General features: G+C 40.4%; 6 protein-coding genes across 7 annotated transcripts; 5 read left to right on the plus strand and 1 right to left on the minus strand.

Moving 5' to 3' along the window:
* The first annotated feature begins 3,002 nt into the window (after positions 1-3,002).
* On the plus strand, positions 3,003-6,787 carry LOC121970674 (probable polygalacturonase). The gene is made up of 5 exons (XM_042521530.1): positions 3,003-3,642; positions 4,090-4,210; positions 5,090-5,338; positions 5,637-5,790; positions 6,126-6,787. Exons 1-5 carry the CDS (start codon positions 3,217-3,219, stop codon positions 6,649-6,651), a joined length of 1,476 nt encoding a protein of 491 aa, XP_042377464.1. The 5' UTR covers positions 3,003-3,216; the 3' UTR covers positions 6,652-6,787.
* A 108-nt stretch (positions 6,788-6,895) lies between these two features.
* On the minus strand, positions 6,896-8,035 carry LOC121973580 (E3 ubiquitin-protein ligase EL5-like). The gene has a single exon (XM_042524979.1). It carries the CDS (start codon positions 7,915-7,917, stop codon positions 7,114-7,116), a length of 804 nt encoding a protein of 267 aa, XP_042380913.1. The 5' UTR covers positions 7,918-8,035; the 3' UTR covers positions 6,896-7,113.
* Positions 8,036-8,627: 592 nt separating this feature from the next.
* On the plus strand, positions 8,628-8,981 carry LOC121972659 (auxin-induced protein X10A-like). Its single transcript, XM_042524310.1, has one exon. It carries the CDS (start codon positions 8,628-8,630, stop codon positions 8,979-8,981), a length of 354 nt encoding a protein of 117 aa, XP_042380244.1.
* A 284-nt stretch (positions 8,982-9,265) lies between these two features.
* On the plus strand, positions 9,266-24,788 carry LOC121970675 (UDP-sugar pyrophosphorylase-like). Its single transcript, XM_042521532.1, has 21 exons — positions 9,266-9,444; positions 10,100-10,204; positions 11,151-11,267; positions 12,373-12,513; positions 12,828-12,927; positions 16,321-16,448; positions 16,533-16,604; positions 16,737-16,801; positions 16,885-16,945; positions 17,041-17,172; positions 17,761-17,895; positions 18,268-18,344; positions 19,088-19,193; positions 19,872-19,931; positions 20,257-20,337; positions 20,589-20,828; positions 20,957-21,140; positions 22,354-22,714; positions 22,879-23,318; positions 23,406-23,461; positions 23,610-24,788. Exons 1-17 carry the CDS (start codon positions 9,340-9,342, stop codon positions 21,137-21,139), a joined length of 1,908 nt encoding a protein of 635 aa, XP_042377466.1. The 5' UTR covers positions 9,266-9,339; the 3' UTR covers position 21,140; positions 22,354-22,714; positions 22,879-23,318; positions 23,406-23,461; positions 23,610-24,788.
* Positions 24,789-33,480: 8,692 nt separating this feature from the next.
* LOC121970676 lies at positions 33,481-39,912 on the plus strand. 2 transcript variants are annotated; one of them, XM_042521533.1, is made up of 10 exons: positions 33,484-33,785; positions 34,017-36,466; positions 36,545-36,634; positions 36,727-36,843; positions 36,923-37,075; positions 38,256-38,419; positions 38,538-38,685; positions 38,797-38,919; positions 39,024-39,111; positions 39,216-39,912. In XM_042521533.1, the coding sequence occupies exons 2-10, from the start codon at positions 34,097-34,099 to the stop codon at positions 39,380-39,382; spliced, it is 3,420 nt and encodes a 1,139-aa protein (XP_042377467.1). In that variant the 5' UTR covers positions 33,484-33,785; positions 34,017-34,096; the 3' UTR covers positions 39,383-39,912. The 2 variants fall into 2 exon arrangements, with proteins under 2 accessions (XP_042377468.1, XP_042377467.1); XM_042521534.1 differs by lacking the exons at positions 38,797-38,919; positions 39,024-39,111; positions 39,216-39,912 and having other exon boundaries at positions 33,481-33,785; positions 38,256-38,463; positions 38,538-38,597.
* A 562-nt stretch (positions 39,913-40,474) lies between these two features.
* Positions 40,475-41,876, plus strand: LOC121970677 (zinc finger protein CONSTANS-LIKE 3-like). The gene is made up of 2 exons (XM_042521535.1): positions 40,475-41,144; positions 41,381-41,876. Exons 1-2 carry the CDS (start codon positions 40,539-40,541, stop codon positions 41,714-41,716), a joined length of 942 nt encoding a protein of 313 aa, XP_042377469.1. The 5' UTR covers positions 40,475-40,538; the 3' UTR covers positions 41,717-41,876.
* Positions 41,877-70,963: the final 29,087 nt, after the last annotated feature.

Consider the following 70,963-nt stretch of genomic DNA (forward strand, 5'->3'; position numbering starts at 1 on the left):
CTATATCTTAAACATAGGGAGACTAACACACTCATGATAAGAAGGAGCCCAAAATGTAATTTGGGATTGGTGCGGTAGTTCAATAATAATTCTTTAGTGGTATGAATTATTATTGATGAAATTAAGTTAGGTGTTCGGGGCGAACACGGGAAGCTTAATTTCATCGGGAGACCAAAACCAATTTCTCCTCTCGGTCTCTATCATAGTCTCTTATTTATAAAGTATTATACCCACCTTAAGATGGTCGGCCAAGCCTAGTTTGGAGCCTAAGCTAGGGTCGGCCAAACCAAGGTGAGTTGATTTCATTAGGTGGCTGGCCTTAGCTTGAACCCAATCTTGGTGTGGTCGACCACAATAAATTAAAAGGTTTTTATTTTTTAAAATATTTTCTTATGTGAAAGCCATGGTTTTAAAAGAGAATTTAAAATTTAAACCTTTCCTTTTATAGTTTTCTACAAAAAATTAAGAGAAAGGTTTGATATCTTTCTTTATTTGTAGTTAAAAGGAAGATTTTAATTTTTGATAAAACTTTCCTTTTTGTAACCATCCTCATGATTTTAAAAGAGAGTTTTAAAATTAAATCTTTCCTTTTATAGTTTCTACAAAAGATTAAGAAAAGATTTAATATCTTTCCTTATTTGTAGATTGAAAGGAAGATTTTAATTTTAGAGAAAACTTTCCTTTTTGTAAATCATCCACATATTTTAATAGAGAGATTTTAATTTATAAAAGTTTCCTTTTATGACCAACCATGAAGGGAATTTTTAAAAGAGGAATTTTTATTTAAAAATTTCTGGAAACAAATTAGTAAGTTTTAATTTTGTGTTTAAAACTTTCCTTGTTTGGAGGGATTAAGGTGACCAGCCATATATAGTTTGAAAGGGAAATTTTATTAAACTTTCCTTTCATTGGCAAAGAGAATAAGGAAGTTTTAATAAAACTTTCCTTATTTGCCAAGACCAAGAAATATAAAAGAGAGGGTAGAGGTGCCTCACCTCATAACAATATCTCTTCTATTATTCCTCTCTTCCTTGGTTGGTGGTCGCCCCCTCTCTTCCTCTCCCTCTCCTATTCTTCTTCCTTAGCCGGCGGCATCTTCATTTCAAGGAGCTTGGTTGGTGGCCGGATCTTGCTAAAGGAAGAAGGAGAGATAGGAGGTCTTGTTTCTTAGCATCCCTTGGAGCTTGGTGGTGGTCGAACCTCATCTTCTGTTGGAGTTCTTGTGGTGGCCGAAACTTGCTTGGAGAAGAAGGAACCTTGGGTGGTTCTCGTCTCGGTAGATCGTCGCCCACACGACGTCCGAGATAAGAAGAGGAATACGATAGAAGATCAAAAGGTTGTTGCTTACAAAGAAATGTATAACTAGCAATTTTATTCTGCATCATACTAGTTTTCTTTGTATAGATTTTGAAATACCAAACACAAGAGGCATATGATTCTAGGTTTCGAATTTGTGATTCGAGTTTGTGTTCTTTTGTTTTTTTTTGATCTTGTGATTCGATTGTTCCTTTTAGTTAAACCTAGGGTTACTATAAGGAAATTAAATATTAAATTTCGTTGAAAGACTTTGTTTAGGAAGTGGTGGATGCTCCCATACCCAAGAAGGTCTAGTGTCTCGCCATGTTTAACCTGGAAGTCAATCTCTGAAATTAATATTTAATTAAATTTGTAACATGGGTGGATTTGGATCAATAATGTTAAGTATCATTTGCGATCCAAGTCTAAACCTCTAAGAACAGATAAGTTAAATTTGGAATCAATAATGTTAAGTTTTGTTTGCGATTCCTAATTTAATTTTTAAAGAACACAATAGGTTGTTAGGACTGGTTCAAGACTTGTATAAATTTTTTGTACAGAGAAACTGGTACGATATTCCGAGTATCAACCAACACTTTTCCCTGACTCGGCACTGACGTAGTCTGTGTTGTAGGTCCTCGCGGAGTCCACAAGAGGTCAGCGTGAGCGCCACATCCCAGCTTTCCATCTCTTCGACTTTCGGACAGGATCCGAAAGAATTTGTTTATCTTCATTCAATATATATAAAATTAATTAAATAAATAATCTTGAACAACTTGTTAAAAGTAAACAAACAAGCTTGAACATATATGTATTCAGCTTGTTAATGTTAATGAATAATGTTCGTGAATAATATTTGTGAACAACGTTTGTGAACAATGTTCACGAATTATATTTTTTAATAAAACTTATATCAACATGCTAAATAAATAATAAAATAAATAAATAAGTTTGAATTATAAATTTTCAAACAATTAAATAAGTTTGAATTGAGATCTCGATAACATCTAAATGAACTAATCTCGAACCAAGCTTAAGTTAAATTTAAATTGAGAGCTCGATAACATTTTAATGAATCAGGTTCAAGCCAAGTTTCAAATAAATTCAAACTTATAAAAAATAAATCAAGTCAAACATAAATAATCATTTTAAAAATTTAATTCATTTTACGCTCGACTCACGACTGAATTATCTTATCGAATAAATTTAGGTATTCTAAATCTTAACTCGCTCAGGTTATCTACAGCCTTATACGTAACCTTCAAGTCACACAACGCTTTGCAGCTTGGAACAACTTTCCCTCTACAATAATTTTGATATTTCTTCAATGAGAGGCGAGATCATAGAACTACTTGGATCGTGGCAATACACAATATTGATTTCATCATAATTAAAAATTAAAAATTAAAAATTACAATTTTTACTAACATACGCGATAATAGAGGAAATTTAGATGTTCAACACTTTTTATTTGTTTTGTTTATTTCTTGATGCTTGTTAAATCCAAATTTAATTAAGTAATTTTTATTCAAAAAATATATATAACCTATTAATTCAAATGAATTATTAGATAAAATTTCAATTTCGAATTAAATAAATGATAGATATGTAAATTCAATTAATTTAATAAATTCATTTATTTGGTTTTAGGAATATTTCCCAAATTATCAAAATTAGTGAGTGCACTAGTGCAGGGACCGGACCGGACCGGACACTCTCGAACCATTCCGCCTTAACTCCACGTCCATCGGCTTCTCCCATGGCCAAACCCCTAGATCTTCCATCCGCACTTCCCTGCCGGTTCCTTCTTCTCGTTCCCATCGCATTCTCCTCAACGAGATCTCGCGATTGATCCCTGTTTCTTCGCTTCTCGACGAGTTTTTTTTCTGCAGATCCGATCGGTTCCTGGGGCACCCGACCATGGTCGACACCTTCTCCTCGTCATGGAGGCCGCAGCTCCACCAGCGCCCCCGTTGGCTGATGTCGTTTCTCACTGCCCACCGGACGCAGCTTTTGGTCCTCTGGGTCGTGGGTTTCGTGATGGTGTTCGGGTTGCAGGTCAACTCCATCGACGGGGTGGGGTTGTTCCGTATGAAAGCAGCGGCGCGACCGATTCCCAGGCTCCGACCCGTGGCGTTCAATCTGACGGATTTCGGCGGGGTCGGGGACGGGAAGACTCTCAACACGGCGGCGTTCGAGCGTGCCGTGGAGGCCATTTCGAAGGCTGGGGCGCGAGGAGGCGGGCAGCTGAATGTTCCGGCTGGGCGCTGGCTCACCGCCCCCTTCAATCTTACCAATCATATGACTCTCTTCCTCGCTGAAGGCGCAGTGATTCTTGGGATTGAGGTAGAGTACTTTGCAAGGTTTTGCTTTTCCTATCTAGTTACATGAGTTTAAATACTCAAGCTCGTTTCTAAATTGACTCGCTTAAGGACAAATGTTGGTCAATATCAATGATTTGAAATACCAATTTTTTCCTATTAGAATTGCTTTCACCTACTCAATTAATCTACAATATTTCTTGCTGTTTAATATCAAGCAGAAACATCATAACATCAAGGAATAGGACTTTTTTTTTTTTTTTGCATGTGTGTGTGTAAGATTCTTGTTTCTAGTAATTCTCCAATCTTCTCTCCCCTGCCTTCTCTATTTCTCCGTATTTAAAAATACTGTTTATTTGAGATATGTTGAGTTATACTTGATTCATTTATTGAATGAAGCCGACCCACCTAATGGAATAAGGTTTGGTTGTTGTTGTTATATTTAATTCATTTATTGTTACCTCTTAATAAGGATGAAAATCATTGGCCGTTGATGCCTCCTTTACCTTCATATGGATATGGACGGGAACACAAGGGGCCTCGATATGGAAGTCTAATACATGGTCAAAACCTGAGAGATATTGTCATCACCGGTTAGTAATTTGTTTTTTTTTATATATGTTCCTCATCATCTTCACTTCTGTTTCATAGCTATAATGATAAAAAAACGAATTTCTCACTTGGACATTACAACCTTAGCAAGTATGATAATGGTATATTATAAATCAATTTATACACTATAGATATATTTTTTTTATCTATAATGAATTGCCAAGACAATGCTATATATACCATCTGAGAGGCATGAGAAGATAAATAGTTTTGTATCCTCATAAGATGTTCAGTGTGCAAACTATAGAGATTGGTGTCATGCCCCATAGGGAAGTGTTCCGACAACCAAGGGAGTTTAATTTGACAATCACAAGACTCCTAGTTTTTTAGTTGAGAGGTGCTTGCATATGCATAGCTATAAGTTTACTATGGTAAAAGCATCAAATCCAACACTGAACTAGGGGAAGGAGTTCTAGTACTCATCCTGTTTCATTACCTTTAGCAGTTTCTCTCATATATTGTTCCTTTTACTATATATGAAAATATACAATGTTTTTGCTTTCTCAATCCCACTCAATCTACTGCTGCTGCTGAAATTACCATTTATAATAAGATTGAAGGAAAACTACTGGTTTGGGTGGTTTAATATAATTTTAGTGTTTATAGAAAGCCAGCTTTTAACTTTAGTTAGTAAACTGTGGACATATTTCACAGCTCATGAACAGCTATCCATAAGAACTTTTGCTAGTTTTTGGCAGTTTCACTGTACTTTTATTAAATTAAAATAGTACATGAATGCATGATTTTTTTTTTTTTATTACATCATCGTTGAACTACTTATCTTTCAATTTTTTAAAAGTACTTTTGGTGTATCATGGCGCACTTCCTTTTCTTAAAAACATTTTGTATTTATGAAACAGGCTATAATGGCACAATTGATGGTCAAGGTCAAGCATGGTGGACTAAATACAAGAAGAAAATCCTCACCAACACAAGAGGCCCTCTTGTGCAACTTATGTGGTCCAAGGATATTGTCATCTCCAACATAACTCTCCGTAATTCTCCATTTTGGACACTTCATCCTTATGATTGCAAGAATGTCACTATCTCTGGAATCACTATCTTAGCTCCTGTTTTTGGAGCTCCAAACACAGACGGTATTGACCCAGGTACGAATGTCTTAGGGCACTCTTTTCCCATATCATTAGTTATGTCATAGATTCAAGCAGAATTGAACAATAGGTTCTTTTTCTATTATTCAAGCATTATTGGTGTGACATGTGTTGAAGTAAATCGTAACTTAAAGTTAAAACAACCCCCTACACACCCTTATTGAACTCTATTTATGCTCAAGAAAATTTAAAAAACACTTGATTCCTTGTAAATAATTATTGTTTTTGCAGCTACAATATACTTTTTTCTTAGTAATGTCTCCCAAATGTTGATCACTCTGCATTTTCTCTACAGATTCATGCCAGGATGTCTTGATAGAAAATTCTTATATATGTGTGGGTGATGATGCAATAGCCATAAAAAGTGGCTGGGATCAGTATGGAATAGCATATGGACGGCCATCTACTAACATTATAATTCGTAATCTCATTGTTCGGTCTGTGGTTAGGTAAGATTTTTTTGTTCTATGGATTATGTATACAGTTACATATTTACAGATACTTGTATTGCAAATTAAGGATAGAAATAAGGCCGTCTGAAATGAATATCTATCAAGTTATGGCACATGATCATTCAACCCACTCGGTTAATTGATCTTCATCTTTCTGTCCTGTTGGCCATTCAATGAAACTAGTTTCAGTACACTAGTTTAGTTCATGCAGCAAGAAAGTTTAGATTGATTGTGTTCTTATGGTATTTTTATATGGGCAGCTTGCTTAACGATTCAACTACTTCAGTCTTTTGAGATTTCTGATATGTTTTTTGGTATACAATTGTTCACAGTGCTGGAATATCCATTGGCAGCGAGATGTCTGGTGGGGTCTCAAATGTCACAGTGGAAAATCTTTTTGTTTGGGAGACGAGGCGAGGGGTAAGAATAAAGACAGCCCCTGGAAGAGGTGGCTATGTTCGGAACATTGCCTACCGGAATGTAATCTTTGAAAATGTTCGTGTCGGAATCGTAATAAAGACTGATTACAATGAACATCCTGATGAAGGTTTCGATCCTAAAGCTCTGCCTATCATCACCAATATATCCTTCAGCAGTATCCATGGCCAGGGTGTGAGGGTTCCAGTTCGGATCCATGGCAGCGAAGACATTCCAATCAAGGATGTCAGTTTCCGAGACATGTCAGTGGGCTTAACCTACAAGAAGAAGCATATCTTCCAGTGTTCCTTTGTCGATGGCCATGTGATTGGATCCATTTTCCCTTCACCTTGTCAGAATCTTGACTTGTACGATGAGCAAGGGAACCTAGTGAAGCGATCAGTGTCACAAAATATCACTGACATTGATTACGACATTTAAATCATTGTTATTTAGGCAGGAACTTTTCCGTGTGGATAATTGGAGCTATCGAGTCCCTCGAATGACATGTATATATATATGTGCAAGGTGGTTGTTATTTTGTTATATTTGAAATTTACAGCTCTTTGCTTGATCATACAGTGAGTTCACTGCTGTTTCTTTTAGTTGTTGCCATCAATTTTGTAATTATCCCTTAGCTATTTCCAATTTGTTAACAACGCAAACAAACTCATGCACCCCAAACAATAATTTTTGGCATCAACGAATCAAATTAAATAGCATAAAAATGATGAATTTTCAGAGTGGTGAAGAATTCTTCATCACAGTATATGGGAATTGTTACAAGTATGCTTAATTTTGGCTTTCTACGCAGCAAAGAATCAAACTTATGACGAGTTCCGGTGATCGGCGAGCCGCCAGTGCAACTCGGAGCTCGAGCTAAGCTTTCGATCTCCGGCAGCGTTATTGCTTCGCGGCTGGAGTCTGGGGCAGCGGAGCGCTTCCCTCGGCGATTCCTTGCTCGACGTCGAGGAACTCAATCGAAGAGGGGCCGGCCCTCCTCCCCTGGCTCCAGAGCCGTCTTAGCGACTGGAATCTCACCGACAACAGCGACCTCGACTCCTCTGCGGCCGAAGCCGTCGTCGACGGCGAGACTTGCGACCCGGATCCGCCGACGGCTCTCCTTGGGATCTCGATCACCAGAGAGCCTTCCTGGCCTCGGCCGCCCCAAATCAACACGTTGGTCGGAAACGCCGGCGGTTCCCGGGCAGAAGCCTCCGGAGGCGGAGGAAGAGGACTCGGAGGCTCTGTTTTTGGGGAGGAGGCCTCGCCGACGACGACTCGCCGGCGACAGAGAGGGCAGGTGGCGCGGGAGTGGAACCACATGTCGATGCACTCGAGGTGGAAACCGTGGCCGCAGGCGGGGAGCACCCGGGCCGCCTCGCCGTCGGCGAGCTCAGTGAGGCAGACCGCGCACTCGAGCCCGCCGCGGTCCTTGAAGTCTGCGGAGCTGTACACGGTGGCGGGCAGGGCTGCGAGCGCGGCGGCGTCAAGGCCGCGTCTGCCGATGTCGGGAGCAGTGTTGGAAAAGACAAATCGGCCACTTCCGGAACGCAGGCGGCGGCGAGCGTAGAGGTAGAAGAAGAAGACGAAGACGACGACCATGAATAGGAACGCAACGGCGGCGACCATGGCCTCTGTGCCGATCCTTACGGCGGCGACGGAGGCGTCGTCAGTGCCGTCCATTGCCGGTTCTAACGACGACATGGAGAAGAATCGATGCCATGACTCGATCGGAAGCAGATATTAAAGGAACCATCGAAGGGTTGAATCGATCAAAGATTGAGACCGCAAAGGCTGCAGTCCACGAACCGCGATTGACTGAAAAAAGAAGAAGTAAACTTCCATATGAACCCCCTTTTCGCTTTGACCTCGAAGGCATCGTTTGACTCTGCCGACTCATCTCAAACGTGGCTGACTTTTCGTGACAGTTCGTTCCCGTTGTGAAAGATTGCGTGAGGATCTTTCTAGGAAATCGAAATGGCGGCGTCCAGTGGATTAAGATCCATTAGTAAACAAGGTTGCTAATTCCCGTAAAATATTAGTTAATAATTAAATAAATTCTAAAGATCTAATAATTATGTTGAGATCTAAATTAAACTGCCAAACGTTGGGACACTAAACATGGGATGGGGACAGATAAAAATTAGACATTTTCTAAAAATATCCGCGAGAAATAAATTCAAATAGCATTCATACGAAGCTAAAAAAAAGTATTCAATAACTAAATATCGAGAAAGGGCGAAGATAAGGCCACCATCTACCTCTCATCCTTTCCTCCAGGAAGGGAGGTAGTTGGCCGAATCCTCGCCCTAAGAAATTCAATTTGTATCTCTTTATTCATATATTTCATCGGTTCTTATTGTATTGAATTCTTAGTTCTTGTTGATGATATTTTAACACTTTTGTTGATAGCGATGGGTTACTCCATTGGTTATTTGAAAATTTCAATTTCCTTTTCGTGTAAAAGGAAGAGGGAAGCAATCGAGGAGGAACTCAAAGAGTCTTTGTTGGTCGACAGCATGAAATCGTTCGTGGTCCCCAAAGGGTGCTTACCGGTGTACGTCGGTGACAACATGCGGCCTTTTGTGATCCCCATAAGTTACCTTGGCCTCCCGACTTTCCGAACTCTGATGGAGAGGGTAGCCGAGGAGTTTGGGTTCGATCAAAATGGTGCACTTAGGATTCCATGCGAAGAGGACTACTTTGTGGGTTTGCTTAAGATGCTAGAGAAATCAAAAAACAAGAAAAAACTTCTAAATATATTGTAACATTATTGTATTAGAAAACAATATGAAAAAGATTAGTAGTTTAATCATAATTATAATTAATGTAAAGGAATGAGAGGTGATTAATGTTACCTGTATTATAATAATAATTATACTAATAATAATAATATCTTGATCAACTTTCTCTAGCCTCATTTTTTTTTCCTATTTTGTTTAGTTTCGTAAGGTGAATATTAAACACTGTCTTTTATCTTCTTCCTTTTTTTTTTACTAATTTATAATAAAAATTTAACCCGCACAATTTATATAACAAAAAAGTAATTTTTTTTGTTCTTATTTCGGTTGCTGATTTCCTCTCCATCGGCGAGATCCGCATTGGGCCTTCTCCGATCTTTGCAAGATGGAATCCGCCGGAGAGAATCTCGGAGGGCTGAGCATCGCCGGTGGCTGGATCTCGTCATCCCCGAATCTCGACAAGAATCTCGGAATTCTCTCCGCCGAGGAGGTCGTCCGAAGTCCAACCTTTTATTTTCGTGTCTTGACCTAAACAACATCAGGAAAGATGGGATTTTTATTCTTGTCCCCTTTATTTTTCCCCATTAAGACGTCGTACTATAGTTAGATTTTAAGGTATGTTCTTGAGGAGCTATTTGAATTTCACGGCTTGTAGATAGTAATGTTCTTCTACGGCCAAAAGACTCCACTTGTTGATTGTCTTAATGACTGAAGTGGTCGGTGAGGATTCTTTTTTGCTTCTCAAAGGAAATTTACATCAATGAGAAATGAGAATGGTCCTTATTAGTTGGTTAGTTTTGCTATATTATTGGTGAGACCTGGGAAGGAGATGTATGGACGAGCACATGCTCCATTAAGCTTGTATCCCTTGCGCATTGTTGACTTGGCTTATCTCTGTACAAATGTTCACTTTACGTGGATGTTAAATTTTTAAGTCCAGTATTCTATACCGTAATTTATAGCACCTAATAAGTGAAGTAGACGAAAACTCGGCTGTGCATTGTTTACTAAAAATAATAGTTGGCATCGCCTATATAAAATGATTGATTGGAACTCTGGTCATGGTTCAATTTTTTTTTTTCTGTTCTTAGTGCATGACTTGTAAAGTTTTATTTCTTGGTTTAAAGCGGGCCATTTTTTATCAGATTGCACTTGCAAAGATGCTATTAGATAAGGGGCAAAAGCATTTGTTTGATCATTGGCCAGAGCCAGGTGTGGATGATACAAGGAAAAAGAATTTTTTACATCAGGTTAGCATATTCTTCGTGTATTCTTTTGATCTTTCGGGCACAGATAAATCTGGTTTCTTTAGAATGTATCTTATCCAACAAATTTTTTATGTTTTTAACATTTGAAGAAACACTATCATTTTGTCTAGGATCATATGTTTTAGAGTTCTTTTGCATCATTAAAGAAATTCAGTTCCTTTTTCCCTTTTTCTTATTTTGTAAATGTCATGGTTCAAAAAATAAATATTGGCACCGAGACCAATTGAAATCATCCAACTATGTATGGGCCAATAACAATGAGAAATGAGGTTCTAACCTGAGTTATTGTTCAGATAACGCACAATATCAGGAATAGTTTGAGACGTGTTTTGGTTGGTTGAGTGATCCCATTTCTTTGCCATTATTTAGCTTCCTATGATACTTCAGATGCAGTGGTTCATGTAGATATAACGATGATCTGGTGGAACTCATTTGATGATCATTTGTGTAAATGTAATTCCAGATATACAAAACAACTCACTAAGATGCTATTTTGAAGAAAACAAAACACATAGAAAATCAAGAGGAAGAAAGTGATAATTGCTTTTACTATGAGGAAGTCAGATAGGTGTTCTGGTGTTTTAGTATTGGCTGAAATGTTGGTATAAGGGCTGATGGTGAAAGATTTTTTTAATTTGCCGATAAAGTTCATATTTTTTTATGTTGAATTTTATCTCAGTATATGCCTTTTTAGTATTGAAATCATTTTATTTATTCACATATTTGAAGCAGTTGTTCTACACTCCTGTTAAATATTGCATCTTCTCACTAATATCTGGTTTCTTTTTTGTATTATTTCCCAGTTGAAACACAGGAGCATAACAGATGAATAAACATGAATAGTTAATGTTGAAAATTAATTTTAAACTTTCAAGCTGTCTTTTTCAGGAATCAGGATAACATTTTTTGATATGCCTTTATCTTTTAGGTTGCTCGACTTAATTCAAGCTATCCTGGTGGTTTGGTATCGTATATTCAAAATGCAAGAAAACTTTTGTCTGATTCAAAAGCTGGGAAAAATCCATATGATGGGTTCACTCCTTCCGTGAGTACTATATTATTTCCTTCTTGTTATGACAGATAACTCGATTTTCAAAAGTATTTTCAACAGTTATGAAATACTACGTTAAACTATAAACTCAACTTTCTTTTTTGTATGCGTGCATGTGTGCTATATCAGTTATTTAATGTTCGAAGGTGATTAATAAATTTTATAATTATAAGGATTAAAGATCAGAGTGGAATTAAGGGGTAGAGGGTGTCAAAAGTAGATTTTACTTCACATACTACAAAAATTATATAATTGATTTTGATATTGCTATTAATGTGAGCTTAATGAAGGGACAAGATCCCTGTCGCCAACCCCAAATAATTGGGAGAAACACAACTTGATGAATGATGGTGAAGAGGACCACTTGAGCTATTTTAAAGTTGACTATGCAGCTGATGATCTCCATTGATTGTTTTGCTACAAAATAATTAGAAGGGTCAGGGTTGTGGGATGAAGTTAAATATTTGAAATTTTCAGTCATAAGAAATTTTGCCTTGGTTGCTATGATGCAATAACGACACAACTATTTTGATCTAATTCCCATTACATCTGATGGAGCAATGCCCCATCTAACATCTTGTCATCAAATGTCAAACTATGAATTCTGTTGTGCTTGACGTGACATGCCACAATTCATCTTAAGGATCTTCCTTAGAACAAACATGTTGTTACGTGGTATGCAAATTGTCATCCAATGTTCAGTGGTTGTTACCCAAATAGCAGATAGTGCAACAACAAAAAACTTAATAGAATTGCTTATATCAATCAATGATAGGTTCACGTTTCTGTCTCTCAACATAATTCTTGGGTAAATCTTTTGTTTTAAGTAAATAGTTCAAAGCACTGGATACTCTTAGCATTTTTATGTCAGTTAACTTTATAGAAATCCTACATTGGTTTTAAATTTTTTTATCAACAAAGTCAGAACTGATAATATCAGATATTAGACTGTTATGTTACAGTGTCACTTCCTGCAGTGGTTTTAATTTTTTTTTATCAACTAGTCATAGGAGATATCATCAGATATCAGATTGTTATCTTACTGTTTCACTTGAAATGGAAATTCAAGATTTGAACCTAATATTTAGTAGTTCTGCAGGTCCCATCAGGAGAAATTCTGACATTTGGTGATGAGAAATTTACCTTGTTGGAAGAGGCTGGTGTGCGAGAATCTAGGAAAGCTGCCTTTGTACTTGTGGCTGGTGGGCTCGGGGAACGACTTGGCTACAAAGGAATTAAAGTTAGTAACATGCTTTTGTGAATATTATAGTTTTCTCTATATGGAAGACGATCGCACCATGGATATCAAATTATTACACGTATAATACAAATTATTCACACAATTGAAATAATCACTAAAACCCCAGAAGAATGAGTTACTTTGCCATCCTTAACATTTATGTATCTCTTAGAAGCTTGCAGCTGCTGATATAAATTGTCTATGCTTACTATTCAAGTTAATGTTTGAAGTATTAGTTGCTAGTGCACATAGTTTAGCTGATTATGCCTACTTTTTGTTATTTTCACATAATTCTACCCAACTTTATGTTGCAGTTGGCCCTTCCTTCTGAAACTACAACAAACAGATGTTTCCTTCAATACTACATTGAGTCTATTCTGGCATTGCAAGAGGCTAGCTGTAGAACAGTACAAGGTTGTTATGCATATTGGCTTATTTGAGAAGGATTGCACTGTCAATACATACATCATAGATCATTGCAGTTGTTAAGTATAATTTGATAGAAGAAAATGCTTATAATTGTTTTCTGGAGTAATGGTCATAAATTGAGTAACTTGACTTGCTAATCATAACTTACTTGATTTACTATTGATTAGTAGAATATTGTTATGTTGCACGTTCTATACTTATCAGTCAATTTGTTATCCTATCCTCATACTGCTTGATCATTTTGTTGGAATTTTAGGTCTTCCCTTATCTCCCCGAGGCTTAAAGAAATAGAGTGATAATATTCTATGGCTCTTTTCTAACAAATTTGATGGAACAACAGTCAGAAATCAGCGAACTTTAAAACTGTAAAAATTTATAAAGGCTAATACTTGTGAGTTTGGAGAAACTTGAGTCAAATTGATATTTACTCTATGTTTTGCCTAAGTAAGGCTTATATTTAACCTTGATATCCTAGTAGTTAACTTGATTGAGAATTCAAGGTTCAGGTAGGAATTTTTTGCACTATGATGGGAACATTTTATTTTGATTAATTTTTAATTACGTGAAGTATCATTTAGAACCGTTCGCAGTCTCCAATGACTTCAAATTACAAGGATGCTTTTTTGGTATTCTAATCTATAAGGAATGATTGGGATTAAAAGAAAAAAGAGATTTGTAACTCTGCAGCAATTTGAGTTTTATCACCCTGCACCTTGACTGCCTGAGAAGTTCCTATTACCTTTTTTTCTTGCCTTATAGATCCATAAATAATGGGCACATCTTAAGACTTTCAAAGCATCAATAGAACAATGTAATAAATGCACCATTGATACAACAACAACCAAGCTTTATCCTACTAGGTAGAGTTGGCTCTATGGATTCTTTTACGTCATTGAGCTCTAGCTTCTACTATATCATCATCTATTCATAAATAAATTTTATCTTATTTTATTGTTACTAACCAGAAGGGGGAGCCTTGGCGCAACAGTAAAATTGTTGTCATGTGACCAAAAGGTCACGGGTTCGAATCCTGGAAACAACCTCTTGCAAAAAGCAGGGTAAAGCTTCGTACAATGGATCCTTCCCCGGGACCCGCATGGCGGGAGCTTCATGCACCGGACTGCCCTTTTTTTTTTATTGTTGCTAACCAAGTCTTTTTTGGTCTTCCTCTTCCTCGTTTGATATGTATGTTTGTTATAGTTTCACATCACGTAACTGGAGCATTTATTGGTCGTTTAAGTGCATGCCCGTACTATTTTAAACGTGTCTCTCAGAGTTTTTCCTCAATAGATGCAACTCCGACGACTTTCTCTCTAATCCTCTCATTTCTTATTCTGTCCATCCTCATATGTCCACATATCCACCTTAACATCCTCATCTAACTCTCATCTTTCTGCTCATGTGCTTGAGTTATAGCCTAACATTCAGCTCCATATAACATAATAGATCTAACTGTGAGTTTGTAGAACTTCCCTTGACGCTTTCCTCCATTTCAACCATCCTGATGGTATTCTATGTAAGATATCTCTCCAATACCTCCATCGTTTTGCAAAAATGATTCTAAATATTTAAAACTCTCGGTTTCGATCAACTCGTCATCTTCTATCTTAACAATTGTCTCATTATATCTAATATTGCTAAACTTAAATTCCATATATTCTGTCTTTATTCTACTAAACCTAAAACCTCTCCCTTTTAGTATTTCCTGCTAAGATTCTAGTATAACATTTATTTCTTCACGTGTTTCATCTACCAAAACAATATCATCTGCAAACAATATGCACCACGGTATTGTATCTTAAATGTATGTAGTGAATTCGTCCATAATTAATATAAAAAGATAGGAATTTAGAGTTGATCCTTGATATAACCCTATTTTTATTGGAAATGCTTCAATTACTCCACCTGAAGTCTTTATTCTGGTCGTTACATCCTCGTACATATCCTTAATTAGTTCAATATATGTTACGCTAACACTTATCATTTCTAGAATTCAGACTCTATCATAAGCTTTTTCTAAGTCAATGAATACCATATGCAGATCTTGTTTTTACTTCCGATATGTTTTAATTAATTGTCTAAGAAGATATATAACTTCTATTGTCCACCTTGCAAGCATGAACCTAAATTAATTTTTAGTCACCGTGGTCTCCTTAATCTTTTTTCTATTACTTTTTTCCAAAGTTTCATGGTATGACTTATTAGTTTAATACTCATATAGCTTGCATAATAGTACTTACCCTCCATTGATCAGATATTTTTTTTCATTTTCAATATCATGTTAAATAATTTTATATGTCATTCAATATCTTGTTTCCCTATGCACTTCCATATTTCTATCAAAATACGATCTGGTCCAACGGTTTTTCCATTGTGCATCCCATTTAAAGCTTGTTCTACTTCTGAAGTTTGAATTCTACGATAAAAATTTAAATTTCTATACTCATTTGATCTATTTAAATTACCTAAGTTAAGTTGATCGCCTAAACTTTTATTAAAAAGTTGATGAAAATACCTCTTCCACCGCTCTTTTATTTTTCCATCGTTTACTAGTACCCTATTACATTCATCTTTAATACATTTTATTTGGATAAAATCTCTTGTCTTCCTTTCTCTCACTTTAACTATTCTATAAATGTCTCTTTCCCCTTCTTTTGTATCTAATTTTTGATATAATTGTTCAAAAGTTTTATTCTTTGCTTCATTCACTACTTTCTTAGCCTCTTTCTTGGCTATTGTATATTTTTTTAAGTTTTCCTTGTTCTTACAAATATATAATTCCTTATAAACTATTCATTTTTCCTTCACTTTCTCTTGTACTTTCTCATTCCACCACTAAGATTCCTTACTTAGTGGTGTATGCCCCTTTGACTCATCGAGTACACTCTTAGCTACTATTTCCAACTTTGATATCATCTTATCCCATATCGTATTAGAGTCACCATATATTTCACCTAATACTTGTACTCTTACCTTCTCCTTAAATATATTTTGCTTCCCATGCTTAACTTCCACCACTTAATTCTAGAAGTTGTATATATTTTCTTTCTATTGATACTATGCTTGAGGCGCATATCCAACACTACTAACCTATGTTGGATAGTTAAGCTTTTTTTAAGGATGACCTTGCAATTTTTACAATTTTTTTGTTTCTTTCTTCCTAACCATAAGAAAGTCAATTTGCAATTTATTAGTCTCACTTTTGAACGTGACTAAATGTTTTTCTCTTTTCTTACTAACTGCACCATTGATGAATAAAAAAAATAGATTTAAGTACAAAACTATCGTTGATCCATTTTTCATATCTACGTCATGAAGGAGAAGAAATGTGGTAGCTGTGACAGGCTGCTACTGATCATTCTGCTATTAACTTTCTAGGTCATGGTGAAGCTGAAATTCCTCTGGTGATAATGACATCTGATGACACTCATGCGCCAACATTATCGCTTTTAGAATCAAATTATTATTTTGGAATGAAAAGCTCTCAAGTGAAACTTCTTAAACAGGTTGTATCAGTTGTCTAATATGCTCCCTTTTAATAATTTCACATGGCAAAGGATTTACCTTGTTTTTCAACAATCACTTTGCAGGAAAAAGTAGCATGCTTAAATGATAATGACGCAAGACTTGCATTGGACCCAAATGACAGCTACAAAATGCAGGTGACTTCCTCTTCTATCATTTATTTCTCACATGGATCTATAATATTGATATAATTAGCTAAACTCTTTCATTTTACTATTACCAAGAACTTACTTTCTCTTGGCATAATATTTCAATGTGATTTTAATCAGACAAAGCCACATGGTCATGGTGATGTGCACACACTTCTTTTCTCGAGTGGTCTACTTAACCTCTGGTGTGTTTTTATCAGTCGATTCTTTTTATGCTGTATTCTTTGGTCTTAGTAACTGAATCTACTAGAGTCTGTTTCTCTCTCAGGCATAGAGCAGATATTAGATGGGTTCTGTTTTTTCAAGATACCAATGGATTACTATTTAAGGTTGATATCTCAAATACTTTCTCTTTGTTTGTATTCTGTATTATGCTGAAATTTAATAAAAATGAATTGCTAACTTTCTTCATTTGTTTATTTAGGGTATTCCTGCTTCATTGGGTGTCAGCGCAACCCGAGGATATCAAGTCAATTCTCTCGCAGTTCCCAGAAAGGCAAAAGAAGCTATGGGAGGGATAGCCCAACTTACTCATACGGATGGTAATACACTTTTTGTACTCTGATGCTTATAGTGTTTGATCTTTGCTTAATTATTAAAATGAGTTTCTACTTAGATGTTTATACTTCTCTCTCTATATATATCTAATATGTAAAAATAGGTCCACCCTTTAGCACTTTGACGGTCGGCTATAAGTTGACTCCGTGATTTACCTCCCTTTACATAACTGGGATGGGCTATGAGGGCTGCCTGGGATGAGCGTAATCACCTTCATGCTACAATATGTCAAAATAGGATTCTAGTTGTCTTTTGCATAATCATATATTCATATCCATTTTCCTCAACAAAGTTGACATTTGTTTCCTTTTTCTTGATCTATAATGTTTCTTATTTTTCATGGGTACCCTTTGAAAGTAATTACTTGATTGTCTACTCCTATTTTTCTTTTTTTTTCAATAATATATATATATATATATATATATTGGTGTTGGTCAATTATTATATGCATAGAAAGAACTAATGCCAAAATTGGTATGGCTGATTTATGTATCCTATTCTTACACACAAACTAGTTATATTTTAAATAATTATTCACTATCAAGTAACCTGTCCTATTTCCTTGATTGATATCTATATTAAATAGATGATATTTAGGTACAAAATGGTAATTAATGTGGAGTATAATCAGTTGGGCCCCTTACTAAGAGCGACTGGGCATGCTGATGGAGATGTAAACTGTGAGACTGGATTTTCTCCTTTCCCTGGAAACATAAACCAGGTGAGCATCTTTTCTGATAATTGTTTAGATGTCAAAAAGGTTATATCAAATTGAACTCGATTTCAATCAAGCTCAAAGATAATGTTTTCTGCTTGTTCATCAAAAAGCTTACTCTGAGTTCAAACTTGTTTGCCTTGCGCAGTTAGAGCCAAATGGGGGTGTTCATGATTAAGCTTAATTTTAATCATCGGTGCTAAGTTGCATTATTTACATATTTTCTAAGATAATGAAGAAAAATTTATTGAGATTTAGCCAACTTCAAGTTATAAATAAACATCTTTTAGAACCATCTAAAAATTGTTTCAAATTCCATACTCTCATATATCTGGATACTGAATGTTGTAATTAGATCAAATCTCTCTTTTTTTGTAGCTTATTTTGGAGCTTGAACCATACATACAGGAGCTTAGCAAAACGCGAGGTGCTATTGCTGAATTTGTTAATCCCAAGTATTGTCACTCTTCTATACCCTTTTAAATCAACTTGCCTTTCTTTTTATGATGGAAAATAAGTATAGCTTTCTGAAGTGAATGTCCATGTTAATAAATCTATCCCTTAATAACGTGAAATTCCAATGGGAGAGATTACCAGAAAATTCTCATTTTTTTGAGAATTAACTCAGCTTAATTTTAACGTTTAGTTGATAATGAAAATTCTAGTAAGTAGAGTTGGAACCTCCCAACTTAAACCATGTCTTTACTCAAAATTCTCTTTTAAAATCTAGACATTTACTATGAATGAAAATAAGCTATGTGGTTGTTGAATCCTAAGTGTTTCACATTCTCAAAAGAAATAAAAATATGACAAACTATTAATAGTTTAATCAACAATCAAAATCATTAATATACTATCTCACAATTGAGGAATTATTGCGATTGCATTGGCTGTCAAGTTTGCGGAATAAAGAAGATAAAAATCGTTGAAATTTGCATTTGCATTTTTTTTCCGTATGAAGTCAGGCAAGTGGCATATGTTCCAAGCACATTGAATGCTGAAGTCAATAAAGTGGGCATTGAGTTGTTTGTTGTTTCTTTGAGAGGAAAAATGAGGCATTGATTACTTTGATTATGTTCTACTACAAGATAACTTCATTTCATGTGAAGAGAAAGCATGACACACAATTATAACAACTGCCCTTTCGTAGATATTAAGCTTTAATATGATAAACTGCCTTCTTTCATCCTTATTTCAGATACAAAGATTCAAGCAAGACATCCTTTAAGTCCTCAACGCGTTTGGAATGTATGATGCAAGATTATCCAAAATCTCTTCCTGCATCAGCGAAGATTGGATTCACTGTGAGAGTTCAACTTTCAATCATGATTACTTTTTCGTTCTATGTTTGGGTTATGTTCAAGCTCAACTATTAGGACTTGTCTGGAAATCCCTAACTTTTACTAGTCATTATTTTATTTGCATTTAGCCTGCGATACTATTGAGGATCATTCAATCTCCATTATCTGGACTTAACTATCATTTTTCTAGGTCAGCAAAAGTATCTTCACATTATATCCTTGTTTTCTTATATACGTGTTGATATATCATGCTATATAACCCATAACTACACTTCGAAGTCTGAGTTATTTGCCAAACCACTATGATATTGTTACATGAGGTAACAAAGCATTTGAATGATTTGAACTGAATGACGGCCTAAACATTATTAGAGCAACCAGTCTTGGTCTTGCTCAAAGGATCACATCTAGAGCATTAGCCTTTTAGCTTGGATTGTGCCCAGTGGTCTTTTGCAATATTCCTTTCTTAGCTTTATGATATACGTGTTATGCATGTTGCTGACTGTGGATCGGAATAACTTATAGGTTTATTTTTTAGTGTAGCTTTACTGATTCATACTAGATTTTGTTGTGTTTGTTACTTAAACTCATAAAGTGACTGGACTTTTTTACGTGGTATTAATTTTTTATTCGCATTTACACGCCAAACTTAACTGTTTATTTTCCTCTTACCTTTTTTAGGTAGTGGATAAATGGCTTGCTTATGCACCAGTAAAAAATAACCCCGAAGATGCTTCCAAGGTATTTATCTGCCTTCTCTATATCAATTTTTGATCTTGCATATGGATCTAACTTCATATAATGTATTAGTTTCTGATTGATTATCGTCATATACCAAAGTCATCTTTTGTGAACATATTCCTAAACACTCGTTAGGTTTGTTAAAATTGGTTGAAGAAAAAAAAACGTCCAAGTTATCTATTGATTATCATCTCCTTTCATCTTTGTTTGAATGATTCTTTAGCTGGGAAGGTTCTATAGAGAGGATTATGGGTCTATCCTCTCTTGTTCCTTTTCGTTTCTACTCATGGAAATTGCACTGATTCAAGTAATTGATTGAATACAGGTGCCAAAAGGAAACCCATACCATAGCGCGACAAGTGGAGAGATGGCTGTTTATAGAGCGAATTGTCTCATGCTAAAAAAGGTAATGTTCGAGAAGGACTATTTACAAGGCTATGCATATTTGGTTATAAAGGGAAAAATGAAATCTGATAACAACTTGATTCCTTTGTTCGAACAAATATATAAAAAGGTTACCGAGTTGGATCTTTAGTGTGCTTATTAGCCACAGTTCGACAGGGAATAATAACTGATTGAAACAAAGTGATTCCAGTGATCTTTTAATTTGTTAAGCAAATGCTCACTCTTCTAAGCAGATGTTAGATTTTTTTGCAGGCTGGAGTCCTTGTAGCTGATCCCATTATTGACATCTTCAATGGTCAGGAGGTGGAAGTGTGGCCCCGCGTCACATGGAGTCCGAAGTGGGCCTCAACATTCACAGATGTAATATGGAAAGTCGGCAAAGGATGCTCCATTTCCCAGAGATCTACCTTGGTCATCAATGGCCAGAACATAGTCCTTGATGGCCTCCGCTTGGACGGAACTCTTGTCATCACTGCTAACGATCAAGCTGATGTATTTTTTTCAGGCCCTTTATTGAACATAATTAGAAAAGAGATGCTTCTGCCATTGCTAGCTCGCTTTGAAGATTTTAACTACAATCTCACTGTATCTAATCCATGTTTATTTGCGATCTCTCTCAGGTCAAAGTGACAGGACATGTTCAAAACAAAGGATGGACTCTTGAGCATGTTGATTACAAAGACAACTCAATTCCTCAGGAAATCCGGATAAGAGGCTTTAAGATTTACAAAATCGAGCAGTTGGAGTTGAACTACATGGAATCAGGGAAATTTCAATTCCCTGAACAAGAAGGAGCTGAATGAGGCAAGTTTATTAGTTAATCGAGAGATTTTTTTTTTCTTGAAAGCGTTAATTTTTTAGGTGCACCGGAATAGAAATGATTTCAATTGCAAAGTGTGGATGGGTTAATTTAAGATGAAATGATCATTTGAGTAGAATGATGTTTCCATTCCAAGATTTGAACCAAGCAGTTCATTCTAAACTTTTCAATTTTAGAGAACAAGACTGCTAGATAGGATGGATCAACCAAAACCAGATCTATCGAAAGGCTACAAGTGAGTTGACAAAGCAAGACGAGTGGATATGTCGGTTGAACTAGGCTACGTGTAAGGGCTAGACAAGTTAAGCATGGTTGGATGAGGTGATTGAATCTTCATCTTAATTATTGTTAGGCCTCTCAATCACTAATTGCAATTATGATGTCTTTGGTTGCATATCTGTAAGATTAATTTCAAGTCACACAATAGGACATATATTTTGCGGAGACGATAATATTGGACACAATTCGATAACATGACCTAGTTCGTTTTCATTCAATTTGGTTTGATATACATACAAATAGATATTTATATACACAGACAAACCTCGTATATATCCAAACATTCTCATAAACCAAAATTTTAATTTAATTTATTTTATTATCTGATGGAATTTGATTTTGGAAGCACTCTCATATTTATTGGAAATATCTAACTTTAGTTGCCTCATAGCTGGACCTATTTGTTCATGTTGGGTAGTTGGAGAGTCAATTTAATCACGAGATAGGAAGAAGAAACCAAAATGAACTAAATGCCAAAGGTAGATCCTGTTTATCAATGCTACAATTATCTTCCAAATCTATTTTTAATTATCTTTCTTCACAATTTCATATTAGTTGAAAAGATTAAACGAAGTTAATGAATAGTTGTTAGTGTTCATGCATGTTCCTCTTCTTATTATCCTTGCAATTATCTATTGCTTTCTTCAATTGATGATTTTGGAGTCTAAAATCCTACCATTAATTGTTCTATTATCAAGGTCTCAAAAAGGATTCTAGATTCTTTTAGTTCAGAAAGTAAATGTGGAACACAAGTAGAACAGGCCAATCTCCATTCCAATCATATCTTCTCTATCCTCCAACAAATCAATTTTTTCCTTCTTTTTTTTTTTAAAAAAATAAATAAATAGATGATTTGTCTGGTTGTATAGCAGCCCATGTTAGTAACCAAACATGCAATGAATCAGCTAGATTTTGCAGTTAAAGAAGAAGAGGACCAGAATAATAGTCAGAGAAAGGAAGGCAGAAGAAGAAGACATTTGGCAGTGCCTCATTCACTTGGACCTTTCTGCAACAAGCCAACAAACAACAATGGAGTTCTGGACCAGACAGAGAGAGATGGGTCACCATTAAACTAATCCCTGTAAAACCTTGGGGCATTGCACAATACTGGACAGTGATGTCTATCTGCTTTCTCCTCATGTTCATCTGCACATTATTCCTCCTCTTCTTTTTGGGGGAGTTTGACTTTGGTCAGAAAGTTCTTTGTTTCCATCATTTGTGATGAACTCAGAGTTGACATAAAGAGATAAGATAAGGCTATTAGTTCTTTTTTCATAATGTAATCATCACCTCTTTCAATCATGTTCTCTTTGTTCATCCTTTTGTTAGATTGATATCCATTGAACCACTTATACTTTCTTCTTTGTTTTTTCTAATGATCTCAAGTAGTTCTACTGATTGATATATAAATCATGAAAGGTTACTTACTTTCGATAGTTATAGTTTGATAGGTGAAGTCCCACTCTATTGGACTACTTGATTGTCAAAGAGCTGGCCTAGATGCATTCCCTCTTTGGATGAGTATCACACCGGTTCACTCAACCAATCTACTCTTATCATCTAGTCGTCGAGGCCCACTCAACCAGATCTTTCAGAGATCACCTCAAACCACCTAATTCTATAACAGTGCAATAAGGGACAAAGACTTTTTATATCTGTTTTGAAGAGGGAGGGAGGAATGGTATCATTCTACTCGACTAAAGTCCCCACCTTTGTCGATCGGATAAATTCGGAGCACAACTTAAAACCGTGCCATATTTTGATTTCGATATAGGATTCCTCACCATTCCCTTTGGCCCAATCTCAATGAAGTGAAATGAAAGAGAAGACTCAGGTGTTCATCTTGACTTGGGGAAGATGAGCAGTGGATTGCAGGCTTCAAGGTGAGCAGGGATGAAAGGAATTAACTTTGTGTTTTTCATTCATGTATTTTATTTGAAAAGCTTTGTGCTGTTGATTCTTCTTGACAGCTTCATGAGATTTACATACTTCGATGGAATTGCAACAACATGATGGAACCCGAGAAGTATACAAATCTACCTTTTCTTTTTTGTTTGAATCAACTGTCTTTTCTTTTCTTTAACATTCTCTCTTTTTTTTCCTTTCATATTTTCTTAAAAAAAAAAAAAAATCCTTCTTTCGAGTTCATGATGCATTCGTTCTTGCCGTTTCAGAAATGCGGTAGCAGGTCAAGGATGGAGGAGGGATTCCGCAAACACTAATCATTTGAGGAACACGATGATGAAGCAGGAAGAGGTCTTCAGGTTTCAGGTGCGCGAGCTTCATCGCCTGTACAGAGTGCAGAGGACGCTAATGGTCGAGACCAGGAGCGGCAAGAAGGCAGCACTGCACCAACTCGACATGAACTCGAATTCAGGAACGTCGAATTCCACGCTGAATTTCGCAGACTGGATCAGTTTGGCGGCCTCGGAAGCTTGCAATTCTTCATCGGAAGACCAAAGTCTCTTCTCGTTCGGGAAACAGATGAAGGAGAAGATCGAAGCTCAGTGCCCGCAGCTGTCCTGGCCTGAGGCAGAGAGTGATCTGCAATTGACATTGAGCATAGCGTGTGGAACGCATGAGGAGAGATAAGACAGACAGGTTTCCGAGCACGTACAGAAATTGATCTGCTGAAACAGAAATGCCTTCCTTTTGTGTTTCTCGTTAATTCGGGTACTCAAACCTGACGGACCTAACCAGGTAGGTGGCGTTCCCTCTTAATTGACGCATCCAACTGCCTACCTCTGTCGGCGAAAATCTACGATAAAGCAATTCGTCCAACTGCCTACCTCTATCGGCGAAAATCCATAACTATGGCACGACTCTAAGAATCTATCATCGTGCTCAGGAGCCACAGTATATATATCAATCCAACTAATTTTTGAGATGGGCGGCCCGGCTACTAGGCAAATTTGGAAGAACAAATGATTTCTTACGTAGCAGCCAACCTTTTAGATGTTTTCATCCTAACCTGTAATATATCGTGGCTAGAGTTTGAATCATGAGTGCTTGGAAAACTGTTTCAGCATGCTGCGGTGCACCAAGGCTTGGAGGCACATAAATGTCTTTTTAAAATGTTCTGGCTTGCGCCAAATGTACAGGTAAATCAGGAAACACAAGTAATTTCAGACTTGACAACCAGGTGTACAAAAAATTCAACATCGCCGTCATGTGTCCAGCGAGAACCAGACTTTACTCTGCGGGTTCATCACCAAGCTCGTTTACCAATTGGGTTGTGTCCCTAGCGCACGTAAGTGCCTTTTATTTTAAGCAAAAGATCCCGTGGTGCTATGCAGATCGATTTCACGATTATATACGAAGAGATAAATAAAAAAAATTACAGTTGATTATTATGGGAGTGTTTTTTTTTTTTTCCAGCTTTGCCGACATAAATGCTTTTTTTTTTAAGTATGAACTTGTGGAGATCACAACTTTGATATTATGGTCTGTTTATCTGATGACGTGGATCATGGATGGATGAAATAAATCTAGAGATATGGGAAGGGAAAGAAATCTATAATCTATTATGTTTGTTTATCTTGATTGAGAAAAGTGGATAAAATCAACAACTTTTTATCGAACATAGTAGATAAATTTTCAAAATACTCAAATCATGTATCATAGTTTCAAAATTACTAAATCACGTACCAACTTCTAATTTTACCCTCGTACTCAAATAAATTCGACTGGAAAAATAAATCGGTTGAATCGATTTTATTCTATTTGAAAAATTCATCAGTAGGTTTCGACCAAAATCGTCTCATGGATCTAGAGACCTCGGAATGATATGAAATAAATTCCTATATGTTTGTCTAGTTCTCCTGATTATAAAAATGCTATCAAACATCAAACCTAATATATTGAGAGCAGTGTTTTTTTTTAATATAAATTAGTTTTCCGAATATATTCGTGTTCAAAAAATTACTGCTCTCAATATATTGCATCAAATTGATATTTAATAGTATTTTTACAATCAGGAGAACTAGACGAACACATAGAAACTGGTTTCATGTCATTTCAAGGTCTCTAGGTCCATCAACCGATTTCGGCCGAAATCAATTTGAGGGACCTAGAAACCTTGAAATGACATTAAACCAGTTTTTGTGTTTTCGTCTAGTCTCCTGATTGTAAAAATACTATCAAATATCAATTTGACGTAATATATTAAGAGTAATTATTTTTTTTTTGAAATTATGGCCGAATGAACCTAAATAAAATTAATGTAGGTTCATTCTACCAAAATCGGTTGATGGACCTAGAGAGCTCGGAATGAAGTAAAACCAGATCCTATGAGTTCTTCTAGTTCTTATGATTATATCAATTCTCTCAAACATCAATTTGACCCAATATAGTGAGAGCATTGATTTTTTGAACATGAATTAATTTTTTAGATATATTCATATTTAAAAAATTACTGTTCTTAATATATTGGGTCAAATTGATATTTGATAGTATTTTTACAATCAAGATAACTAGATGAACACATAAGAACTAGTTTCATGTCATTTCAAGGTCTCTAAATCCATCAGCCGGTTTCGACCAAAACCGATTGATGGACATAAAGACCTCAAAATGATATGAAACCATTTCTTATATGTTCGTCTAGTTCTTCTGATTGTAAAAATGCTATTAAACATCAATTTAATTGGATATATTGAGAGCAATAATGTTTTAAACATGAATTAATTTTTTGAACACATTTGTATTTTAAAAAAAATTGCTCTCAATATATTGGATCAAATTAATGTTTAATAGTATTTTTACAATCAAGAGAACTAGACGAATACACGGGAACTGATTTTATATCATTTCGAAATCTCTAGCTCCATCAGCTGATTTTGACCGAAATTGGCTTATAAATTTTTTCAAATACACAGAAAGAAATCAATTCAATTGAAAAAATTTTCTAGTTGAATTGATTTGATTTGAGAATGAGGGTAAAATGAAAAGTGGGTACGTGATTTAATAATTTTAAAACTATGATACATGATTTAGGTATTTTGAAAACTTATATACGGTTCAATAAAAAGCTGTAAAATCAATCCCTTAAACTATTTACTTAGATAAATGGAAAGAAAATAAAATTATTTATTGATCAAAATATATTATCCTTTTCAACCTAGGCTATAGAAGATTTAAATATTCTTTGTATGGGTGGGTGTGACATATAATTTTAAATTAATATTTATTTTATCTTAATAATTAAAAATTATTATTAATCAAAATTAAATCTACAGTTTAAAATTATTAATATTATTTTTAAAAATAATATTTACTACAGTTCAACATTATTTTGAAACCTAAAAAATTATTATTGTCAATTAAAATATTAAAATACGAATTGCCAACTAAAATATTAAACTACAAAAAGTATCGACAATAAATTTTACTTGAAAATAATTTACAATCACTATTAAATAGTTGCCAACCAAACTATATATTAGATATTGCCAATTACAAATATTACTTAGAAATAGTCTATAAGTACAATAAAATTGTACTTAATATTAAACTCCAGTTTGTACTGATACCAAAATAAGTAGCTCACTTTTTTATACTTAATATTCTAGAGCTATGCAAAATTGGGGTTGTCATATTAACATAACCTATTAAAATCAAAAAGAGAATATCATCTTTAGAAATTCCAATCTTTTCTCCGATGGGCATCCCATGAAATGCATCATCTTCTCCTTGTTCTCTTCTAGAAATAGATACACAACAAGTATATTTTTATCTAGAACACCAACACAAATTAGAGCTTTGTAGAATTTCTAATTCGCATTTTGTTGGCGAAATGACCTATTTTCAATCACTAAAGTTGAACGATCAATTGTAGCAACAACTTCCTTGACATTAATGTCGATAATTGAATTTTTCTTACTACCATATGAATCAATAGATGCAATCTTTCTCTTCCTTGATCAATCATCAAATGGTGGACTATCAGGGATCACACTGAAATTCTCATGTTCATCATCTAGTCCAAGATCTCTTTGTTCTTCCTCTAAAATAATTTCAACATTTCTTTCTGTAATAGTAGAAGCTCTTTGACCATTTACCCTATCGTGAGCAAACAACTTTAGCAATTTCTTATAATCAGGTACAGGGGTATATCTCCACTTCTTGATTAATGGATTAGTCTAGACAAATTTAAACATAATTAGAAATACAGTAGTAACTATATTTATTATTGGTCTGAGTGAAGCAAATCAATCAAGCAGCAGGTGAAACAATGTAACAGAGGAGGCAAAAAAACAAGAGGTTGTGTTCCACTAGCAATAATTGGAAATCTTTTCTTTAAAACCCCAAAAGCTCTCTTGATTGCACCACAAAGAGATGCATGTTGAAGATTGAATAGCTCTTTTGTATTTGTAAGGCCACATCTCGAATATTATTTCAAGTGATAACAAATTCCTCAATAAGGGGTAATCAAGTCCCTCTTCAACATAAATCCAAAGTCAACTAAATAATATTTACCTACCACCAAATCAAAGATATAAGTTAGTCATATTTACTTTCAAATATTGTCCACTAAAGAACATTAATTGTAAACTAGATACCATGAGGAATTATCAATTTATCATGTTTAGATAGAGTATTTTTTATGATTCGAGAATCAGATGCAGTTCCTTCCCTTCCGGCTAGGACATATATGAACTTCAAATCAAAGGAGCATCCAACCAACACATTGGTAATTGGCCAATCCTTTCTTCCTCTATATCAAGGTGCATTTACATCAGATACCTTAACACGTATATGAGTTCCATCTAATATACCAACACAATCTTGCAATTAAAAGACAATCGACATATGTGTCTAAAAAGTATATTATAAAACTTCTAAAGTTCAAAATGATTAAAAAAAAATCTTAAAGTAAGGATAGAATCTGTTGCTACTCTTTATATGAGGAGGAATTTTAGATCATTGATTTATAAATGCAGCATGAAGGCCAATAATAGCTTTTAAGACTTCATGAAAGTGATTACTAGTAGTCCTTGTACTACGAAAGAAAAAACTCAGTTCTCAATTTTTGACATCATAACCAAGCAAATATAAAAATTTAGCAACTTTTTCTTCAACACTTGAATTCCTATTACCTTTTATCCTATTGTTGTGCTTTAATATTTCACACAAGCGTCTAAAACCATCCAAATTCACCCTAAGAATACTATGGTATTGTTGGACCCCGTGATAGTTTTGATGTGATCAAACCAAGTTGGTTAGGTCCTGCTGTGTTTGATCCCTGTGTCTGAGTGTGCAGAAGCTTAGGAGCACAGGAAGTCGAGCGGAAGACGCAGCTAGCGAGAAGGACGGCACGGGAAGGGAGCCGACGGGCTTGGTGCGTCCGAAGGACGAGAGAGCTGCGGAAGAGTACTCCGGTGGGCGTGAAGAGCGTGCGCGACGTTCGAGGGACGTTAAGCCAGACGGAAGGCTGCTCGAGGAGAAGGTCAGGAATTGGGTTCGGGTGAGCCCTATTCCGGTTGCCCGCAATCATCCAAAAGAACGGAGCCTCGGAAGCCAAAGCGAAGAAGAAAAGGAGTCAAAAGAGACTGGAAATTACTATAGCAGGAAGTTACTGTAGTTTGAAGGCGCCTTAAACAAGCTTGAAGGCGCCCTTGAAGGCACCTTAAACAGGTCAGTTTTGACTGTTTGCATGCGGATAAAGTTTTATCCGCTGACCGAGCTGGAGGCGCCTTAAACCTTGTTGGAGGCGCCTTGGACCCTCGGGATAGACTTTCCAGGAGTTATAAAAAGGCCCCTGGAGCTAGGAATTCAACAACAACTTTGACAATCAACTCTATACTTAATTCCTAGCAATAGTTCTGAGCCGTTATTGTGTAAAAGGCTTCTCCTCCTTCAGAGAAGGAGATTCTTCTAGTGCGCTTTTTCATCGCCCTGGATTAACAACCTCCTTGGTTGTAACCAGGTTAATTGCTGAGTTTCTTTTTTCTTCTGTTAATTTAATTGTTATTATTTTACTATTTCTTTTCTAAGTTGAAATCCGAGGAGGGTAGTTTTATTTTTTGTTTACAGCAATTCACCCTCCTCTTGTCGGCCTCCGCTGCACCAACAAGTGGTATCAGAGTCGGACCGCCTCAGAAGGACTAACCGCCGACTGAAGCACGAAGATCTAGACGATGGCCAGAGCCAGTGACTACCCACCTGCATTCGAGGGGGAGTTTGCTTCATGGAAGCAAAAAATGGAGGTATACCTTAAGTCTGATTTTGGTATTTATTTAATTATGAAATCTGGTTATGAAGCACCAAAGAAAGTAAATGGAGAAGAGCTCGAGAAATACCTCTGGAACGAGAAGCAACGTGATGAGTCGATGGCAAATGCGCGGGCTGAATTTCATCTTCTAACCACAATACCAAATGAAGATCTCGACAAAGTCGGAGAGTACAATAGCGCAAAAGAACTTTGGGAAAAGTTCTTAAAGATCTATGAAGAGTCCGAATCCAAGGTAAATGCCGCAACAGCCCCAACAGCCAAATTCCATCCTGAAGCCACAGAAAGCTCATCCCAGATGAGCATCGATGAAGGGGAAGAGACTTCGGAAGAAAGCAACTCGACAGGGGGAGAATCAATAGCTTACAAGGTAAGTTAGGTATGGTCTCCACCTTCTGAACAAGTAATTACATTAATCGAGAAGGTACCTGAAAATTTTTGCGAATTAAAAATTAAATCTTCGAAAGAATTTTCTGGATTAGAAAAAATTTTGTCGAACGAATCTTTCCAATTAAAAACACCGTCGAAATATTTTTTACCAACTATTTTGTTGAAAGAATTTCTGAAACTAAAAACATTGCCAAAAGATTTTTGTGAGTTACAAAATAATTTGTCGAACGAATTATCAAAAGATCTTTTATCAATTATTTTGTCAAAACAATTTTTCGCATACTTAATATTATTTTCCTTAAATCTAAAAAATTATGATAAACTAAAGTAGAAATTTAGATATCATAATAAGGTTAGAGAAATGACAATAACTTGAGAATGAATTTTGTTTTAATAATAATAATAAAAATTATTATTTTTGCCTAAGTTAAAAGCCTTTTCTATAATTCTAAAAAATAATTTAACTTAGAATTTTTTTTAAAAATATTCTTCTGAAAAATTCAAAAATTCATTTTACTAAAATTTTTTGGAAAATTTTTAACTTGAAATTTTTTTTGTGGAAACTTTTTTACTTGAAAAATTTTACCTAGAAAATTTTTCAAAATTTCATTCTTACTTGAAATATTTTTTGAACCATTTATTTTACCTAACATATTGTTGGATAATTCTCTCTATTTTTATTAACCCCGTTTTTGCTGTGATCAAAGGGAGAGAGAAAAGTACAAGTTTATGGGGAGTTAGAAAAAATTTAAAATTTAAAATTCTTTTTCTATTTTTTGTTGCAGTTTTACTAATTGCAAAAATTATACTTAACTTGTTAGTTTAGTAATTTTTCTTTAAAATTACTGTTTATGTCTATTTTTAACCTTAACTTGAACTTGGGTTGATGCACATCAAAAAGGGGGAGATTGTTGGACCCCGTGATAGTTTTGATGTGATCAACCAAGTTGGTTAGGTCCTGCTGTGTTTGATCCCTGTGTCTGAGTGTGCAGGAGCTTAGGAGCACAAGAAGTCGAGCGGAAGACGCAGCTAGCGAGAAGGACGACACGGGAAGGGAGCCGATGGGCTCGGTGCGTCCGAAGGACGAGTGAGCTGCGGAAGAGTACTCCGGTGGGCGTGAAGAGCGTGCGCGACGTTAGAGGGACGTTAAGCCGGACGGAAGGCTGCTCGAGGAGAAGGCCGGGAATTGGGTTCGGGTGAGCCCTATTCCGGTTGGCCGCAATCACCCAAAAGAACGAAGCCTCGGAAGCCAAAGCGAAGAAGAAAAGGAGTCAAAAGAGGCTGGAAATTACTATAGCAAGAAGTTACTGTAACAGAAGTTACTGTAGCTTGAAGGCGCCTTAAACAAGCTTGAAGGCGCCCTTGAAGGCGCCTTAAACAGGTCAGTTTTGACCGTTTGCATGCGGATAAAGTTTTATCCGCTGACCGAGCTGGAGGCGCCTTAAACCTTGTTGGAGGCGCCTTGGACCCTCGGGAAAGACTTTCCAGGAGTTATAAAAAGGCCCCTGGAGCTAGGAATTCAACAACAACTTTGACAATCAACTCTGTACTTAATTCCTAGCAATAGTTCTGAGCCGTTAGTGTGTAAAAAGGCTTCTTCGCATTCAGAGAAGGAGATTCTTCTAGTGCGTCTTTTCATCGCCCTGGATTAACAACCTCCTTGGTTGTAACCAGGTTAATTGCTGAGTTTCTTTTTTCTTCTGTTAATTTAATTGTTATTATTTTACTATTGCTTTTCTGAGTTGAAATCCGAGGAGGGTAGTTTTACTTTTTGTTTACAGCAATTCACCCCCCTCTTGCCGGCCTCTGCGGCACCAACAAGTATGCGTCGCTAGAAGTGATAAGTTTGTGTAATAAAACACGTCAAACATTATCTTTTTGTTCATTACTCTCCGTCAAACCCTTGCTACAAGTTGCCGAGGAACAACATAAATGTTGCCGAGAAAAGATCGAAGATGTTGCCACAGACGTGTGATGCACAGACACGTGATGCACAGACGCTGCCTCGTCGGATGGAGAAAACAAGTTGGGGAAAGAGAAATGAAAAGTCACATAAAATTTATAATTTTGTGAGAAAGAGATGGTACATGCGTCATTTAATTTTCCATCATTCGTTTTCCACCCGATTTGACAGTGATCATTTTTTGCTTCAAAATCAACCATCGATGGATTATGTTTCCTTTTTTCCCCAAAAGTTTAATAAAGGAAACGATGAAAAATTATCTACTATAGAAAATTTTCTCTAATTTTGATCTCCACTCTCTCATGTAAACATAGCATTAGCGTGTAGAAGGCATTGAACTCCTAATCTTCATTTTTTTTCCCTTAGTATAAATAAATTAAATGTTCGTTAAAAGTTTGATATTTGGTAAGAATATGTTAATTGAAAATTTTAAATAATTTATTAAATTAAATAAAAATGCATATGTATTTAAATAGTTAGTGTATACAAATTATAAAATATTTACAAATAATACCACATATAAAATTTGTGAGCTCATCTCAAGGAGTTCAAATCTTCTCTCCCCATATTTCTCTGTCCCCGTATCTCACACATTGTTCCAGCCCATCATCGGTGGCCTCCGACCATCGTCTCGATCAATACTATAACTCTTAGGAAAGGTGAACCCTAGGGGGTCGTCATCGACACGATTGACGCAGGAATCCGACCGGATCTGAGCAGGGGCTTAAATGGACGGTAGAGGAAAGTTTGCTCAGATTCGGCCGGATTCTGGCGCCGATCGTACCGATGGCGATCCCCTAGGGTTCACCTTCCCCAAGGGTTATAGTATTGATCGGGATGATGGCCGAAGACCGTCGGCGGTGGACTGGGACGATGAGTGAGACACGGGGACAGATGATATTGGGGAGAGAAGATTTGATTTACATCTCAAGTAACTCAATATTATCGACATCATAATAAAATAAGATAAATCATAAAAGATATTTTTATTTTAATATAGTAATCCTTCTTATCAAACATTCAAGTAAACATTTTGTACTAACTCAGAATGATCCCAAAATCTACCCATAAGACATGTGAATAATACTTCTCAATAAATAATGAAGTTTAAATTGAATAAATAAATTTATAATAGCATAAATTCATTGATAATTAAATAAATTTAAAATTTTAAATAATCAAATATATTTGAATTGAACTTGGAAACAAATTAAGCTTAATATAAATTTGAACCAAAGAAATCAAACCATTTTAAATTCATTTTACACTTGGCTTTACTTACCTAGATTATCTCATGGATAAGTTTGGCTAGACCTAATCTAAATAATGCTCACTATTTGAAATTATTCATAATGATTAATTAAACGATAAGCGACAATTTAAACATGATTAGTGAATAGTAATCCGTGGTGACGTCATCTTCGTGCCCGCCGCAAGTATAGCGTTGGGGAAGTGAGGCGATAAATAGCAGGATCGACTTCTTCTTCCCCTGCGGCATCAAGGGCAGCCGCAGTCTTCTTTCTTTCTCCTTCTCTCTCCCTCTCTGTCTCACGCATGACGAGTGGAGGTTCCCTCGTGATGGAATAATCCCGAGGTATAATCCTTTCACCGCCAGTTTGGTTCCTTTCGCTGGTGCTTTCGGACCAAGTTGCCCCGATTCCTCAACTCTGGGGTCTTTTTTTCTTGCCGTGTCGGTTGTTCGACGTGAGAGGGCAAGATCGAGGGAGGAAGCATCGGGCTCAGATCGGAAATTCTGCGTAATCGGAGGTATCGTTTCTCTTAATTAGGTGTTGCCGTTTGCTAGTTTTGTTTCAATCTTGGGTTATTTATTTATTTATTGGATCCGTGTGCCAAAATCGTTTGTTTTTTAGTTTTACAAAAAAAGTTAGAATTTTCAGAAGTGGAAGAACTAGGACAGTGGTTGTCTTTATGCTAATGTTTTTATTTGGTGTTTTTTTGATGAATGTGTTGCTGTCTTTGCAAACGACTCCGATTCAGTGGGAAAGCCTTCATTTTGGAGGCGATAGAGGCGTATTCCTGGGAGTCGTGCTATCTCTGGTACTGGTAGTCCGTCTCTAATGTGTAATCGAGGGGAACCCGGATCCTTCGATTGTTCTTGCTTTGTCTCTGGATATTCTCAGTCTCTGCGGCCTGAGATGGAAATTAGCGCAGCTATGGATGATTCTCCTCGCGTCAAGTTCCTTTGCAGCTTTGGTGGAAGCATCCTCCCGCGCCCACTCGACGGCAGACTTCGCTATGTGGGAGGTGAGACCCGAATCATGAATGTTCCTCGTGACATCTCGTACCACGACCTCTTGGTTCGGGTGCGGGAGCTCTTTGATGGGGTGTCGTTAATCAAGTACCAACAGCCGGACGAGGACCTTGATGCCTTGGTGTCGGTTGTGAATGATGAGGATGTAATGAACATGATGGAGGAGTATGATAAGTTCATCGCAATCGGTGATGGCCAGACATGGTTGAGGATCTTTCTTTTCTCACAATGTCCTGATCAAGATGTAGCCACCATGGGTGGTCCACACTATGATGCTGATGATAGGAAAGCTGAGCGGAGGTACATCGATGCCATCAACAACCTCATTGATGTTAAATCCACATCACCTCCTGATGTTTCTGAGCATTATTTTGGGCATCTGAGCATTGACGGGGGAATTCCCAATCAGGTTAATTTGTGTCACCTTACCATTCCGTCTCATGACCAAAGATATAGTGAAATGGATACACCTCGTAGCCCTGCTTTGTTCTCTCCAGGATGTTTTGCTGCTAACGATCCACATGAATTCTCACCTCCACCATCACCTGCTAGATTTTACCATGAAGCTGGGGAGGTCCGTGATCAGATTTTGGAGGATTGCATTCAGCACACAGGAGGTCACCAGCTGCATCAGTATGATCTTCATTGTCCATCAACAGCAGAAAGTTATGTATGGATGCCTCCGGGAGCAGTTTTGCAAGAAAAATCTGGATTTCCGGCTAATTTGGGTCATTCTCATAATATGATCAAGGGGAACAGTCTTTGTGAGCATTGTCGCATGGCTCTCCAGAGGAACCATTGTCTCATGCCAGATGCACGTTTCCATGAGATTCGCTGGAAGCATGGGCTACCATACTCGGATCAGCCAAACATAAATGAATACATAGGGAATTTTCCAAATTTTTGCACTGGTTGTTTTGGTAGCAAAGATCCATGTATGCCAAATCGAGACCTTAAGATGGGGCATGGTATCTATGTCAAAGAACATAATGAGCAACATCCCATGCTTAATGACTCACACAATTGCGAACGTGGATGGGCCGTCCACAACAACCATATTACTCTTAGAGTTGAGGATATGAGGATGCATCAAAATGGAACTGGTAGGATAAGCGAACAATATATTGATGGTAATATGATGAATGCTACACACGGGAACATTAATGACAAGCAATCATTCCCTTACAATTGCATCAGCCACAATGATTCACATTACATCCAATATGGAGCTAATATTAGAAACGAAGTTTTTGTACCTCAACATATAACTGGAGCTATTCCAGGAGCAAATGTGCCAGGATTTGAAGATGCTGCTATTCGGTATCAGAATCAGCCTTCTGCATATGGAGCAGATAGTCCTTACCAAGGTCTGAACAATTTGCACCCAGCCCAATCTTTATGGAGAAATAAGCAGGCCCCATTTCACCCTGGAACATCACACGAACTTGCTGGTTCAATGATAATGAATGGTCCAGACCCAGCTCTTATAAGATATAAGCAGGAGGGAAGTCCAAGATTCCCCTATGTTTTGGTTGATAACGAGATTCCAAATGCTCTCTCTTCCCAGAATAACTGTCATAAGCTGGTTAGCTTTGAAGAATTTGCAGCTGCAGATCATGAGCATCAATGTGATACTAGAACAAATACAAACAGCAGTGATCAGGATGTCATTCTTCCCCTTGCATCAGTTTATACTGGTTTACATGTAAAAGTTCCTTCTAAAGAAATTCCACTTGTGCCAGCACCACTGTACCAAATTGACAAAGAATCTGCTATTTCTAGTGTCACCGCCCACAAACCTGCTTTCCAAATGCAAGCCACATCCAAAAACAATATGACTTTAGAAGGGCAGGAGAAGCAACATGTGATTTCAAATGAACCTGATGTATATATTACTCTTTCTCCAAAACATAAACTTTTTGAAGTTTCCATAAAAGAATTGCAGCTTTCTGAAGTGGAAGAAGACACAAACAAACATCTTGATGCTGACAGTAATGTTGCTCATGGAGACAGGGACATGCTGGGGGAGAACTTGAATTTTTTACCTGAGTTGATTGCTTCTGTGAAAAAAGCAGTTTTGGAAGGTGCTGAGGAGGTGGTGACCATGGCCCAATCAAATTCTGGATTGGATTCTACTTCTGGAAAGAAAGAATCATTATGTGAACACAAAACAAAAGTGAGTTTGGTTTTCATCATTTTGTGTGACTTCTTTATTCTCAGTGTTATTCTTATTGCTATTTGCTATTATTTGCAGGATGCCAATGCAGATGTTCAAGCTGACTTAACAGGAAATAGTGAACTGCCCATGACAGCTGAACATGGAAATTCGGCTAAAGGGTTGCAGGTCTCATTTAGTTAAAATGCTTATGTTCCTTCATCCTCACAACTTTTTCATGTCTGTGTCTGCTTAGTTTCATTACCTTTTTCCTTATGCAGAACCAGAATGCAAATCTAGATGTTCAGGCAGAATTGGAAGGAACTAGTGAAAATGAGAAACTTTGTAAAATTGAGCTCACAACTGCCGAAGCTGAAGCTTTATCAAAGGGGTTACAGGTCTCTTGTTGTCACATTTCTTTTTTTGTTTTTAATCTTCCTGGTTGTATCATTTACTGTAACCTTGATTATTCTTAAGACTATAAAAAATGATGACCTGGAAGAGATTCGACAACTGGGGTCAGGCACATTTGGATCAGTCTATTATGGAAAATGGAGAGGTTCTGATGTCGCCATTAAAAGAATAAAAGCTAGCTGCTTTGCAGGGAAGCCATCCGAGAGAGAACGTCTGGTAGTTTATACGTTTTATTTATCTTAATGTTTATTTTTTGTATTTACTAATCATACTATAATTCTAATGTTTTTTGTTATGTTGTCGATACTTTGCTAATTTTTGTAGTTGCTATTTTCTACTCGTGCATGTATAAGAGAGCATCTTTGAATTTTATCTTTGTCATACTTTCACCAATGCCAACCTATCCTTTAGATGTAGTGCCAATGCTAGTATATATGAATGTTTTAGATAGAAAGAATATTGCAATATACAAAGGTGTGATCCATTTCTTGCTTAGTGAGGGATTGTTTTCTCACTGATTATGAATTTTGTCCTGCCTGGAGAAACAGCACTGCAAACTTTTGAAGCCTATTGTACATCAAAACTACTAGCATCTCATTATTGCCTATGGTATTACAGTCTGAAACGTGTCAACCCTGAAAATCATATAAGGATAAAGGGTATTTTCTACTTTTAGTTTACTACGCAATTCAATCAATATTGTGTGAATTCTGTCATACCTTGAAAAATGAAGCTAATCATTTCCTTCTTACAATTAAATCATGAATAAAGTTCTATGGCACCAACCTTTGTGTGTGCTTTTTTTTGAGAAAGGAATGTGTTGCAGACCATAATAGCATGTCTTTGATGGACAGTGTGGAAAATTTTTGATGCCATACACTGTTTTTTTTCCCCTGTCATTTTACCGTAATGTTGCAAACTTTTAAATTGGAAGTATATATTTTTCCCATACAATCTTCTTCCATAGATTTTTTTTTAAATTTTTTTTTGTATACCCATGTACTAGTCAATCTTTTAAGGCTTTTACCAGTTCCTAGGGCATAGCGCAGTCGGTGGGCGCATGATATCACTGACGACCTGGGGTTTACCCCACCATGCGCCTATGGTCTGTGTACCTGCATTTACCTCCCTCCTGGTACTGGGGGGGCCGCGAAGGTAGCGAATCTACTTTTAAGGCTTTTACCAAAATTTCAGAAGCCTACTTTTTTTTTGTGTTTTGTTGCTTTTTGTTTTTTGTTATTATTGAGAATTCATCTGTGCTTAATTTTTCATCTGTATATTCAATTAATGCCAATTGCTGATGTTTGCAGTTGCAGATTTCTGGAAAAAGGCTCTAATAATGAGTTGCTTTATCCCAACATTCTTTCATTTTAATATCAATTGCTGATATTTGCAGATTGCAGATTTCTGGAAAGAGGCTCTAATAATGAGTTGCTTGCATCATCCCAACATTGTTTCATTTTATGGCGTAGTCCGTGATGGCCCTGATGGTTGCTTAGCAACTGTAACGGAGTTCATGGTCAATGGATCACTTAAACAGTTTCTGCAAAAGAAAGACCGGTATATGGAGCAATAATTTAGCAGAGTTAAATTGAGTACACTAGGTCATTGTTCACTACATGATGCTAGTTAAGTAGAAGTCTTAACGAGTTTATGATGTGTTGTTTTCTGCAAACAGGACTGTTGACCGCCGCAAACGACTAATAATAGCCATGGATGTTGCATTTGGAATGGAGTATTTGCATGAAAAGAACATAGTTCATTTTGATCTCAAGTGCGAAAATTTGTTAGTTAATATGAGAGATCCACATCGTCCCGTGTGTAAGGTACCTATTCAATTTGTTTGTATGTTTCAAGGTATTTGTTGGAATTCAAGCTCGGTTATGCATGATTGATCTTGAGGACATCCAATAACTTTGTCATCAATCGCATACCAGATTGGTGACCTCGGTTTATCAAAAGTAAAGCAGCACACATTGGTATCAGGTGGTCTTCGGGGTACTTTACCATGGATGGCACCGGAGCTTCTAAGTGGAAAAAGCAATATGGTGTCTGAAAAGGTTAGGTTCTGTGTATGATCTGTCGCTACACAAATCTCCTTACACATTTACCTGTTCATCCTGTCTTTTGTTAATTTCTTTCTTTTGGGCTTGTGCCTGTGTAGATTGATGTTTATTCATATGGAATTGTGATGTGGGAGCTGCTTACTGGGGAAGATCCTTATGCGGATATGCGTTGTGCTTCGATCATAGGTATACTTCATAGTTAATTCAAACATATGCTTATGAATTCTCATAAACCAACTTCAATATAGTGAACTTCTGTACATTGATTTAGTGTTCTTTTTTCCACATAGGTGGCATTATAAACAACAGCATACGCCCTAAAATTCCAACCTGGTGCGATCCTGAATGGAAATCCTTAATGGAAACTTGTTGGTCTTCTGATCCCGCATTGAGGCCATCGTTTTCTGAGATATCTCAGACGTTGCGGAAAATGGCTGCAGCAATTAACCTGAAGTGATCCTTGATGGTGAAGGAATGTGTACAAACTTCTGCTTTTGTGCAATCGTATTCTCATATATATATTAGTGTGTTTACTGCAAAACAAAGCATCTCGGAGGATGATCAGAGGCATCCATGGGAATCGGTAATGCTACCATACATCGTCCCATGTAGTGCAAATATACCTTCAAATGATGTGTACAGAGATGTCGCTCCCGAATAAAGGAGACAGATTTAGAAGAAACCAGAAAAGTGAGCAAAATCTTGTGTCCTCTAGCTGGATCCATATCTAGTGTTCTCTAGAAGGCTGCTGTCTGGTTTTTAAAGTATGCAGCTTTCTTTCCAGGTGATCTTATGATACCAAACAGGTGATCCCCTTTGTCGATTATCGAATCTGAGATGGTGTCTTTTGCATAGATATACTATTTCTTCCTTGTATGGATATTTTGTTAATTTTTTTCTTGTTAAACCTTGTAAAGCAATTTTCTTTGGGCCTTGTAAAATGGCTAACATGTCCTTAAATCTCTCAATTGCTACTTATTTGCTTTTCATTCTGCCTTTAGTTCCACAAGATGTACCAGGTAATAACAATTTGTATCACATCTTACAAAATAGTCACAGGCGTGCGCCGAAGAAGACTCGTGTACCGTCTCGGTCAAGTCTCTCGAGAAGCCAGGTTAGCAAAGTACTCGGAAGAATCTATTCTTGATGTGGTGAGATTGAACTTAGTGTCAAACTTTGTATCTAATCATGCACTTCTAGTTTGTCTAAAGATTTCTTCATTCAAGATGTTTTAACAATTTCGATATGCTTACCTCTTCGGTAGAAGCATTCGATACGAAAACTGGGGAGAAAGATTGAAAATGATAGTCGATAAATCCTGATCGAAACGATCAAATTTGATGACCCCTATTGTAATGTACTTCCAAAAAGATAAGATGAGAATAGCAAGAACTTCCAGCAGTGTTGAAAATTCAAGTCTCAGGTTTGACCATTTGAGAATCAGCCAAAGAATTATATGCCACGTGTTCTGTTTTCATTGGTTGTCTTGGTTCAACTGGGATAGCGTGTCGACCAATAGCGATTTATCAGGATCCAAAATCCCCAAAATATAAGCTACATGGGATGTACATTGAGAGGCGGAGAAAGGAAGGAGAAGAGACGAAGTGAAGGCGATGGCGAGCGCGGCGAAGGAGGGGAGCGGCGGTGTCGCCCTGGCGGCGGCGAAGTTCTGCGACTCCTGTGGCGCCTCGCAGGCCGTGCTCCACTGCCGAGCCGACGCCGCGTTTCTCTGCGGCGCCTGCGACGGGCGCTTGCACGGCGCCAACGGCCTCGCCTCCCGCCACGAGCGCGCGTGGCTCTGCCAGGTGTGCGATCGAGCGCCCGCCGCCGTAGTGTGCAAGGCCGACGCCGCCGCCCTCTGCGTCGCCTGCGACGCCGACATCCACGCCGCCAACCCTCTCGCTCGCCGCCACCACCGCGTTCCCCTGCCGCCGTTCGTCGGCCCCGCGCCCGCCGCCGCCTCTGTCAGCTCCACGCTCCAGGAAGACACCGCCGCCGGCCACTCGCTCCTCCACCAGGAAGCGCTGCCGCCGCGGTTCTTCTTCTCCGACGCCGATGCCTACCTGGACCTCGACTACGCCGACGAGCCGAAGGACTCTGTCGACGAGGAAGCGGGTCCGGCCGCGTGCCTCCTGTCGCCCACCGGCGTCGGTGGTTGGCGTTTGGATCTCAACGCGATCGTATCCAAACCCGAACCGGATCTTTCCTTTTGTCACAGCGTAAATTCAATTGCTCCGGATAAACTCCATATTTTTTTTGGTATTTTCAAAAAATACCCTCCATGTTTTAGAATTGTCAAATGATTCCACTATATTTTTAATTTTCCCATTATCATCCTAGCCAAAACAGGGACGTTTTGACTAATCCAAAACTCTCAGAGGGAGCGTTTTAAAAGTTTCTATGAAATTTAATTGTAAATCCATCGCGATTAATTAACCAGTCGCTCATCGCGCAGGAGTCGTCGGAGACGGCGGTGGTGCCGGAGGTGTCGCAGGCGGCGACATCCGCGGGGCATCCAGATATTCCCTCGCACAATAACTGGGATCCGGCGGCGGCTCGGGCGGAGCGGGAAGCGAGGCTGATGCGGTACCGGGAGAAGAGGAAGAGCCGACGGTTCGAGAAGACGATACGGTACGCGTCGAGGAAGGCCTACGCGGAGGCCCGGCCGAGGGTGAAGGGGCGGTTCGTTAAGCTATCGGAGGCGGAGATCTACTCGGGGGCGGCGGAGGCGGTGGCCGCGCTCATGGCCGACGATGAGTACGGCGTCGTGCCGTCGTATTGGAATTTGTAGCAATACGCGTAGATTAATTAATCAAACTATAAGGTCTGAAATAGATGTTTGCATATTATATATTGTGAACGAAATGGCGTACGTTGAGGGAGGAAGCTTATACTCAGTTTATTATGTTAGTTCCATGAAAACATTTAATTACCTCATATAATTTCTGTTACTGAAGCAAACCCTATAATTCTAGTGTTTAATGTGATATATAAAAAAATATAGTAAATCTAAAGAAAAAGAAAAAGAAAATCTACGAAAGCATATTTAGAGATGAAGAAAGATGCATACAAACACACTGGATCATGCTAAGTTTGAGTGTGTTTTCCATGGTCATCCTGCAGCTTCAGTGCATCTTCCTGTGTCAGGGGATTTAATATACTGCACGACTTTCGCCGCACAGATTCTAACTGTAGTAATTTTTTTTTAAATTTTCTACTGTAATAATGACGGATATTAAATCTGTATGGTAATAATTATAAAACTGTAACTTTATAGTTGTGATTTGTTACAACATGATTAAATAAATCATAATCATATTATAGAAGCTACTATAATATACATTAAACGTCATAGTAATTACATATTAGTAGTTACTAAATATGATTTAACAAATCATGATCATATTGTAACAATTATGATTTAATAACTATTATAATACAAACTTAATGTTGTAATAATTATAGATTTATAAGTGCTCCAATGTGATTAAACAAAATTATAATCACGTTGTAACAATTAGAGTCCCCATAACTACTATAGCATACACTTAAAATTATAATAATTATAGACTCACAATTGCTACAATATGATTAAATAAATTATGATTAGGCTTAAATATTTTTAACCTCCTTGTATTTTGAATTAAGTAGCGTTTTGCCTTCCTATATTTAAAAAATAACATTTAACCTCCTTTATCGAAGCCAAATATTTAAAAAAATTATAAAAAGATAATTATATCCTTATCTTTTTATAATATATATTTTTAATAATTTTGAAAAGAAAAAGAAATTATATTGAAGTGACCTTTATATCCTTGGATAAAAAATATAAAAAAAAATTAAACAAGGCTAACTAACATTTTAGATCATGCTTCGCTTTCTCTCGTAGCGAAAAAAAAATTTTACCTTTTAAATCGTAAGAAATATCGAAGAAAAAGTTGAAAATTGAAAGAGAGATCTGTCTTGCAATCTTGGAAGATTGAGTCGAAGTGGGATCTTTTTGAAATTGACATCGTTTGTATTTTTCCCAAAGAAAAATATCCAATTTTCAGGTATTTATAGAGTTAGGGTTTGAAATACAGTATACGTTGATGCTATTTCTAAGCTATTGATTGTATCAAAATGAATTATATTGAATTTCTTTTGATTGCATGACTGATATAAGTGATATTATGATTCAATTTGGTTAAGTACCTGATTGGCTTAAAATATATAAAACCCTATTTAATTATACATGAAAACGTTGTATGGCCCATTCTCCATTACTGTAAAGTTTCATTTATTTATTTTCCAAGTTGTCTATTTGTCTATTTCTCGAATGATTTTTTATTACATATGGTATGTTATTTGTCTATTTGCCTATTTATCTATTTGTCTCTTTGTCTCAGATTCATCACTAATATTTTTACACTTTTCCTAGTTCTTTGTATCAGTTGGATGCACAAATACAATGTTTACTTTGGAATTGCACTACGGTGGTAAATTTCAGAGAAAAGATGATGATTGGGAATATGTTGGAGGTGAGGTGGTCTTTATAGAGAGAGTTTATCCTGATTATATGTCATTGTTAGAATTACAAGATGTGTTAAAGCAGATGAAACTCCATGTACTTATTCCTATCTATTTTAGGGGCTCTGGTCCAGAACTCAAGAAATTAAGTGGGGATGACTGTATGTTTGAAATGTTTGGCTTTTACAGGGATAAACCTCATATTAAGCTATACATAAGAGACTTAAAAGATGGATTGGAAAAACTATCTAATTGGTATGGTGTTAATGAAGCTGAGACTATTGTAGGCATCCCAAGCAATGCTAATTTTGCTTCTCAATGCATGTATACTTAAGATAGTGAGCAAATTTTAAATCAGGAGTCAACACACGCAGGTCATGAAAAATACCAGAATATTTATGGATCTAATAATGATACTGAAACTGGGGGTATAAATGAGGATTTACGAAGTGAGGATCTTGATGATACATATGTAGGACATTCCGATGCTTTCACTAATGATGATAGTGACATAGAGTACTTTCTAGATGGTGATAGTTTAAGTGACCATTGCGGGATTGATAGAGAAAGTGAATCAGCTAACAGTAACTTAGGAGAATATGCTGAATATGCAAATCTAATTTCTAGTGATTATTCTGATTTTATATTTATGAAGGTAAATGGACAGCTTGTAGAGGTAGATCAAATCAGCGATGATGAGAAATTAGAAGAAGTTGTTCATTCATCCGATGAGGAAAATGTTATTGAGTTCCCTGAGTTCAATGAAGAAAGAGATATGGATAACCCTGATGATCCGGCGGTAAGAATGGGGGACCCACTTCCTGAAGGGTCCCAGCCTGAGGACGGATGGAGGGCTGACTAAGCGGGTAATGGCCGCGTCAAGCAGTTGAGCAGGTCCGAGCGGAGCCAGAGATAACCCAGCCATAGGCTTGGGTTTCCGACGCCAAGGCGGGAGGACTGAATGGCCGAGCGGGTGTCTGCTCGGCTAGAACCGAAGGGCCGAGCGGGTGGTCCGTTCGGCCAGGATAAGGGCGAGGATACAAAGGTTAGCCGAGCGGCCTATTCGTTCGGCTCAGGATATGGGATGTCAGCAAAGGCAAGTCTGATGATTATACCGTACACAAGATTTCACGATAAAGGATCTCGCCGTCACATCATGGAGAGGTTGATACAGTAGCGGTATGGCCTTATGGATGCCCTTCTGACAGACCCATACCTGGGCATGGTCGAAAGCAGGTGATTGCTTCGATTGGTGTGCCCAGGCTCCTTTGAGAGGTCTATATAAGGCCTCCACTTCTTCAACCGAGGGTACGCGAGTCTTCATCCTGCAACCACTTTCTTCATCTATTCCCTCGCCTGACTTGAGCGTCGGAGGGTCGTCGCCGGGACACCCCTCCCGGCCCGGTTTTGTTGCAGGTTCGCCGGAGCACTCGAGGATCCAGCAGGGAGCGCCACATCCCCAGCGTCCGTTGACTCCTGGTTCGGACAGGATCAATTTGGCGCCGTCTGTGGGAACGCACCTGCATCCGAGCAGAGGCAATGGACGAGGCTGGAAGAATACATACCGTGGCAATCTCACAAGAAGAGTTGGACGCCATAGTCGAGGCGAGGGCAGCCAAGATAGTGGCGCGGCAAAAGGAGAAAGCACAGGCTGAGCGAGCGCAACAGCAAACCTCGGCTTCAGCAGGCCGGGCGGCGCAAGCAGACCGCCCGGAATATGTTTCAATAGGAGGGTTCCCTCAGGCGCTCTTCCGTACTCCCCCAGAAATCGCGCCCGCTCACGGGGAGCAAGGATCTTCATCTGATGAGCCTCCCGTTCGGGATCATAGGAAGGGCAAAGCTCCCCGAGCAGACGCGTTACCAAAATACTATACACCACCGCCGATCGGAGCTTACAATGGGACGACCGACCCCGACGATCATTTGGGGAAGTTCGATAGCATCGCCACTTTGCATCAGTACTCCGATGGCGTAAAGTGTCGGGTATTTCTCACCACTCTATCGGAATCTGCACATAGGTGGTTTCGGAGGTTGCCGGACGGCTCTATCAGTACTCCGATGGCGTAAAATGTAGTTCGGAACTCCTGGAAACTAGTGATAGAGCCGTCCGGCAACCTCCGAAACCACCTATGTGCAGATTCCGATAGAGTGGTGAGAAATACCCGGCACTTTACGCCATCGGAGTACTGATGCAAGGTGGCGATGCTATCGAACTTCCCCAAATGATCGTCGGGGTCGGTCGTCCCATTGTAAGCTCCGATCGGCGGTGGTGTATAGTATTTTGGTAACGGATCCCGATGTATGGCTTCAGAGAACTGTCGGTGAACCTGCTCGGGCGGTGTATCCGCTCGGGGAGCTTTGCCCTTTGTTAGGACCGAAAATAGCTAGAGGGGGAGGGTGAATAGCTCGTCGCGTTCGCTCGGTGCTCGGCGTTGCTTGTTCCTTCAAAGATGTGCAGCGAAAATACAAAGAAACAAATCACACAACGCTAACAAGGTTGGTTTACTTGGTATCCACCTCACAAGAGGTGACTAGTCCAAGGATCCACACCTACGCACGCACCCTCCACTAATAAAACTCTCCTTTATGGTAACTACCAAGGGCGGAGAACCCCTACAAGACTCAGTACAAGAAGAGAGGGAAAGGATACAAGAAATACAAGCTTACAAGCTTACAAGCTTACAATGAGTACAAACCCTAACCCTAGCTTCTCTTCTTGACTTTGATCCGCCTCTTTGTGAGGACCAAAAGTAGCTAGAGGGGGGGGGGGGGTGAATAGCTCGTCACGTTCGCTCGTTGCTCGGCGTTGCTCGGCGTTGCTCGGCGTTGCTTGTTTCTTCAAGAATATGCAGTGGAAAATACAGAAACAAATACAACAACGCTAACACAGTTGGTTTACTTGGTATCCACCTCACAAGAGGTGACTAATCCAAGGATCCACACCACGCACGCACCCTCCACTATGAAAACACTCCTTTTCGGTAACTACCGAGGGCGGAGAAGCCCTACAAGACTCTCAGTACAAGAAGAAAGGAAAGGGAAACAAAATACAAGCGCAAAGCTTACAATGAGTACAGAAAACCCTAACCCTAGCTTCTCTTCTTGCCTTTGATCCGCCTCTTGACTTGGAAAGCTTCCAAGATCCTTCAAGAACTGGCGATCTGATCTTTGAGAGCGCTGTGGAGGAGCTGGCGAGTAATCTGGAGTGAATCGGAGAAGCAATGCCGCAGCCATCACACGCCTGCAGCTATAAACGACGCCAACGGTCGGATCCCGATCGATTCGAATATTCCCAATCGATCGGGGAGGCTTTGGATCGATCCACGGATCGATCCAGAGCGCCTCTGTGCTCTGGAAACGCGCCTGGATCGATCCACGGATCGATCCAGCGCTTATCGCGCGAAGCAGCTCGATCAAGCTTGCTGAATCGATTACTCTGATCGATCCAACTTCATTCAAGCTCTCACGACAATGAGCGGATCGATCAGGGATCGAATCAGATCTGGATCGATCCAAACTTGATTTCCAAACCAAGTCCAAACCTCCCAAACCAACATCCGGTCAACCTTGACTTGTTGGGATGTCATGCCTAGCATCTAGTCACCCCTTGACCTGCTAGGACTCCTTACCAAGTGTCCGGTCAATCCTTTGACCCACTTGGACTTTTCTCTCGTGCCAAGTATCCAGTCAATCTTTGATCTACTTGGACTTTTTTCTCATGCCAAGTATCCGGTCAATCCTTTGACCTACTTGGATTTTCCACCATGTCCGATCATCCGATCCATTCCCCGATCGGCTTCACTCACTTGGATTTTCACCTAGCTTCACTCACTAGGACTTTCACCTAGCTTCACTCACTAGACTTTCACCTAGCTTCACTCACTAGGACTTTCACCACGGGACTTCACCTAACTTCACTCACTAGGACTTTCACGCTTCACTCACCAGGATTTCCATCTGCCTAGCTTCACTCACTAGGACTTCCTTCTGCCTGGCTTCACTCACCAGGACTTTTCTTCTACCTGGCTTCACTCACCAGGACTTTCATACCGCCTAGCTTCACTCACTAGGTCTTTCATTTTGTCTAACATCCCAGTTAGGACTTCCCAGTCAAGTATCCAGTCAACCTTGACCTACTTGACTCTTCTTCAATCAATATCTTATTGTCAAACATCTAAACCCAAACCAAGACTCAGCTTGGTTACCCAGGTCAACCTTGACCTGAGGGATATTGCACCAATAATCTCCCCCTTTTTGATATTTGACAATACCACAATAACACTTACAATCCCATATGTAAGTTAGGCTAATCCCATAGCCTCCTTCTTCATGCCACTAGGTAATGAAAGCATAAATTAAGCTCTTCATTCTCCCCCTAAGAGGGCAAACTCCCTCTAGGTAATGAAAGCCTAACTTACTCCCTTTCATGAGTCCTTTCATTCTCCCCCTATGAACTTCCCATAGGTAATGAAAGCCTAAACTTAACCATACATTCTCCCCCTATTGGCACACATCAACCCATCGTTGGACACACATCAACCTATGCTCCAATTCTGGGCACACTTCAACAAATCCATTTGTTGAAGACTCTCCCCCTGAAGAGTTGCTCATCGTTGTTCACAACATCACTCGTTGTGATCAACACGATAATGAAGGTCCCATACCCTTCATTTATCCTTAACTTCTCCCTCAATGTAGACAACTACACAACCTTGAGCATTATCTACCACTTGAGTGTCCACTTGAAATAATGAGGATATCCATTCCCCATTTCTCCCCATTTCAAGTTTAAATGCTCAACCTTGAGCAAGTTCACAACAGAAGGTTAACCACCTTCCAAGGTTCATGAAAAATAATTTTCATGTCTTTAAAGAGTCCCTCCCCCTAAAGACATGGTGGTAACTTCTGTCATTGCACCAACAATGACTTGGAATCCCTAAAACATTAGGAAACCCAAATTTAGAAGTTTTGAGGTTCAAATATTCAAAATTTGAAACAACCTCAACCTAAACTTCTACTTAGTCTTCGTTAACCAATCTATCCTTGTTTTCAACATGAAAACACCCTTTGTATGTATACAAATGTATTTAATGGGTTTGGAATGGTTACCTAGACTCAAAGAGGTTCAAAGATGCTGAAATCAAGCCTTCCCAGCCAAAATCAGCAACTTGGATCGATTGGAGTTGGGTTCCAATCGATTGAACCTTTCTGAATCGATCCACTGATCGATTCAGACTCCCTGGATCGATCGGCTGATCGATCCAGCGAGCTTCTGCTCGTAGGAATTGCCGTTTGAATCGATCCATGGATCGATTCAGGAACTCCAATCGATCAATGGATCGATCGGAGCTCTGATAGTTGCTGAAATTCCATTTCAGTCAACTTCAGAAACCCCTAGAAAATTCTACAAAAATCCAAAAATTATGAAATTTCGTGTAGACATTATTTAGGGCATACTTAATCATGGAAAAATAGCTTTCTATGAAAATACATCATATTTTCAAAGATTGACACAAACTTGAAAACTTGCAAAAACTTTAGTGTTTTTCTTCAAGTTTGTGTCTAACTATTCAATGGTGATTACTATCAAAAGATAGCCTTCACCAAGGTTTTCCAAAAACATTTTAAAAACATTTCCAAAACCAATATCCCATCACATTCCTTGGGCTTAATGCACATGACTTGTACATTAGCTTTCCCAATGATGGGAAATCACATAACTATGTGTTTTGATGAACCTAAAACTCAAAAGAATGCACTAAATCAACATCTTGAGTTTTGTTCATCTTTCTAACATCTCACTTGTATCTATTGTGGACAAAACACATACAAGTCACCTTATAGTCTTTGTGAGATGTAGATTTTGGTTTTTGCCCTAATCTAGGGATCATGCATATTTATCTAGGCATTTTAGAAATGTTAGACATCCACCTAGGATGTCACTTGTCAATAAGTGTCGTTAAATGCCATTTGTCCTTAATTACAAGGAATTAAACTTAATGCATGATTATGTTATGGCATACATCAAAAGAAAATAATTTTCAAAAGAAAATATCCTATTACTACATGATGTATGAATGTCATGACATGGTATTTTTGGATTTTTCATAATAAAACATGAATGCAAAACTAGACATGATGTCATGGCATATTATGGGCAAACAATCATGGCAAGATTTAGCATAAATAAAATATACCTAGATTAACTATCTAAGTATCCTTAAAGTCTTAGCTAAACTTACACCTTAAACCTAGATTGCCCTAAAGTGCTTCAAGAGAATGCCAAAGCCTAAATTTGGCATTTCTAATTTCCTTGATTTAATGTATGCCAATTGAAAATAAACATGTCCTCAAATGTTGGCATATTCCATTTTTCCTCAAGAGTAGCACTTTTAAATTTAAGGCCCGGATTGCCTTAAATTGCCTAAGAACATACCAAAATCCCAACTTGATAGTTCTTATGAATTTCCCAATATGTGCCATTTAAGATTAAAATCAATTCTTCCACCATTAGGCACATTTTACTCTTTCAAGGAGTAATCAATAATTCCATTTCATTTTCAAAGGTTAACTAAAACTTTGAAAATGCTCCTTGAGTGTCAATTTCCTCAAAGTTGGGTTAACTACCCTTCTAATCGGAGTTGACACTCTCTAACCCATCTATGGGGTAGAGAAGATGCTCCTAGGAACCCAACACCTATTGGTGCTCCTTGGATGCTCTAGGTACTCACTAGGGATAACTTCCCTAGATACCTTCCTAGTGACCTTGTTGAGCTTCTTAGAAGCCTTGGTCACACTTTCTAGGTCAACTCTAGGGATAGCCTCTCTTGTGACCTTGTTTGTAACTTTCTTAGACTTCTTAGAAGCCTTAGTCATATTTATTGCAAAAATACTCTTAGGGATGACTTCCTTAGTATTTTTGGCTTGACCACTAGACCTAGGGTTTGTTCCATAACTATATGGAACTCTATGGTAAGAGGGCACATCCTTCTTAGCCTTTGGCTTGTATCCCAAACCTCTATGGCCATTGGATGGCTTTTGTACCCCTAGACCTAGGTTATGCTCATTTTGCCCTAATAGGATATTTTCCATCCTTTTTAGGGTCTTTTCCATTTTATCAAGTCTTGACCTCAAGACTTGATTTTCTATCACTAAGTCCTTAGTTTTAGATTTTTCATTTGATTCATGAGCATATTTGTTCTTGGGCTTGTATCTAAAATCTTTAGAGTTATTGCCCAGACTTTTACCTACATTCCTAGCCTTAGGTGTAGTGGTTTTAGCATGAAAAGCTATATGTTTTTCTTTAACGCCATCATGCTTTCTATTTTCATGGTAAATCGCATTAAGATGATAAAAATTTGACCTAGCATGCTTTTTACCATTTTGCAAGGGAATAGACTCAATGAAAGTTACCTTCCTTTTTACCTTGGAGGCTCCCCCTTGACTAGTGCCTCCTTGAGCCTTGACCATCTTCTTCCCCTTGGGGCATTGACTTCGGTAATGCCCTTTTTGTTGACACAAGAAGCACACAATGTGCTTCTTGCTCTTCTTTGTCCCGGGGGTGGTCTCCTTGAGCTTCTCCTTGCCCTTTTGTGTCACTTGGCCCTTCTTCTTGGCCAATTTAGGGCACTTGCTCTTGTAGTGCCCATGTTCCCTACACTCAAAACATATTATATGATTTTTATTATTAATTGAAATATTCATACCTTTGCTTGTAGGGGTGGCATCTTTTTCTTTGGATCCAAAGGTAGAAACTTCCTTTTGATAGGACCTTGATTCTCCTCCATTTGATTTTTCTTGACTTGTGGAGGTAGAAGCTTCTTCCTCCTCTTCTTCTCTTGACCCGGATGTAGAAGCGTCTCCTTCTTCTTGATCCGGTGTCACCAAGGATTGTTCCCCCTCAATCCTAGAGGTGGAGGCTTCATTATCTTGAATATGAAACAAGGAGTATGCTCCCTCCTTGTTCCCTTCGTTGCATTCCCTTGAGGATGAAGCATCTTGGATTTCCTCTTCTTCGGAGGTTGAGCATCTATCAACCTCGGAATCCTCCTTTTGGTCTTGCTCCAAAGAGTCACCCTCTTTGGATTCTTCATGATCTTGTACAGTGGAGGGGATCTCTTCATGAAGCTTGGCCAATTTGCTCCAAAGCTCCTTGGCATCTTCGAATTCTCCAACTCGAGCCAAGATGTGGCTAGGCAATAAGTTGACCAGAAGCTTGGTCACTTTGTCATTTGCCTCGCCCCTTTGAATTTGCTCTGAGCTCCATCTGCTTTTCTTTAGAAGCTTGCCCTTCGAGTTCGTTGGAGCTTTGAAGCCTTCCATTAGAGCAAACCATTGCTCTATCTCCATCATAAGAAAGTTTTCGATTCTTGATCTCCAAGAATCGAAGCTTGCCGATGTGTATGGTGGAGCCACCCTTGTGTCAAATCCAAGTCCATCTTGGAATTGCATCTTGAAGTTGAGCTTGATAAAGTCTTGAACTTGAAGAATTTGCTTCAACTTCTTCACCCTCTAGCTTTTCTTGTTATACTTGACCCTTCCGGTGATAATTCTGGTGAAGAGCGGCCTTGCTCTGATACCACTTGTTAGGACCAAAAGTAGCTAGAAAGGGGGGGTGAATAGCTCGTCACGTTCGCTCGTTGCTCGGCGTTGCTCGGCGTTGCTCGGCGTTGCTCGGCGTTGCTTGTTTCTTCAAGAATATGCAGCGGAAAATATAGAAACAAATACAACAACGCTAACACGGTTGGTTTACTTGGTATCCACCTCACAAGAGGTGACTAATCCAAGGATCCACACCACGCACGCACCCTCCACTATGAAAACACTCCTTTTCGGTAACTACCGAGGGCGGAGAAGCCCTACAAGACTCTCAGTACAAGAAGAAAGGAAAGGGAAACAAAATACAAGCGCAAAGCTTACAATGAGTACAGAAAACCCTAACCCTAGCTTCTCTTCTTGCCTTTGATCCGCCTCTTGACTTGGAAAGCTTCCAAGATCCTTCAAGAACTGGCGATCTGATCTTTGAGAGCGCTGTGGAGGAGCTGGCGAGTAATCTGGAGTGAATCGGAGAAGCAATGCCGCAGCCATCACACGCCTGCAGCTATAAACGACGCCAACGGTCGGATCCCAATCGATTCGAATATTCCCAATCGATCGGGGAGGCTTTGGATCGATCCACGGATTGATCCAGAGCACCTCTGTGCTCTGGAAAAGCGCCTGGATCGATCCACGGATCGATCCAGCGCTTATCGCGCGAAGCAGCCGCGTCCCAATCGATCCACTGATCGATTGGGACCTCTGGATCGATCCACGGATCGATCCAGAGGCTCTCTGTTCGCTGGGACAGGTCTAGATCCAGAGCCTGGATCGATCCATCGATCGATCCAGAACTTGATTTTTGTCCAAAACCAAGTCCCAAACCTCCCAAACCAACATCCGGTCAACCTTGACCTGTTGGTATGTCATGCCTAGCATCTAGTCACTCCCTTGACCGCTTAATTCGATCCTACCTGTACAGGCACTGCCTCAACCTCTCACATTGGATGATTTGACCCACACTTAAGTACTGGGTCCCACCACTTCTTTATGAAGGTTAGACCTACTTGGACTTCCCAGCACCAGATGTCCGATCATCCTTGATCCATCTGGATTTTCCCTTGCCTGGCTTCACTCACCAGGACTTTCACCTAGCTTCACTCACTAGGGTTTTCCATCTGCCTAGCTTCACTCACTAGGACTTTCACCTGGCTTCACTCACCAGGACTTTCACCTAGCTTCACTCACTAGGACTTTCACCTGGCTTCACTCACCAGGATTTCCATCTGCCTAGCTTCACTCACTAGGACTTCCTTCTGCCTGGCTTCACTCACCAGGACTTTTCTTCTGCCTGGCTTCACTCACCAGGACTTTCATACCGCCTAGCTTCACTCACTAGGTCTTTCATTTTGCCTAACATCCCAGTTAGGACTTCCCAGTCAAGTATCCAGTCAACCTTGACCTACTTGACTCTTCTTCAATCAATATCTTATTGTCAAACATCTAAACCCAAACCAAGACTCAGCTTGGTTACCCAGGTCAACCTTGACCTGAGGGATATTGCACCAACACTCTTGACTTGGAAACCTTCCAAGATCCTTCAAGAACTGGCGATCTGAGCTTTTCAAGTGCTGTGGAGAAGCTGGCGAGAGATCTGGAGTGAATCGGTGAAGAGATGCTGCAGCCAACGCACGCCTGCAGCTCAAATACGACGCAACGGTCGGATCCCGATCGATTCGAATATTCCCAATCGATCGGGGAGGCTTTGGATCGATCCACGGATCGATCCAGAGCGTCTCTGTGCTATGGAAAAACGCCTGGATCGATCCACGGATCGATCCAGCGCTTATCGCGCAAAGCAGCCGCGTCCCAATCGATCCACTGATCGATTTGGACATCTGGATCGATCCACGAATCGATCCAGAGGCTCTTTGTTGGAAAGGCCGGATCGATCCATCGATCGATCCAAAGACTTGGTTTTGCCCAAAACCAAGTCCCAAGCCTCTCAAGCCAACATCCGGTCAACCTTGACTGTTGATACATCATGCCCAGCATCCGGTCACCCTTGACCCGCTAGGACTTCCCACCAAGTGTCCGGTCAATCCTTTGACCCACTTGGACTTTACTCGTCGTGCAAGTATCCGGTCACTCTCTTGTCCTACTTGGACTTCCACCGGATGTCCGATCATCCTTGATCCATCCGGATTTTCCTTGCCCGGCTTCACTCACGGGACTTTCACTGGTTTCACTCACCAGATTTCCTTCGCCTAGCTTCACTCACTAGGACTTTCACCGGCTTCACTCACCAGATTTCCAACCGCCTAGCTTCACTCACTAGGACTTTCACCGCCTCACTCACCAGATTTCCAACCGCCTAGCTTCACTCACTAGGACTTTCACCGGCTTCACTCACCAGGGACTTTCACCGCCTAGCTTCACTCACTAGGGCTTTCCTTCCGCCCGGCTTCACTCACCGGGACTTTCACTTGCCTACCTAACCTGCTTAGGACTTCCGCAATCATCCGGTCACTCTTGACCTACTTAACTCTCCTTCAATCACACCGATCAATCCCTGATCAGAATCTCCCCACATGAACAACTGCACCTGCATTGTCCATGTGTCTACATGTATTGTCAAACATCGAAACTATGACCAAGACCCAAGCTTGGTCAACTCAGTCAACCTTGACCTAAAGGATATTGCACCAACAATCTCCCCTTTTGATGTTTGACAATACCTTTAAGTTAGGACCATTCTGAGTTAAGCTAGTCCCATAGCCTTAACTCCATTCATGCCAAAAGTATGAATGTTGGTTCCCTTCATTCTCCCCCTATGAGCTCCCCCATAGGTAATGAAAGCCTAGCTTAAACCACACATTCTCCCCCTATTGGCACACATCAACCCATCTTTGAGCACACATCAACCCATGCCTCAATTTTAGGCACACTTCAACAAATGCCCCATTGTTGAAAACTCTCCCCCTGAAGAGTTGCTCATCGTTGTTCACAACTTCACTCGTTGTGGTCAACACGATAATGAAGGTCTCATACCCTTCATTAACCTTAACCCTACATTCTCCCCCAATGTAGGCAAATGCCCATCCTTGAGCATTATCCACTTGAAGCCACTTGAACAATGAGGATATCCACTCCCCATTAAAGTTCAAACGCTCAACCTTGAGCATGTTCTTAACAGAAGGTTGACCACCTTCCAAGGTTCATGAAAAATAATTTTCATGTCTTTAAAGAGTCTCTCCCCCTAAAGACATGGTGGTAACTTCTGTCATTGCACCAACAATGACTTGAAATTCCTAAACCTTTAGGAAACCCAAATTTTAGAAGTTTTGAGGTTCAAATATTCAAAATTTGAAACAAACCTCAACCTAAACTTCAACTTAGCCTTCCTTAACCAATCCATCCTTGTTTTCAACATGAAAACACCCTCTAAAGGTATACAAACGTGTCTTGAGGGGTTAGGAATGGTTACATTGACTAAAATAGGTTTAGAGTGCTGAAATCAGGCCTTCCCAGCCAAAATCAGCGTCCTGGATCGATTGGAGTTGGGTTCCAATCGATTCAACCTATTTGAATCGATCCACTGATCGATTCAGGATGTGTGGATCGATCGGCTGATCGATCCAGTGAGCTTCTGCTCGCGAGAATTGCCTTCTGGATCGATCCACGGATCGATTCAGGCACTCCAATCGATCCATGGATCGATTGGAGCTCTGATAGTTGCTGAATTTCAAATTCAGCCAACTTCAGAAACCCCTAGAAAATTCTACGAAAATTCAAAAATCATGAAATTTCGTGTAGGCATTATTTAGGGCATACTTTATCATGGAAAATTAGTTTTCTATGAAAATACTTCATATTTTCAAATATTGACACAAACTTGAAAACATGCTAAAACTTTAGCGTTTTCTTCAAGTTTGTGTCTAACTATTCAATAGTGATTACTATCAAAAGATAGCCTTCACCAAGGTTTTCCAAAAGCATTTTGAAATAATTTTCAAAACCAATATCCCATCACATTCCTTGGGCTTAATGCACATGACTTGTACATTAGCTTTCCCAATGATGGGAAAACACATAGCTATGTGTTTTGATGAACTTAAAACTCAAGAGAATGCACTAAGTCAACATGTTGAATTTTGTTCATCATCCTAACATCTCACTTGTATCTATTGTGCACAAAACACATACAAGTCATCTTATAGGTCTTTGTAAGATGTGAATTTTGGTTTTGCCCTAATCTAGGGATCATGCATATCTATCTAGGCATTTTAGAGATATTAGACATCCACCTAGGATGTCACTTGTTAATAAGTGTTGTTAAATGTCATTTGTCCTTAATTACAAGGAATTAAATTTAATGCATGATTATGTTATGGCATACATCAAAATAACATGACTTTCAAAAGAAAGATTCCTATAACTACATGATGTATGTATAACATGACATGGTATTTTTGTATTTTTCATAATAAAGGAATGAATGCAAAATACAAAACTAAACATGATGTCATGACATATAATGGGCAAACAATCATGGCAAGATCTAACATAAATAAAATATACCTAGATTATCTATCTAAGTATTCTTAACCACTCAGCTAAATCAAAAAGTATAACCCTAGTTCGCCCAATTTCCTTAAGAAAATGCCAAAACCCAACTTGACATTTTTCTAATCTCTTGAATTAATTATGCCAATTAAAAATTTAAAGCATTCCTCAAATGTTGGCATATTTCACTTTCCTCAAGAGTGATTGCGTAAATCAAGGTCCGGATTGCCGTAAATTTCCAAGAGACTACCAAAATCCCAACTCGGTATTTCTCAAGGTTTTCCTAATTTGTGCCATTTTAAGATAAAATCATTTTTTTTTTCACCATTAGGCACATTTTACTCTTTCAAGGAGTAAACAAAGATCCACTTCATTTTCAAAGGTTAACAAAAACCTTGAAAATGCTCCTTGAGTGTCAATTTCCTCAAAGTCAGGTTAACTACCCTTCTAATCGGAGTTGACACTCTCTAACCCATCTATGGGGTAGAGAAGATGCTCCTAGGAACCCAACACCTATTGGTGCTCCTTGGATGCTCTAGGTACTCACTAGGGATAACTTCCCTAGATACCTTCCTAGTGACCTTGTTGGGCTTCTTAGAAGCCTTGGTCACAGTTTCTAGGTCAACTCTAGGGATAGCTTCCCTTGTAACATTCTTTGTGACTTTCTTAGACTTCTTAGAAGTCTTAGTCACATTTATTGCAAAAATACTCTTAGGGATGACTTCCCTAGTATTCTTGGCTTGACCACTAGACCTAGGGTTTGTTCCATAACTATATGGAACTCTATGGTAAGAGGGCACATCCTTCTTAGCCTTTGGTTTGTATCCCAAACCTCTATGGCCATTAGATGACCTTTGTGCTCCTAGACCTAGGCTATGCTCATTTTGCCCTTTTAGGATATTTTCCATCCTTTTTAGGGTCCTTTCCATTTTATCAAGCCTTGACCTTAAGACTTGATTTTCTATCACTAAGTCCTTAGTTTTAGATTTTTCATTTGATCCATGAGCATATTTGTTCTTGGGCTTGTATCTAAAATCTTTAGAGTTATTGCCCAAGTGTCTATCTACCTTCCTAACCTTAGGTTGGGTAGTTTTGGCATGTAGGGCCACATGCTTTTCCTTAAAGCCCTCATGCTTTCTATTCTTATGGTAAATTGCATTAAAATGATAAAAGTTAGAACTATCATGCTTTTCACCATAATGTAAGGGGGTAGGCTCAATAAAAGATACCTTCTTCTTTACCTTGGAGGCTCCCCCTTGACTAGTGCCTCCTTGAGCCTTGACCACCTTCTTCCCCTTGGGGCATTGACTTCGATAATGCCCCTTTTGATTGCAAGAGAAGCATATAATATGCTCCTTGCTCTTCTTTGTGTTGGGGATGATCTCCTTGGGCTTCGCCTTGCCCTTTTGTGCCACTTGGCCCTTCTTCTTGGCCAATTTAGGGCACTTGCTCTTGTAGTGTCCATGCTCCCTACACTCAAAGCATATAATATGATTTTTATTTTTAATTGAAATATTTATACCTTTGCTTGTAGGGGTGGCATCTTTTCCTTTGGATCCGGAGGTAGAAGCTTCCTCTTGATCCGATCTTGATTCTCCTCCATTTGATTTTTCTTGTCTCGTGGAGGTAGAAGCTTCTTCAATCTCTTCATCTCTTGACCCGGATGTAGAAGCTTCTCCTTCTTCTTGATCCGGCGTCACCAAGGATTGCTCCCCCTCAATCCTAGAGGTGGAGGCTTCATCATCTTGAATATGAAACAAGGAGTATGCTCCCTCCTTGTTCCCTTCGTTGCATTTCCTTGAGGATGAAGCTTCTTGGATTTCCTCTTCTTCGGAGGTTGAGCATCTCTCAACCTCGGAGCCCTCCTCTTGGTCTTGCTCCAAAGAGTCACCCTCTCTGGATACTTCTTGCTCTTATACAGTGGAGGGGATCTCTTCATGAAGCTTGGCCAATTTGCTCCATAATTCCTTTGCATCTTCAAATTCTCCAATTTTGCAAAGGATGGTGCTTGGCAATAAATTTACCAAGAGCTTGGTCACTTTATCATTGGCCTCGCACCTTTGGACTTGCTTTTGGCTCCACTTGCTCCTCTTGAGAACTTTGCCCTTTGAATTTCTTGGAGCCTCGAAGCCTTCCATTAGAGCAAACCATTGCTCTATCTCCATCATAAAAAAATTTTCAATTCTTGATTTCCAAGAATCAAAACTCGTGGAAGTGTATGGTGGAGTCACCCTTGTGTCAAATCCAAGTCCATCTTGGAATTGCATCTTGAAGTTGAGCTTTTTGATATCTTTGACTTTGACAATTTTTGCTTCAACTTCTTCACCCTCTAGCTTTTCTTGTTATGCTTGACCCTTCCGGTGATGATTCCGGTGAAGAGCGGCCTTGCTCTGATACCACTTGTTAGGACCGAAAATAGCTAGAGGGGGTGAATAGCTCGGCGTTGCTTGTTCCTTCAAAGATGTGCAGCGGAAATACAAAGAAACAAATCACACAACGCTAACAAGGTTGGTTTACTTGGTATCCACCTCACAAGAGGTGACTAGTCCAAGGATCCACACCTACGCACGCACCCTCCACTAATAAAACTCTCCTTTATGGTAACTACCAAGGGCGGAGAACCCCTACAAGACTCAGTACAAGAAGAGAGGGAAAGGATACAAGAAATACAAGCTTACAATGAGTGCAAACCCTAACCCTAGCTTCTCTTCTTGACTTTGATCCGCCTCTTGACTTGGAAACCTTCCAAGATCCTTCAAGAACTGGTGATCTGAGCTTTTCAAGTGCTGTGGAGAAGCTGGCGAGAGATCTGGAGTGAATCGGTGAAGAGATGCTGCAGCCAACGCACGCCTGCAGCTCAAATACGACGCAACGGTCGGATCCCGATCGATTCGAATATTCCCAATCGATCGGGGAGGCTTTGGATCGATCCACGGATCGATCCAGAGCGTCTCTGTGAAACGCTGGATCGATCCACGGATCGATCCAGGCTTATCGCGAGCACACGCCCCAATCGATCCACCGATCGATTTGGACATCTGGATCGATCCACGAATCGATCCGGAGGCTCTGTTCGCTAGGAAGGCCGGATCGATCCATCGATCGATCCGGATCGATCCATCGATCGATCCAGCACTTGGTTTTTGCCCAAAATCAAGTCCCAAGTCTCTCAAGCCAACATCCGGTCAACCTTGACCTGTTGATACATCATGCCTAGCATCTGGTCACTCCTTTGACCTGCTAGGACTTCCCACCAAGTGTCTGGTCAATCCCTTTGACCCACTTGGACTTTACTCGTCGTGCCAAGTATCCGGTCACTCTCTTGTCCTACTTGGACTTCCACCAGATGTCTGATCATCCTTGATCCATCTGGATTTTCCCTTGCCTGGCTTCACTCACCAAGACTTTCACCTGGCTTCACTCACCAGGATTTCCTTCTGCCTAGCTTCACTCACTAGGACTTTCACCTGGCTTCACTCACCAGGACTTTCACCTGCCTAGCTTCACTCACTAGGGCTTTCCTTCTGCCTGGCTTCACTCACCAGGACTTTCACTTCTGCTGCCTAACATACCAGTTAGGACTTCCTAGTCAGGTATCCGGTCACTCTTGACCTACTTGACTCTCCTTCAATCACACTGATCAATCCCTGATCAGAATCTCCCCACATGAACAATTGCACCTGCATTGTCCATGTGTCTACATGTATTGTCAAACATCGAAACTATGACCAAGACCCAAGCTTGGTCAACTCAGTCAACCTTGACCTAAAGGATATTGCACTAACACCCTTCCTATGATCCCGAACAGGAGGCTCATCAGATGAAGATCCTTGCTCCCCGTGAGCGGGCGCGATTTCTGGGGGAGTACGGAAGAGCGCCTGAGGGAACCCTCCTATTGAAACATATTCCGGACGGTCTGCTTGCGCCGCCCGGCCTGCTGAAGCCGAGGTTTGCTGTTGCGCTCGCTCAGCCTGTGCTTTCTCCTTTTGCTGCGCCACTATCTTGGCTGCCCTCGCCTCGACTATGGCGTCCAACTCTTCTTGTGAGATTGCCACGGTATGTATTCTTCTAGCCTCGTCCATTGCCTCTGCTCGGATGGAGGTGTGTTCCCACAGACGGTGCCAAATTGATCCTGTCCGAACCAGGAGTCAACGGACGCTGGGGATGTGGCGCTCCCTGCTGGATCCTCGAGTGCTCCGGCGAACCTGCAACAAAACTGGGCCGGGAGGGGTGTCCCGGCGACGGCCGCGCGGATATTTATAGCCGGTCGGCGCGGCTCTCGATCTTTAATGACGGAGCTCGTCGGCCGGCTATAAATATCCGCGCCGACGAGCTCCGTCGTTAAAGATCGAGAGCGGCGCCGACCGGCTATAAATATCCGCACCGATGAGCTCCGTCGTTAAAGATCGAGAGCCGCGCCGACCGGCTATAAATATCCGCGCCGACGAGCTCCGTCGTTAAAGATCGAGAGCCGCGCCGACCGGCTATAAATATCCGCGCCGACGAGCTCCGTCGTTAAAGATCGAGAGCTGCGCCGACCGGCTATAAATATCCGCGCCGACGAGCTCCGTCGTTAAAGATCGAGAGCCGCGCCGCTATATATATCCGCACCGACGAGCTCCGTCGTTAAAGATCGAGAGCCGCGCCGACCGGCTATAATATCCGCGACCGACGAGTTCCGTCGTTAAAGATCGAGAGCCGCCGATCGGCTTTAAAGATCGAGAGCCGCGCCGACCGGATATAAATATCCGCTGACGAGCTCCGTCGTTAAAGATCGAGAGCCGCGACCGCTATAAATATCCGCGCCGACGAGCTCTGTCGTTAAAGATCGAGAGCCGCGCCGACCGGCTATAAATATCCGCGCCGACGAGCTCCGTCGTTAAAGATCGAGAGTCACGCCGACCGGCTATAAATATCCGCGCCGACGAGCTCCATCGTTAAAGATCGAGAGCCGCGCCGACCGGCTATAAATATCCGCGCCGATGAGCTCCGTCGTTAAAGATCGAGAGCCGCGCCGACCGGCTAAAAATATCCGTGCCGTCGAGCTCCGACGTTAAAGATCGAGAGCCGCGCCGACCGACTATGAATATCCACGCCGGACCCGCGACTGTGAACTTACTGGATGGAACTAAGGACGCCAAATAACGAGCGTTCGCAAGTACTAAATTAATTAAGTCCGATCGGCTATCGATTTGCCAATACTTCGCATTCACTGAATGCAAACAGTATAGCCAATCGCTAAACGATTTCAAGGAAATCGAGTCAATTAATTGACCCGATCGGTCGTCTAGTGGGGAACACGTGGAGCTTAACTGACTCTACGGATAAGCACCAAACAGACAAAAGAAGGGCAATGAAGGGCAAACAAAAATACAAGCAAAGGAACACAACTATGCTGAACGGCGCGTACAAAAATTTTACATCCGCAAAGCGGATGAAATACAGAAAGTACTTGGAAGAACTCGCCTCACTCCGGGTCTTCAAAGTTAAAGAAACCGTCCGGGATGTCGTCTATCATGGTCGCCAGATCGGAGGCGGGAATGTGCATTTCCGCCGGGAGGTGGCCACCCTTCTTCAAGTACGCCATGGTGACTTTGACCGCCTCGGCGAAAGTTGAGGAGACGTTGCCACCGAACTTTTCACCGAACCGCTCCGAGCGGAGGTATTCTTGGCGCGCTGCTGCTAGGCGACTCGGCTCCCCCTCCTTGTACTTTCTGAGCGCCGCTCGGGAGGCGATTAGTGAATCTTGGAGAACTTTTTGGTCCACCTCTGCTTTAGTGCGTTCAGCGGAGCGCTCATCCCGTTCGGCAGCTAGTTGGGCTTCTAGCTTCTTAGATTGCTGATCTAAGGCTCGGACTTCAACTTTCATCTTGTCCAGATCAGCAATCGCCCGCTTCTTCCGGCTACTGGCGCGCTTCACGTCTCCGTCGCGCTTCTTCACCAAGTCTCCAAGTCGGGCCACCTCTGTAGCCAGGTTGGCGGACTTCTTCTGTTCGGCCTCGAGGGCTTGTTTCTCCCGCTCGGCCGATGGACCCCCCGAGACTTGGAGTTTTTCCATGAGATCCTCCAGCTCGGCTAGCCGATGGCTAGTGGCGATTTGCTCGGCCCAATGCTGTAAGGGAAACAATAAAATCAGGAACCAAACAGCAGCAGGGCACAAGAAAAATGAACTTACCTGAGTGGTCTGCTGCATGTGGTTATCGCCGAGCTGCTTGGGCGTCATGAGGGCCACCCGAATCTGGGTGTCCTCGAAAAGTTTGGCGAGCGGACCCGTTAAGGTTATTTCATGAACGGGGCTTGATGGCCGATCGGCAGACAATAAATATTCCTCCGATGGGAATCGAAGGGTAGTCTTGACGGTTGGGTGGCCGGCCGGCACTTCCTCAGCCGCAGTCGCCTGGCCCGAGGACTCCCCTATGGTTGATGTTTCGCCCAACCGTCGTAAGCGACGACGAGTCCGAGGAGGAGAGCCAGAGGGCTGTGCGGTGGGCGAGGCCACTGAGGTCCCGATCTGCGACGGCGTGCGATCTGGCGAAGCGACCTCGATCGGCGCCTGTGGTTCGCCCTCTTGGGTCGGCGGAAGGCTGGGGTCTCTTCGACGTTTCCGCCGAACTTCCAGTGGTGAATCCCCGGCCTGGGGGACTCCCAACTCGGCTGGAGCAGAGGAAACAGGATCTGCCTCAACCTCCGTTGAAGCGGATTGGGTAACTTCTGTTTCAGGGGCGGACTGTGTCCCCCCCTCTCCTGTAGCTGCCGGGCGGCTGGGGATTAAACCCCGCTCGGCGAGTTCTTTTTTGGTAGCCGCCTCAATTTCCACGGCTTTCAATTTCAGATGATCAGTAGCCTTGGAGTGCCACATGACTTCAGCTATAATGGAAGAAATTAAAATCAGTTAGACAAAAAAGGCGAAGAGAGTAAAAAGTCCTTACTCATGCGGTAGGGGAGATTGGCCCGAACGGGAGATAATCCAAAAATGTACAACACCCCCTTGAGAAGCAACTGGTTGATTTTGTACCGCTGACCGGACAACCAGTTCGCCGCATGAAGATAGGCCGGATTGCTTCTGAATTTGCCGAGCTCCGGCTGGGTCGGCACAGCGGTCTGCCATTTGGTTCGGAATGCTGGCCGCTCGGGAAGTCGTATGTAGAAGAAGAACTCCTTCCAGTGCTTGTTAGAGGTCGGCATATTATCAAAAAATTTGAAGCCTATTCTACTTTGAAAAATAAAAGTGCCCAACTCGGATTGTTTGGGGTAGAAGAAGTAGTGGAATATCTTGGGGTCGAGGGAGATACTGTGCAGCCTAAAGAGGACGACCATCCCGCTCAGTAGCCTAAAGGAATTCGGCACAAGTTGGCCGAGCGGGATGCGGAAATAATTACAAACTTCCAAAATAAACGGATGGGTAGGAAATCTAAGGCCGCCCTGGAATTGGTCCAGAAAAAAACAAATGGTACCGAGCGGCGGGTTATGGGGCCGGTCGGTTGGGTCGGCTACCACTATTTCATGGTCGTCCGGGATCTCGTACGTCCGAACAAGACGCCGAGCGCGCTCCTCGTCAAATTTGTTAGGATCTCTTCGTACGGCTAGAGAGGGGGGGGGTGTGAATAGCCGACCCCAATTGCTCGCGTTTCTTTCTACAAACTAGGGTTAGCGCAGCGGAAACTAAATGCAGAAAGAAAACAGGAGAAGAAATCAAACCTCTACGCAAGGATGTAACGAGGTTCGGAGATGAAACTCCTACTCCTCGGCGTGTCCGTAAGGTGGACGAAGCCTATCAATCCGTCGGTGGATGAGTCCCCGGAAAATCGACTAAATCAAACTCCTTGTGGGTGGAGAAACCTCGCCACAATCACTTGCAACAGCAAGCTAAGAGTACAAGAGAATAGCAAGAACAAAATACAACAGGAATGTAAACACAGTAGCTTGCCTTCTCGTCGACTGGGGTCCCGGATGAAGTAGCAACTTCACGGACAGATGCAATAAGCAACTCAGCAGCAGCTGATCCAGTCGTGGAATGAAGCTCACGCGAAGCTTCGACAAGGAGGAGCTCAACAAAGCTCAAGCACAACAGCACTTCACAACAGGAAGGAAGAAGAAGAAGACCTCGAGCAGCAGCAGCCCTCGACCCCTTTATACCTGTGAAGAAGACAGTGAAGAAACTAGCCGTTGCGTAGCAACGGCTAGAACCTGGACCGATCAGATCGGTCTGGGCTTGCCTGATCGGCCGTGGGGACCGATCAGCCTCGGCCGATCGGCCTGGACCGATCAGAAGGCTTCACAGAGTTGCCCAACTCTCTGTGCGGAATGGGACCGATCGATCGTCAGATCTCCAGATCGGCCGTGGAGACCGATCAGACTACACCGATCGGTCCCCGGACCGATCAGTGCTTCTTTCTTCACTGATGGCTTCTGATCGGTCCGTGGACCGATCAGAACTCCAAATGCTATCGAGTGGAATCTGATCGGTCACCGCACCGATCAGAAACATCGAGATCACCGATCGGTCTCGCAGACCGATCCAACTCCTAGGTTTAGAGTGCCCTCTAACCTAGTTCGGAGAACGAGCTACCGAGCCCTCTCCGACTCCATATGCCAAGCTTCACTCACTTGGACTTCTCAACACCAGATGTCCGATCACCCTTGATCGATCTGGATTTTCCCTTGCCCGGCTTCACTCACCAGGACTTTCCACCTGGCTTCACTCACCAGGATTTCCACACTGCCTAACATCCCAGTTAGGACTTTCTCACTGCCTGGCTTCACTCACCAGGACTTTCCAACTGCCTAACTTCCCAGTTAGGACTTTCCCACTGCCTGGCTTCACTCACCAGGACTTTCCACACTGCCTAACATCCCAGTTAGGACTTTCCCACTGCCTGGCTTCACTCACCAGGACTTTCCACACTGCCTAACATCCCAATTAGGACTTTCCCACGTGCCAAGCTCCCTGCTTGGACTTTTCCGTGCCAAGTCTCCATACTTGGACTTTTCCCGTGCCAAGTCTCCACACTTGGACTTTTCGCGTGCCAAGCTCCCTGCTTTGACTTTTCCCGAATCACGGTCAACCAGGTCAACCTTGACCTAAGGTTGCACCTACAATCTCCCAAACACCTATTCTTGTCAAACATCAAGAATACAACTCTCTTCTCGTCAAACATCGTCAAACATCAAAACACAACTCGAGTCAGGTCAACTCGAGTCAGGTCAACCTTGACCTAAGATTGCACCAACAATCTCCCCCTTTTTGATGTTTGACAAAATCCAAAATCAAGTTAGGTTAACCCGATAACCTAACTTAGGTTTTCCAATGTTCTTCCTTGAACATTCTTCCAAAACCTACACTCCCCCCTTGGGACATCTCTCCCCCTTTTGACACACATCAAAAAGAGGGAATCAAGGTCAAGAGTTTCTTCCTAATGAAAGTCCCATACCTTTCATTGAAACCCTTAATTTCCCCCTTGAAACTAAACTCAACACACAATTTAGTGACAATCCCATGTCACTAATCCTCAAAAGTCTTAAGGAGTAAAAACTCCCCCTAAGAGTCAACTCCTCTTGATAATTAGGTAAAAACTCCCCCTAAAGGTCAACTCCCCCTTGACCATTGCACCAACAATGTCTTGGAGAGTTTCAAACCTTTAGAAACCCGAAACTCAACTCCATAACTGAAATTTCAGACAACAGCTGAAAAATCAGAAATTCGGCACGCCCTGATCGGTCCCCAGACCGATCAGCCCTTCACCAGATCGCACTCGTGCTACTGGAACTCACTGGATCGGTCTGCAGACCGATCCACAATACTCTGGATCGGTCCGCAGACCGATCAGATCTTCCCTGGATCGGTCCCCGGACCGATCCAGCCACTGAAATCAGAACTTCTGATTTCCCCTTCCGGAAAATCAGAAACTCCTAATAAATTCAAGAAAATTCCAAAAATTACGAAACTTTGAGGATACATTCCTCATATCATACACTATCATGGAAAAATAGTTTTCTATGAAAATAACTTCCATTTTTCAATCTTGATACAAAGTTCAAAAACTTTGAAATAGTTCAAGTTTAACTCAACTTTGTATCACAATGTTCAATGATGAATGCAATCACTAGGAAAGCTTCATCAAGGTTTTTCAAATCAATTTTGAAATGATTTTAAACCCTTTAATTTAGGATCATAATCTTAGGACTATATGTACATGACTTGTACACAAGTTTTCCCTATGATCCTCCATTTCTTGAATTAGGCTCATCTAGGTACAAGAACTATGCACCTTGATCCTAACTCATGATCCTAATTTCTCACACACATCTAAAGTGTATCAAACACATCCATGTCAATTTTGATGTGAGATATGGGTTTAGGTATCTTAGACTAAGGTCTCATGCATTTTCTAAACACAAATTTGATCTCAATATCAAAATGTGTTTTTCATCCTTAAATCAATTCAATTGATTACTAATGCAAGAGATGATGACATGACATAAAATGGTATCATAAATGAAAACATGTGTCAATGTCATGATGTCATGGCATAAAGTTTGAACCTTAAATAAGCATGACATAAAAACTAGCCTAAGCATTATCATGACATTTCAAATGATAATAAAATAAATATGATGTCATGGCATGGCATATGGCAACCAATCATGGTAAGTTAGCACAAATAAAATACCTAAATTCCCTATCTAAGTATCCTTAGCCTTAGCTAACTTAAAATCTAACCCTAGATTGCCCATATATCCCTAAAAGAAAACCAAAATCCCAATTATGGTATTTCTCTAGGTTTTCTTAAATTGTGCCAAATAAGATTAAAATCGATATTTTTCAAATATGGCACAATTTACTCTTCAAGGAGTAAATAATAATTCTTTTTCATTTTCAAAGGTTATCAAAACCTTGAAAATGCTCCTTGAGTGTCAATTTCCTCAAAGTTGGGTTAACTACCCTTCTAATTGGAGTTGACACTCTCTAACCCATCTATGGGATAGAGAAGATGCTCCTAGGAACCCAATATCTATGTGAGCTCATTGGGTTCACTAAATATTCACTAGGGATGACTTCCCTAGCAACCCTCCTAATGACCCTCTTAGGTTTTGAAGCCTTGGTCATTTGGGACTCATCAAGATCAACTCTAGGGGTGACTCCCCTTGTGACCTTGGTGGTGATCTTCCTAGCCCTAGGTTTTGTTCCATAATCGAATGGAACACTATGATAAGTGGGCTTGACCACTTGGGACTTAGGTTTGTGACCCAAACCTTTCTTGTCCTTGGACTTGGGTTTTTGACTCTTAAACCCTAGAGATGACTTCTCCATGTTTTTAAGAGCCTTTTCTAAATTATCAAGTCTTGACCTCAAGACTTGATTTTCCCTCTCTAATACCTCAAGTGTTAATTTGTCATTTTCTCTTGAGATATTCCTAGGCATGTGTCTAGTCTTCTTGGGATTTCTACCTAGGTTTTCCTTAACTTTAGAAGCGTTAATCCTAGGGTTGGTATTTTTAGTGTTATCCTTACCTAGGCTAACATGTTTAGCTCCTAAGCATATGTATTGGTTCCTACAGTTAACATGCTTATCATTATTAACAATTGCAACAAAACTACTAGCATGAGTTTTATTAGAATTGCAATAATGAACCTTAGAGATTACCTTAGGGTTTGCCTTAGCCCCCCCTATTGATGTGCTCGGTTTCTTGTCCTTGTGAGGTTGCCTCCCCCTCGGACATTGACTCCGATAATGTCCCCTTCGCTTGCATTGAAAGCATACCACGTGCTCTTTGCCTTTGCATATCGGGACTCCGGCTTTCTTGACCTTTGGGGCCGGTGGAGACTTCCTAACCCTCTTTGGACACTTACTCTTGTAGTGCCCAAATTCCCTACACTCAAAGCACATTATGTGTAATTTGCTAGGAATTAAAAAGCTTGAGTTACCTAGGTTTGTGGATGGAGATGAGCTTTCTTCTTCATCCCTTCCGGAGGTAGAATCTTCTTCTTGCTCCGATCTTGAACAAGAGGAACTCTCCTCCTCTTCTTCCTTGGATGTTGAGTAGCCCTCAACTCCCAATTCGCTCCCTCCATGATGTGAGCTACTTGGCTCACTAGGCTCCTCTTCATGGCTTGAAGTGGAGCTCTCCTCATGGTACTTGGCCAAGTTATCCCATAATTCCTTGGCATTGTTGTAACCTATCTTACACAAGATGTTAGTAGGCAATGAAAATTCAATTATTCTCGTTACCTCTTCGTTGATTTCGGATTTGTGAATTTGTTCTCTTGTCCACTCCTTCTTCTCAAGTGGTTTTCCTTCCTTATCCACCGGAGGAATAAAACCTTCTTGTACACAAAACCAATTCATTATGTTAGTCATAAGAAAGTACTTCATCCTTACCTTCCAATACGCGAAGTCACCGCATTCGTAGAATGGTGGAATGGTGACATCTTCTCCGAGTAGATCCATCCTCTAGCTCGTGCTCCCCGGGTGTTAATCCGATGAAGAGCAAACCTTTGCTCTGATACCACTTGTTAGGATCCTTCGTACCGGCTAGAGAGGGGGGTGTGAATAGCCGCCCCAATTGCTCGCGTTTCTTTCTACAAACTAGGGTTAGCGCAGCGGAAACTAAATGCAGAAAGAAAACAGGAGAAGAAATCAAACCTCTACGCAAGGATGTAACGAGGTTCGGAGATGAAACTCCTACTCCTCGGCGTGTCCGTAAGGTGGACGAAGCCTATCAATCCGTCGGTGGATGAGTCCCCGGAAAATCGGCTAAATCAAACTCCTTGTGGGTGGAGAAACCTCGCCACAATCACTTGCAACAGCAAGCTAAGAGTACAAGAGAATAGCAAGAACAAAATACAACAGGAATGTAAACACAGTAGCTTGCCTTCTCGTCGACTGGGGTCCCGGATGAAGTAGCAACTTCACGGACAGATGCAACAAGCAACTCAGCAGCAGCTGATCCAGTCGTGGAATGAAGCTCACGCGAAGCTTCGACAAGGAGGAGCTCAACAAAGCTCAATCACAACAACACTTCACAACAGAAGGAAGAAGAAGAAGACCTCGAGCGCAGCACCCCTTTATACCGTGAAGAAGATGAAGAAACTAGCCGCTTGCGTAGCAACGTTAGACTCGACCGATCAGCCACCGACGGTCGGCTTTGCCCGACGGTCGTGGGGACCGATCAGGCCCTCGGTCCCCGACCGATCAGAAGGCTTCACAGAGTTGCCCAACTCTCGTGCGGAATCTGATCGGTCCCCGCACCGATCCAGTCTCCAGATCGGCCGTGGAGACCGATCAGATACACCGATCGGTCCCCGGACCGATCAGTGCTTCTTTCTTCACTGATGCTTCTGATCGGTCCGTGGACCGATCAGAACCCACAAGAAACCATCGAGGAATCGATCGGTCACCGCACCGATCAGAAACATCGAGATCACCGATCGGCAGACCGATCCAACTCCTAGGTTTAGAGTGCCCTCTCTAACCTAGTTCGGAGAACGAGCTACCGAGCCCTCTCCGACTCCATATGCCAAGCTTCACTCACTTGGACTTCTCAACACCAGATGTCCGATCACCCTTGATCTATCTGGATTTTCCCTTGCCCGGCTTCACTCACCAGGACTTTCCACCTGGCTTCACTCACCAGGATTTCCACACTGCCTAACATCCCAGTTAGGACTTTCTCACTGCCTGGCTTCACTCACCAGGACTTTCCAACTGCCTAACTTCCCAGTTAGGACTTTCCCACTGTCTGGCTTCACTCACCAGGACTTTCCACACTGCCTAACATCCCAGTTAGGACTTTCCCACTGCCTGGCTTCACTCACCAGGACTTTCCACACTGCCTAACATCCCAATTAGGACTTTCCCACGTGCCAAGCTCCCTGCTTGGACTTTTCCGTGCCAAGTCTCCATACTTGGACTTTTCCCGTGCCAAGTCTCCACACTTGGACTTTTCGCGTGCCAAGCTCCCTGCTTTGACTTTTCCCGAATCACGGTCAACCAGGTCAACCTTGATCGAAGGTTGCACCTACAATCTCCCAAACACCTATTCTTGTCAAACATCAAGAATACAACTCTCTTCTCGTCAAACATCGTCAAACATCAAAACACAACTCGAGTCAGGTCAACTCGAGTCAGGTCAACCTTGACCTAAGATTGCACCAACAAAATTTACTCTCCATGGTCATATACCAGGGACCATGAACCTCAACAGCGGGTACGAAAGTGCTCGCCATGACTAAAGTACCAAGAAAAAGAAAGAAGGAAGCCGAAAGAAGCTCGGAAACGGAGGATAGATAAAAGTTCGCAAGTAAGGGGACGAAAGGAGTTCCCCGCGAAAGGGAAAGGCCGAACGAAAGGAAGGGAGAAGCTTACTGAGGGAAGATGAACGGAGAGGATCACCAGAAAGCCAAAAACTACCAAGAGGCAAGAACTAGG

The sequence above is a fragment of the Zingiber officinale genome, chromosome 4A (genome assembly GCF_018446385.1).
Source record: "Zingiber officinale cultivar Zhangliang chromosome 4A, Zo_v1.1, whole genome shotgun sequence".
Lineage (NCBI taxonomy): Eukaryota > Viridiplantae > Streptophyta > Magnoliopsida > Zingiberales > Zingiberaceae > Zingiber > Zingiber officinale.

Bases quoted from the DNA above. Each gene is read 5' to 3' on its own strand.
- LOC121970674 (XM_042521530.1), top strand. From the start codon at position 3,217: ATGGTCGACACCTTCTCCTCGTCATGGAGGCCGCAGCTCCACCAGCGC. The intron at 3,643-4,089 runs GTAGAGTACTTT...CCTCTTAATAAG, and splicing joins CAGTGATTCTTGGGATTGAG to GATGAAAATCATTGGCCGTT. The intron at 4,211-5,089 runs GTTAGTAATTTG...TTTATGAAACAG, and splicing joins GAGAGATATTGTCATCACCG to GCTATAATGGCACAATTGAT.
- LOC121973580 (XM_042524979.1), bottom strand. From the start codon at position 7,917: ATGTCGTCGTTAGAACCGGCAATGGACGGCACTGACGACGCCTCCGTC.
- LOC121972659 (XM_042524310.1), top strand. From the start codon at position 8,628: ATGGGTTACTCCATTGGTTATTTGAAAATTTCAATTTCCTTTTCGTGT.
- LOC121970675 (XM_042521532.1), top strand. From the start codon at position 9,340: ATGGAATCCGCCGGAGAGAATCTCGGAGGGCTGAGCATCGCCGGTGGC. The intron at 9,445-10,099 runs GTCGTCCGAAGT...ATTTTTTATCAG, and splicing joins GAATTCTCTCCGCCGAGGAG to ATTGCACTTGCAAAGATGCT. The intron at 19,932-20,256 runs GTATTTATCTGC...GATTGAATACAG, and splicing joins ACCCCGAAGATGCTTCCAAG to GTGCCAAAAGGAAACCCATA.
- LOC121970676 (XM_042521533.1), top strand. From the start codon at position 34,097: ATGTGTAATCGAGGGGAACCCGGATCCTTCGATTGTTCTTGCTTTGTC. The intron at 36,467-36,544 runs GTGAGTTTGGTT...TATTATTTGCAG, and splicing joins TATGTGAACACAAAACAAAA to GATGCCAATGCAGATGTTCA. The intron at 36,844-36,922 runs GTCTCTTGTTGT...ATTATTCTTAAG, and splicing joins CTTTATCAAAGGGGTTACAG to ACTATAAAAAATGATGACCT.
- LOC121970677 (XM_042521535.1), top strand. From the start codon at position 40,539: ATGGCGAGCGCGGCGAAGGAGGGGAGCGGCGGTGTCGCCCTGGCGGCG. The intron at 41,145-41,380 runs GTAAATTCAATT...CTCATCGCGCAG, and splicing joins ATCTTTCCTTTTGTCACAGC to GAGTCGTCGGAGACGGCGGT.